This window comes from Rhipicephalus microplus, chromosome 3 (genome assembly GCF_043290135.1).
Source record: "Rhipicephalus microplus isolate Deutch F79 chromosome 3, USDA_Rmic, whole genome shotgun sequence".
Lineage (NCBI taxonomy): Eukaryota > Metazoa > Arthropoda > Arachnida > Ixodida > Ixodidae > Rhipicephalus > Rhipicephalus microplus.
Window position 1 is genome coordinate 167,981,161 of NC_134702.1, and position 72,089 is coordinate 168,053,249.

The 72,089-nt window shown below is 46.3% G+C and overlaps 1 long non-coding RNA gene across 1 annotated transcript; it reads left to right on the plus strand.

Annotated features, from left to right (window-relative positions):
• The first annotated feature begins 38,323 nt into the window (after nucleotides 1-38,323).
• Nucleotides 38,324-50,780, plus strand: LOC119182070 (uncharacterized). The gene is made up of 2 exons (XR_012894427.1): nucleotides 38,324-38,505; nucleotides 50,321-50,780. It is a non-coding gene; the product is annotated as an uncharacterized LOC119182070 (long non-coding RNA).
• Nucleotides 50,781-72,089: the final 21,309 nt, after the last annotated feature.

Sequence of the window (72,089 nt, forward strand, 5' to 3'; positions counted from 1 at the left end):
CGACTATATGAAGCACCGTTTAACCCTGAACAAATTATTTTTATTTCCAATCCTGAACTATTCTTCTCCGTGCATTGGCCCAGATTTCACAAACCACAAATAGTATTTGTTCAATCGTAACTTGAGCCTGTAAATGTACACGTTCGTGATCTGATTCCTTTAACTGAGCAACAAAATTCTCCAGAAATTGTTTACCATGATATCTTCCCAACTCACGCTAAGCTGTTACCTACAGGCATTTTAAATGGTTTATTGCAGGACCATTTAAGAATCTGCCAACAAATGTCATTATAGCAACGGATGCATCTCAATCACATGAAAAATCAGGCGTTGGAATATATTGCCCCGTACTTGATTGGTCATTTTCACTTCGCTTACCGAATTTTCTTCCTGTCTTTCTGGCTGAATTCATGGCAATAATGTTAGCTTTGCGAAAGGTAAATATTTCCATTCCAGTCGTAGCAGTCATAACTGATTCATTATCAGTGTGCTCTTCTCTGTCCGCATCTGGTCACTCACCTATAGTGAAACTTTTTAAACCATTGATTCCCTGTCATCTCCGAAGTATTCATTTATTCTGGACACCAGGGCACAAAGGTTTGTTGTTAAACGAAACAGCTGATTCTCTTGCGAAGGCATCCCTTTCGACACCAATTATTCCTATTTTCCCTCATACAGTATACATTACGGTGGCGCGATTTCGCACACTTAAAATCAGGCAAAATTTATCTGACCCTGCACTGACGGCTTCTCCATAGTACAAACACTTGTTATTTCCCTGGCGCAGTGAACTGACTAATTCAAGGATGATGGAAGTTGTCATCACGAAATTTCGTTGCCGCGTTACCTCCCTCAATTTTTACTTGCATAGATCAGGCATATTGAATTCCCCTATGTGCATTTACTGTAATCAAGAGGAAACGATCAGTCATTTTTTATTACGTTGTCGCCGTTTCGATATGTTCAGGCAAAGCATACTAGCACCACCTCTTCAAAGACTGGGCTTGCAACTATCACAACCTGATCTTCTTTCATTTGGAGCCTCTACACTGGGCAGCCACAGGGATGTTTTATTCGCCGTTCAAGAATACATCACTGCGACTAAACGATTTTCTTGCTAAATTACTGTCTCACTATTTTTCTTCTTTTTTTTTGCAAACTTAATATCGGTATTTCAAATCAAAATTAGGTTACAAAAAATTTGTAGGAATGACGCATTGCTGAAAGTTTAGGGCAAATTCACCTTATAATCGGCCAATCCCCTTCTTTGGGTACGAGCCATTTGCACAGGGAAACAACAAACAACAAAGAATGGACACACAGGGACTATCTATGGTTCTTTAACGCGCACCTGGATACAAGTACACGACCATCTTGCATTTCATATTGGCTACTTCTCAACAGTATTTCTTTTATGGTCGGTGAAGTGGTGGATCGGTGATGGGGCGCAGTAATATGTTCGGAAGGATGAAGCAGCGGACAGTTGCTAAAATGGAACTGTAGGAAGGCGGTCATATACATACATACATACATACATACATACATACATACATACATACATACATACATACATACATACATACATACATACATACACACATACATACATACATACATACATACATACATACATACATACATACATACATACACACATACACACATACACACATACACACATACATACACACATACATACATACATACATACATACATACATACATACATACATACATACATACATACATACATACATACATACATACATACATACATACATACATACATACATACATACATACATACATACATACATACATACGTAAGGGAGTCCACCTCGCCCTCACAGTTCTCGTGTAGAGGTTCCCGTTGGCGTGGCAATGCTACGCAGATGGTAGCACAGGAGGGTCGCTAGTGTAATTTGGCGGGTGGGGTGTGTGTTCTTTCGACGAGTACCCGGTCGTATACACACCGGAGGTGGTGGCGAGCCTCTGTAACCCAGTGTCTGGGGGCGAGGTACCTCGGACAAGAAAAAGAATGAAGATCACACGAATGGACACTGGTCCACTCTGCCGTGGTGTGTTCCCAAGGAAGGCTAACACCATAGTTCACTATGCGAACAGAACAGTGCCGGAATGGCTGGGAGAATGGTAAGCTCCTGTAATCTGATGACTCAGAAGCGATGGCATTAGGAACGCATTCCTTGAGACAGGACCAGACAGACAAGGCAGCATTGGCAGGAGGTGCTTGCGTCCCTCTGTAATCCAGCGTATCTGGATGCCGCGACTTGGGAGTCGGTCCTTGCACGCCAGGCAGAGACGTTTCCGGTCCATTCTATGATCCAGGTGCCTGGACGGTATGGGTGGTGGCGCGCCCACGTAATCCAGCCTAGTTGGAGCCGTGACCTCGGGTCATCCCCTCCCCACCTCCCAGAGGTGCGCCACGGGCAACATGTGAGTGGATTCGGATGCTCACACGGCTAAGAGGGAGGGAACAACGGGGAGTCCACCTCGCCCTCACGGTTCTCGTGCAGAGCTTCCCGCTGGCGTGGCACTCCTACGCAGATGGTGGCACACGAGGGTCGCTAGTCTTTGTTGGCGTTATGCGCAGAGCGTGGCGGTGGGCTTGTGGCCCAAAGAGTCTTGGCTATTTTGATAATGGAACATTCATTGAAACCCACCGCCGAGTGGCGGCGACACTAACCTGCCGCCACTCGTTATCAACTAAGGCTTGGTGCCACCGCTACTCAGCGGCGGCTTTCAATGAATGTTCCATTATCAAAATAGCAGAGCTCCTTTGGACCGCAAGCGCTGCGCCGTGCTCTGTGCATAACGCCAACAGACTAGCGACCCTCGAGTGCCACCATCTGCGTAGGATTGCCACGCCAGCGGGAAGCTCTGCACGAGAACCGTGAGGGCGAGGTGGACTCCCCGCTGTTCCCTCCCTCTTAGCCGTGTGAGCATCCGAATCCACTCACATGTTGCCCGTGGCGCACCTCTGGGAGGTGGGGAGGGGATGACCCGAGGTCACGGCTCCAACTAGGCTGGATTACGTGGGCGTGCCACCACCCATACCGTCCAGGCACCTGGATCATAGAATGGACCGGAAACTTCTCTGCCTGGCGTGCAAGGACCGACTCCCAAGCCGCGGCATCCAGATACGCTGGATTACAGAGGGACGCAAGCACCTCCTGCCAATGCTGCCTTGTCTGTCTGGTCCTGTCTCAAGGAATGCGTTCCTAATGACATCGCTTCTGAGTCATCAGATTACAGGAGCTTACCATTCTCCCAGCCATTCCGGCACTGTTCTGTTCGCATAGCGAACTATGGTGCTAGCCTTCCTTGTGAACACACCATGACAGAATAGACTAGTTTCCATTCGTGTGATCTTCATTCTTTTTCTTGTCCGAGGTATCTCGTCCCCAGACGCTGTGTTACAGAGGCTCGCGACCACCTCCAGTGTGGGTACAATCGGGTACCCGTCCAAAAAACACACCCGCCACAAGAAGATGAAGAAGAAGATGAACACACCCGCCACAACATACATACATGTATGTATGTTGAAAAATTAAGGCCATATCTGAGCTCCATTGCTCACATGGAGCAACCCATTGCTTCCTACTAAGGTGTACATGGGTGCCGTGCCGTGTAAATAGTTGTTGGTGCTTGTATATAGTTTTGTGTGCCTGAAAGTGGATAGACAATGTTTTGCTCACTTTTCTAAATAGTTACAGATAGGACTGTTTAAGTTAGTTTAGTTGTGTCTGTCTTATTGTTTTGTGTATGAAGTCGGGGCGACCACTCTCCAAACCCGTGCATGTGACGAGCAACAGCAGACGACGCTCGGTGCGTGTCTAGCGTCTTTGCGCGAGGAAAACGAAGTAGATCGGCGCTGACTTCGCGGGCGCTCGAGGAACGTAATGTTAAAAAAGGGTCTGGCAGTCCTTTCTTGATCCTGAAAGTGTGTGGACGTTCTTCTTAGACCGCCTCGGAACCCAGTATATCTGACGGCCACAACAGCATGTCACACACACACACACACACACACACACACACACACACACACACACACACACACACACACACACACACACACACACACACACACACACACACACACACACACACACACACACACACACACACACACACACACACACACACACACACACACACACACACACACACACACACACACACACACACACACACACACACACACACACACACACACACACACACACACACACACACACACACACACACACACACACACACACACACACACACACACACACACACACACACACACACACACACACACACACACACACACAAGGTGTGGACAGACCGACACCTTTAGGAGCTTCGCCCCTAAAATAGCAGAACTTGAGCCAGAATTGGCCCTTTTAATTGTTTTTGACAGATCTCTGCGTGGGCGGATCGTAAGGATGGCTATATACGAGCAGTACGACAAAAAAACGAAAAAAGAAAAAAAACATACCTGAGTTCACTTTGAAGCTTCGACCTCTGGATGCACTTCAGATTAAGAACTTGACACGCTAACCACTACAACGCACTGATTTTTTTATTGGTATTTAATAAAGAATTTGCGTAATAAACACAAAATCGAGCAAACAAACGTACAATCAAATGGTGCCATTAAGCGCTCAAGCATCACACATAAACACTCAATGGCTAACACAATGTGAGTTCTTTACATCGAGAGTTCTTCACATCGTGTTCTGCAAACAAGAAAGGGGTGAGGTGAAACAGCTCTCCGAAATAGAAAACCAGTCCGGCCTAAAGTCTAGCTCGTTGTAAATGTCTTTGAGGTGAATAGCCATTTGAATGAAGTGTGTGCTTGAAGAGGTGGTGGACTCTGCATTGCGGTCCTGCATTTGTGTCTTCCACAAGCTGTGCATACCCATAAGGAAAAACATATCATATATGGCGCTTCATCAAGTGCTGTTGATAGAAGATAACGTATTGTGTGGGAATTAAGGACGAGACGTTTTTTTTTCAGTGCTCGCTGAAGGACATCCCAAAACAGTATGGCATCTTTGCAGATAACAAAGCAATGTTCAATCGTTTCTCACACATCACATAGACGGCAGTTAACAGAAAGAATAAAAACACCCATGCTTTTTAACCATGTGTTTACCGCCAATGTTTCGGAGTGAAGTTTATAAAAGAACGCTTCAACTCGTCGTAGCCTGGAAGATTGGAGTACAGTGAGTGGTACAACGGAAGGGGGAAGAGCATACTTAGTAAATCTATATTCAGTGCCTTGCGCGATGCTGTGTACAGGTAGTCTACAGAAAATCGAGCTTTAAGGAAGTGAACTGGGAGGTAAACTTCCTGCATGAATCCCCACAAACACTGGCGTTCGGAGAAGTTTGATGAAACAATTAGGTCTGGTAAGCAATCAACAAGTGTAACCTGCAAGAAGGAACAGATTACAGGATGGGAATCGTCTCGAAAAAGAAGAATTGTGACACGATTTGTCATAGATAAAGGTCCTAACCCACCGTCACTAACTGGATTAAATATACTGTCACGACGCATGGGCTCAAAAGTTGAAGGCCATATGAAAGTAGCGAAAATCCGATGAAAACATTGTATATAAAATCTTGCGCAATGAATAAGTTGCAATACATAGTAAAGCTTGGTTGTTAAGAAAACATTCCAAAGTTCAGCTCTCCCAGAGATTGAAAGTTCATAGGGAACAAATGTCTGGGCCTGTCGTTGTAGGTTAGAGACACACTCCTTCCAGTAATGCGCACTGAATCTATATGCATGCAATGGTATGCCGAGGTACGTCGGAGGAGTTCTTGTCCAATTAATCCCTGCGTAGTAATCTGGCATGCTACCCGCAAGCCAAACCAGTCCTAAGCTCTGATGCACCTAAACGAACGCCTGATACTATGCCAAACTTTTCAATAATAGATACCACATTTTCGACCCTTGACTTATCTGTGCAAAAGAATGCGACATCGTCTGCATAAGCTAACAGCCCCAATTTCTAAAGCTAACGCACATTAAATTCGCTGCCTAATATACTGAAGCCATGATTGCAACTCGAATGTATTATGCTTAAGCACAGTGGTTCTAGATAAAGTGCAAACAAAAGAGGTGACATCGGGCACCCCTGTTTTACAGAAGAGTGAATGAGAACAGGCTCGGAGAGTTGAGCATTCCCAATCAGACGAGTTGAGCATTCATTATAGCACAGTTTAACGCCTTTAAGAACAACTTTGCCAACATTGGAATGTTCGAGAAGAGAAAAAAAAAGGAGGGAATGACGAACCCGATCAAAGGCTTTTGCAAGGTCTGTAGCACTGCAAGATGTTTTTGAAAACTACGACAGTATTGAAGCACTGTACGAGCGATGTGCATATTGGTTTGTATGGATCGACCCCTGATTCCACATGTCTGATGATACCCACGCAAATTGTAACTTAGTTATAATAATTATTTGATAATATCTTTGCGAAAATTTCGTAGTCCACGTTTGACAGCGATATTGGTCCGTAGCCTTTGACGGAGCGAAGTTTTTTCTTGGCAGTTGTTTTTGGTATTAATACAGTGTGGCATTTGCAAGAAAGATTGTGGGAGTGTATCCATGTCATAACTTATTTGAAAAATATCCTGCAGTATAGAAGCAAGCGTTTTTTTTAAAGCTTTTTAATTTTCACTGGTGATTTCATCAAGGCCAGGAGTTTTCAATAAAGGCAAGTTATCGATTGCCTGCACTATTTTCTATACAGTAATGGGTTCATTAATTACTGCACAATCATTGTCCTTCAAGGGGTTCACAAGAGAAACAAAGCTAGTTTTGAAGTGAACGTCTGGATAATCTAAGGGAGAGCTAAATAAACTGTTATAGTACGTTTCGAACCCCACAGTAATGTCTCTTGTACATTTCATGAGCCCACCGTTAGAGTACCAGTCAGGAATAACATTAGAAATCGCATGGCTTGGCACGTCGGTTGCTCAGAGCTGAAGGCGTGCTGGTTTTGAGATCTAATACGTGTCCCTTGGTAGCGAGCAGCATCTTATCTTTGAAGCTGGCATTTAATATTATCAATGTTTTAGTGTACTTTCCTGGCATATCGCTTTTCATGTCAAAAAGATTGCAAAGACTTTTAAGAAGTCTCTCTTCATCATTCTTTCTATGGAAAGACTGAACAGCCCCAATTTCTAAACTAACGCACGGACTTCTTGTTCAAAAAGTTCCCAAGCTGCGAAAATATGCAAACCAATTGAAAAAGATCGCCTCACTGCCATCTGGACACGATTCATGAATTCCCGATCACAGAGGAGCTTCGCGTTCATTTTCCAAAGGGCCCACTGTGGACGGAATTGTTGGTGACGATTTTCACCAATTTTGCAATAACAATACAATGATCTGAGAAAAATACAGCTTCGGTGCTGCAGGACATTTTACGAGAGAGGAGTGATGAGGACACGTAAATACGGTCAAGGGGAGCATGAAAACTGCCCTGTATTCTTGTATATGCCGTTGCCAGTTTGAAGACCTCGATGTCAATTAGTCCTACTTTATCTACAATACCGGATAAAATCTCGCCACTCCTGTTTCTTTTTCCAGAAGGATTATTACGATCATTAGCATCACATATGCAGTTGAAGTCCCCCATGAGTTCCGTGTATCTGTCCACGTCAATTAAATTACGTACTTTTTCGAGTGATTCAAGTCGTTTCGGAACCTCATTAAACACATACAGATTGATAATCCACCACGGCGCTCCTTGAAACAAAAAATCACAGCATATATACCTGCCCCCTTTATCAACACTAGTGCAGAAGGCTGAACAGGGTAGGCTCTTTTTAAGAAACATCCAACAGCCCACAAATAAACCTTTTGCATGTGAAACACACACAATATACTGAGACAGAAAAGGTCGCAGGGCCTTCTCAGTTTCTTCTTCACTCTCTATCTTTGTCTCTTGGATGATGACAAAGTCGAGACGCTTGTGATTGACAAGTCTACAGAGCTGGGCCTATTTCTGCGAAGACCTAAGGCCACATACGTTCAAAGTAGCAAAGATAAGTCGCTAAGACTGCGTCATGGTGACTACCTTCTGTTGCACTTATCGTCCCACTTAATTATTCCCAAAAGTTGGTGGTGAAGCTTCCCTTGAACCCCCACCAGGCCTCTGAATCGGGATCACCGACACTTCCCTTTGGGGATAGACTTTCGGCGACGGCGTGACCTCCTTTGCTTGAATCCGAGCTGTGCGATGCACGACGTTTCGGTATTGTTGCATCCATAGAGACGACCTGCATATTATCTTCTGACACCACACCATGATGAAAAGGCTGCTGCGGAGCTGCAGCGCAAGCAGATGAAGAATCTTCTGCGGGATCCGGCCCAGAGTGTCTGCAGCTCTTGTACTGGCGGCTGTGCAGTGCTTTTATGAGTCAGCGCAACAGCGGCTATTCTTATGGACTTCTATTTGTGCTTGGGGTTGTGCGGGGCAATTTTGGGTATGCTGCTTGCGTGATTTACTTGGCTCTTAGCACGCAGAAGTTTAAACTGTGTCAACGGCGCGTTACTTTCTTTTCTCTTCTCGATTTTTGTGGTAGAGCCCGCAGCATCTGAACTTGGCGAAGTTGCGTCCAGAACCTTGGTGGCATCCATAATATACTCTTGTAGGCTATCATCTGGCTGTTGGGAGCGCTGTCATAGGTTGTTCGTGTATATCATATTGCCACGCTCCTTTTCGCAAGTTTTGTTATCGCCCCAATACACTACGCGATTCTCAGCGCAAACCGTGCCTGCAATCTTCGAGAAGCTTCAGGACTGTAGTAGATCATTCCGATAAGATCACGCACACTCCACGAACTACACAGATTATTCTGGAACCTACGTCACCGCTAGCATTAACGCTAGAATATTGGATGGCAAGTGTATAAATGCCGACGCGCTTCGCCGCTTGTCAGTTGATCGACGGCCGACGCTCCGGTCACTGCTATCTGTGCAAGACTGCTACTGTAATCGGACTTTCCGTTTACCGGGCACAGGTTCGCCCAAATAAACAGTTAAAGGCCAACATAAAGTATCCTGTCTTCGGCCACGTCACGACCCCGTGGCATCTGGTGGAGGTGCTGGGTACTACCACAGAGGTGCAGAGTACTACCGCACCACCGGCAGTACTCTGGCCCAACGCAGGGTCGGTCTCCTAGCCCGCATCCGGGAAACTAAGGGCAGCAACCGATGAGGGTGCGGTTGCTGTGCGACGAGAACTACCAAAGATCCTCCGACGACGCCGCGACAGAGCTTTCCGAACACCACGCCAACCAGGCAAAGCCCTGACGACGAAACCTCACTCACCAAAGCTGGCCTGACAACGCAACATAGAAACAGTGGAACAAGCCGACGCAGCCGTGACCCGACGCCACGGCCTAACTGCAACGCGAGACGGTGAACTAGTGACCTCGACGTTCTTATCGACGGCCACGGTGTGACCACTCTCGTCGATACTGGAGCCGACTATTCCGTCATCGCCGCGAGGTTGAATAACGTTAGGACAGCTTAGCTTAGGAAGGCCCCAAAATCCAAACAGCCGGAGGTCCTCATCACCGACAGAGGAACGGCATTTACTGCTGACCTAACTCAAGCGATCTTGGTATACAGCCAGACAAACCACCGACGTACGACAGCGTACCACTCACAGACCAACAGCCTCACCGAGTGGCTAAACAAGACCATCGCCGACATGCTGGCAATGTACTTCGATGTTCAACACAAGACGTGGGACGTCATTCTTCCGTACGTGACCTTCGCATACAATACGGCGGTGCAGGAGACGACGCAGATATCTCCATACAAATTGATCTACGGAAGGAGCCCGGCAACGACGCTCGATGCCATGTTACGCAACGTCGCCGATGAAGAAAATCTCGACGTGTGTGAGTACCTTCAGCGCACCGAAGATGCCCGACAGCTCGCGCCCCTCCGTATCAAGAACCAACAGACGACCGACAGCCGCCGTTACAATCTTCGACGACGCTTCGTGGAATACCAGCCAGGTGAACGTGTTTGGGTGTGGACGCTGACACGCCGACGTGGGCTCAGTGAAAAGCTTCTGCGATGGTACTTCGGACCGTACAAGGTAGTTCGACGTCTCGGCCCACTTGATTACAAGGTTGGACCCGATGGTATTACGACCTCTCAACGACGCCGATCGCGACCTGAAGTCGTCCATGTCGCACGCCTAAAGTCATTTCATGCGCGTTAACGAACTGAAAGAGTGTTTTTTTATGAATTATTGCTGTATCATAACTTATTCTGTGCACTTTCTTGCATTATTGCTGTGCTTTCCTCTTCCGTTAAAGCATTGGGACGATGCCTTTTTCTGAGGGGGGCAATGCCACGTTTCTTTTCGTAAGTTTTGTTATCGCCCCAATACACTACGCGGTTCTCAGCGCAAACCACGCCTGCAGTCTTCGAGAAGCTTCCGGACTGTGGTAGATCATTTCAATAAGATCACGCGCACTCCGCGAACTACACAGATTATTCAGGAACCTACGTCACCGCTAGCATTAACGCTAGATCATTCGATGGCAAGTGTATAATTGCCGACGCACTTCGCCGCTTGTCAGTTGATAGACAGCCGACGCTCCATTCACTGCTATCTGTGCAAGACTGCTACTGTAATCGGACTTTCCGTTTACCGGGCACAGGTTCGCCCAAATGAACAGTTAAATCCCAACATAATGTCTCCTGTCTTCGGCCACGTCAGGACCCCGTGACAATATATTGGCCGAGGATTGTGTTACAACACAATCCTCGGCCAAATGACCGAAGCGTCGACAGTCGTCACAGCGAGGGGTCCTGCAGTTTCTACGGATGTGACCAACCTTACCGCACCGAAGGCAAAGTGGTTGCCGTCAACGTATCATGACAAGGCTTTGCACTCCGCATACAGCAAGAATATGAGGAATATCAGCAACGTGAACTCCATCAGCACGGGACAAAAGAACATCCCTATTTAGCGTCCGCATTTTTTGCTGCATGTCCGCTACTTTCCAGCTTTCTGTCTTTACCTTCCCAAAAGGTTGCAGTGCCTCGCGAACATAGGCGTCCTCCAAGTGCTCAGGAAGCCACATAAGCTTCATCTTCACTTCCGTGCGTCGATAACGAGGCATTGACGACTTTTGACGCAAAAATTCGCCTTTTGTGACCAGCTTTGTTTTCGTCAGCGCTGAATTGCATGTGACTTATCCAAACTTGAGACATTTGAAATTGTGCTATGGAGCTTATTTCCTTCAAGTCATTGATGTCCCAAAGAGCATCTATGAAATCTTGAACCCGGTAAGGGCGACCAGCTATTAGCCTACATGTAGAAACACAGAATTCAGAACGAGCATACCGGTGGGAAGGCGAGGAAGTACGACACTGTAGTCATTGCCGCTGGCTGAAGCCTGAGCAGCACCTCGGCTCACGAATGATAAATCCTTCGAAGCGGAGAAAATGAAAAACACCGCAAATGGTTGTTTATTTCTTTATTTCATAAGTAAAGTTGGTGATGGGTCAGCATTCTCTCGTTTAGACACGTAGATTTGAGTGACTCCACGCTTCTCAAAACCAGCCGGACTGTAGCTAACGTGTCGAATGTGTTTTGGGCTTCGTTAGATCAGACCTTCTCTCTGACACGTTTTTTTTACAGTAAAAAAAAGGAAGATTAGCGCAACCGATTATATCAACATCATTTGCAATGATTCACTAAGTAGTTAGTCATTTATGCATACGAAACATCGCGCTTTTGTAGTGTACACTAAACAATTTAGTTTTTTTTCACACTCTAAGGAACCTTTCTGGCCATTATTGTTCACGTTCTATGACTAAGGCCGCAATAATTCACTGTAGCCATGCCGTACGTTAGGCTTACGGCACCATCGCCCATGTGCGATAGTCATAGCCAAAAAAATGAATATTAATTTAAGGGGTATGTCTAGCCGTTCACGTTGAGTTTCGATCGTGAACGATTGAATGAGATAGTACTCGCTTATTTCACTGCATTGATTTAAAGCTAAAAATGTGGATATTATTAATATATTAGTGCATTCCAGTGCGCTGAAGTTCACTGCCGCGCGCTATACACGCTGTTTTTTGTTTTTGTTAATAGTCTCTAACGCCACCACAAACAAATGCAATACATTTTACTGCATATATGTTTGGCTATTAAATAGAGAAAGCCACTCGTGGTGTGCCGACGCATGTAAAGGTAACCAAAAGCAGGAGTATAACTACGTTTTACTCGCTATGTCTATCAATTTCACTTTATCTGGTGATTTGCTAGAGTAGAAAGACACTCTGAAGAGTAACTGGGACTTTTTACTCCTGTGATGCCCTCTGCAGTTTTTAGAGTGAATAAACACATTAAAAATTTTAGAATCAATTGTCGATACTCACTCAACTGTACAAAATATATTGCTTTTTCATTAGTACTTCCCTGTTCACATTCTTATTCTTAACCTCCTATCATGGCTCATATGCAGAAGGTGAATTCTTTTAGGGGCGAAGCTCCTAAAGGCGTGGGTCTATCCATCCCTTCTATGTATATGTGTATGCATGTATGTATGTATGTATGTATGTATGTATGTATGTATGTATGTATGTATGTATGTATGTATGTATGTATGTATGTATGTATGTATGTATGTATGTATGTATGTATGTATGTATGTATGTACATGATGGCCTATAGTTCCTCCTTTGCCAACTGCCACTACTACGTCCTTGCAAACATTCCACTACGCCCCTTCATCGATCCACCACTTCACCGATCAAAAAGCAAATACTGTTGAGAATTGGCCAATATGAAATACAAGATGGTCGTGTACTTGTATCCAGGTGCACGTTAAAAAACCATAGATTGCCTCACTGTGTCCATCCCTTGTTTGTGCGTGACCACCTATGGTTCACTTTTGAAAACTGCCCACTACTTCGTCATCGCTCTACGCCCCATCATCGATCCACCACTTGACCGACCATAAAGTCGTTTTAATTAAGGGGGAATGGAAGCGACGGATAGCTACCACTTACAAATAATAATTTTTCTTGTAGAATTATATGCCTTGTTTTTCATGCCTTTGATGATGGGGTGTGCGATATTCGTGGATGGTTCCGGTTTAGCGATGAAACCCCCCAGCGCTTCGCTCTACTCATCAGCAATCACTCCGTGGATACGGTGTGATTTTTTTCAATATTTTCTTTATATTTTTGGTATGAGCTAGAATTAATTGATATAGTGAATTCAAGTAGGATTTACTAATATTAAAATGTTTAAAGTATGAATATTTTAGTTATTATTTTAAACAGACCGATGGATTCCTCAATGGCGAATAAAACATCTTCGTTACCGTAGCCCTGAGTACAGGGGCCAAAAAAACCAATTCTTATTCTTCTAGACCCAGATTTTGAAGAGGTGGTAATATGAATATTTTTCTCAATGGCGTGAACTCCACACAGACATATTACGCACACACACACACACACACACACACACACACACACACACACACACACACACGCACGCACGCACACACACGCACGCACGCACGCACGCGCGCATTTACATTTTTTATCGAATATGATTTTACTACAGAATTCCTCTCATTAGTTCATTCGTTTACATATTATTTTGTTATTTTGTATAGTCCTATCATTCTTAATTGTTTGCTTATTCCTGTGGCGATCGATTTATTCCTCATCCCTTTCCTAAATTAAGAACTTCTTTTATGTGAACCACGTGTTTCATGGCCAATCCCCTTTATTGCGTAGGAGCCATAAATCAAGGAACAAGCAAGCAAGGCTATTGCCAACACTACTTGAATAATCATCCAGAAATAATCTTGAGAACTACATGCGCATAGCCTATGGTCTAAAGGTCTCTGTTTGGGTGGTGCCATCCTATCACAGACGTATAACCAAAGAGGCGCTTAAAAAAGGTCACTGCATATCCACGGGATGAATGATGATAAGCGGGGCAAAGCGTCCATCAATCCGTCCATGCTTCCCTCCGTGCGTCAGACCGTTGGTGCCTGCACCCATTCATGCATCCGTCCGTGCGTCCGTTCGCCCATCTAGTTAACAGTTCAAGTACCGCCATCTTGCTTCTTTTTATCATATATTCATCATATACAAGTACCGCCATCCAGCGGAAAATCGAAGGACTGAACGAGAGTATGTACCACATTTCTGCTGTCCGCGATTTGTTAACCCCAAGAGCGTGATAACGACGCCGTGCTACGTTTTTTGTAACATGTGGATATGTGCCAGAGGGTGAGTATGTGCCCCTGCTATGCGAGCATGTGCCACAGCGGGTATGTGCCCACAGCGGGTTTGTGCCCTACGACAACGGGGCAGGCACAAACCACGCTACAAGGAGCTTCGTCTCTAAAATGTGGGTGGCAATGACAACAGCGTTTCGAAAGAAAATAGAGGCAACAGAGGGTAAAGAAAGAATAACCAGTCACGTGGCAGGCTTTCTGGCATCCCGTTTAGTAGGTGTAAAATCATGGCCTCCGAGATGGCGAGTGAGTGCGTGGAGGGTTTCTCTCCGGCCGTCCCAATCGCACAGAGAGAGCGTGTTTCCAAAGGAGCCGTGGCCCGCTCTATTCTCCGCACCGCGGCGCTCTTTCGTATATTCTGTTCGTATTCTGTTCGTATATTCGGTTCGTATTCTGTTACGTATATTCTTTCGTATGTTCTGTTCGGGCTGTCACGGTGGATGGACGTGTTTTTCGAGCGCTCCGGATCAACTGCGCAGATAAGTGTTTTTGCATGTTTTGAGCTTGTCTTTATAATTATAAGGCAGTGGTTGAAATCTTCGTAGCGCTTATTTTATGGTACGGCTTTTTCGAGGGCCAGTCACCAGGTATTTAATAGTTAGTGAGGGTGTGTGTGTTTGAAATGTTTTGTTTTTTTTCCTTTGCCACCCCGAGGGGGAGGTGCGCGTACATTGAACACGCAAATTTTTGTAGTCGAGCTTAGACTTTCTTTTTTTCGTAGTGCACGGCTCGAGTTTAGTAATTATCGAGTATAGGGACAATCGGTGTCATAAAGACATGTTTAAAAAGACTGTAAAGTGTTCAGGATGTGGAGTGGGTTTGAAAGTGAACCCAAGCGTAGAAGCGGATGGAGAAGAGGCGGACGCGAAGTGTAGGCAATGTGAGGTCGAGGAAAAAATGGAGAAAATGATGGTTGCCCAAAGTGAACTGCTGGTTAAAATCGATGAGCTCGAGACTGCGTTGGCGACAGAGCAAGAGAAAACGAGGGCAATGGGAGAAAGACTGAAGTCCACCGAGAAAGCACTAGCGAAGCTGAACAAAGAAGCGGCCTACGGAGAGAACAGTAGAGAACCGGCAGCCAGAACGGTGGAGAAGTAAGATCAAGCAAGTTTGGAAAAAACAGGTTTAGCCGTTTCAACTGTCGCAAGGCCCTGCTTCAGCGAGGTAGTGGTGGGGCTTGGAAGGGACAAAGCAGCCGACGTCACAGGTGCAAGTAGCCCCCAGGTGCAGGACGCTCCAGCTGAAAAGTCGCAGCATGTGATGATCGCCGGGGACTCGAATTTAAATCGATGCACAGAAGCCATCAAAGAGAGGGTAAGAGGTGACAAGAGGGTTGCAGTAGGGGCGTTCCCAGGACGCAAGCTTGAAGCAGTCATGAGGCAAGCGAGCACAAAACTCAAAACTACAGCTGATAGACGAAACCTCGTGATAATTTCAGGCGGTTTAAACGATGTCTTAAATGAAGATACAGCAGGACTAGCAGCCACACTGGCGAAAGGCGTCGATGACATGCGCGCCACTTCTACTAAGGTACAGGTAGTGATATGCACGATACCGGAGGTACCGGTGCGTGATAGCAACCTGCAAAGAGCGTTTGTCAACGCAAACCAAGAGATATGGCGGATGAGTCGAGAGAAAGGCTTTCAGGTGGTGGAAATAAACAGAGAGGTGCATAGGTGGGGTGGTTTTCAACGAGACAGAATTCACTTCGATGGGCGGCTAGGTCATGAGGTGGGTTGGCGACTTGCAGGACGCGCAGTAGCTTTTTTGGGGGGCAAGCGAGCCCTTCGGGGTGCAGGATAGCTAGTAACCAGGAAAACAACCAGGGAGACTCTTCGACAGGTGTTATGGACAGATACGATTCCAAAGTGGCACCAATGTCTAAGATAGGTAGAGTCCGGGGCATAAATAGACGTAGCCACGAGCGCCGAGCCCATTCAGAAGTAGGGTATATTAACATGCAGGGTGGTAGGAACAGGCTGAAGTGGGAAGAGATAGAAGAACAGCTAAGGGAAGAGAGGCCGATGGTATACGGTTTTGTAGAAACACATCTCAGGGACATGGAACAACCTCCGAACAATCTGGACTACGCGTGGGAATATTGTAATAGAACAGAGGGCAGCAGAAAGGGGGGTGGTATAGGGGCATTCATTTATAAAAGTACAGACTGGCAAAGGGTCAAGCAGGAGTGCAAGGAACATTTATGGCTAAAAGGGAAAGTGGCAGGTCAAATGACACTCCTTGGTTTTGTGTACTTGTGGACGGGAACAAAGGCCAGAGAGGAAAACCAGGCAATGATAGAGTGTATATCAAAGGACATTCAGGAGTTAGAAAGAGAGTGCGAGATAATTATACTAGGAGAATGAATGCGCACATAGAAGATATAGATAGGTATACCGACCCGACAGACAAAATTATCATGGATATGTATGAAAGGCTTGATTTGATCATTTGCAACAGTACCGAGAAGTGTGAAGGGCAAATAACATGGGAGGTAGGAAGGTTGCAGTCGACAATAGATTATGCACTGATGTCACATAGGATGTACGATAAGCTCAGGGGAATGCACATAGATGAAGGTGGCTCCAGAAGTCTGGGTAGTGATCACAAACGTATCAAGCTAAGTTTTGGAAGAGCAGTGAAAGTGGGAAGGAGACAAGATGAGCAACTACAGGAAAATTTTCATTCAGAAAGGCAAATAAAAATTGCTACTAAACAAATTGAGAAAGTAATCACGGAGGATAATAAGACAGTGTGGACATACACGAATCTAATTAAACTGTTTGAGCTAGAGGTTGCTAAGACGCGTAACAAGTCACCCCGGAAAAGAAGACACAAATTCAAAAGTTGGTGGGATGAGGAAGTTAAGAGAGCCATAGCAAAACGTCAGGAAGCCTCTAGGGAACACAGACATGCTAAGCAGCGGGGTGAACCGACAGTTGATGTTGAAAGAAAATGGGAAACCTTTCTAAGCTGTAGAAGGGCTGACCCCGTTCTGATCAATGAAAATATTAGAAGAAAGGGAGCTCAGTGGCTGGCAGAAGTACATAAAAAAGATAGAAAGGCAGCTGCGAAATTTTGGAACCATCTAAACTCCCTAAGAAATGAGACGAGCCAAGAGCAGAGTTTTATAACTACAGCCCAAGGTGCCAGGCTAGAAGGGGATGAAGCTATTGAATATATAAGAACAAGGGTGACAGAAAAATTTCAACAAAGAAGTACTTTATGCACCACAATAGACAAGGACTAATAAAGTGGTACAATGGCTCCATTTTCACAACGAGAGTGGGAAAGGGCTGAGAAAAGGGTTCCTAGTAGTACATCAACAGGCCCAGATGGCATTCCAATTAGGCTGATAAAGACATTAGGTCCGAAGTCTAAGCAGGCTTTGAGAGAGGCAGTGAGCAAAATAATAATCGATGGTGAAGTTCCCGATGGATGGTAACTTAGCAGGATGAGCATGATCTATAAAGGAAAGGGGGACAAAGCTGACATAAACAACTACCGTCCTATAACAGTGACATTAGTGGTCTACAGGCTGGCGATGCAGATTATAAAGGAAAGACTGCAGGCATGGATAGAAGATGAAGGGGTGCTGGGGCAACTGCAGAATGGGTTTCGGAAACACAGGAGGTTGGAAGACAATCTGTTCTCACTGACGCAGTGCATCGAAATAGTAGAAAAGGAACACAGGCCCCTGTGGCAAGCATTCTTGGATATCAAGGGAGCGTACGATAGCGTGGTTCAAGAGGAATTGTGGGGAATACTGGACACACTAGGCGTGAAACATGTAGTTACTAATCTTTTAAAGGGTATCTATAAAGGTAACAAGGTAGTTATAAAGTGGGAAAAACAGGTATCCAAGCCTGCAGAGGTAAAACGGGGGCTTAGGCAAGGGTGCCCCCTGTCACCTTTATTATTCATGATGTACCTACAAGGATTAGAGGCAAAATTAGAGGGAAGTGGGCTGGGCTTCAACCTCTCTTTAGTCAAACAAGGAAAACTTATTGATCAGGCGCTACCAGCATTAATGTACGCAGATGATATAGTGCTAATGGCCAACAACAAGGAAGATTTGCAGAGATTGATGGACATCTGCGGTATTGAGGGAGATAGGTTAGATTTTAGATTCAGTAAAGGAAAAATCAGCAGTCATGATTTTCAATGACAATGAACGTAGTGAGCTTAGGATACAGGAGGTCACGCTTGAGATAACAGATAAATACAAATATCTGGGCGTATGGATAAGCAATGGGACCGAGTACCTGAGGGAACACGAAATATACGTGACTACTAAAGGTAACAGGAATGCAGCAGTGATGAAAAATAGGGCACTGTAGAATTACAATAGGTATGGTGTTGTGAGAGGAATATGGAAAGGGGTCATGGTTCCTGGGCTGACGTTCGGCAATGCGGTCTTGTGCATGAAATCAGAAGTTCAAGCAAGATTATAAATTAAGCAACGTGGAAAATGTAGGCCTGCTTTAGGAGCTCACGGGAATACACCAAATCAGGGAGTACAAGGTTATATGGGATGGACATCATTTGAGGGCAGGGAAGCTAGCAGCAAGATAAAATTTGAGAAGCGATTGAGAGAAATGAAGGAGGAGCGTTGGGCTAGGAAGGTTTTCAGCTACTTGTACATGAAGAATGTCGATACAAAATGGAGGAAGTGAACCAGGAAGTTGACTGGTAAATACTTAGAAAACAGCAGGTGGCCAAACCAAAAAGAACTATCGGTTAAGAAGGAAGTGAAGGAAACGGAGACTGACATGTGGAAAATGGGCATGATTAAGAAGTCCACACTAGAGATCTATCGAACGTTTAAGCAGGAAATTGCCAAGGCAAGGATCTATGATAATACTCGGGGTAGTTCTCTACTGTTTGAGGCAAGGACGAGAGTGCTGCGAACCAAGACATATCGGGCCAAATACGAAGGGGTAGACACAGTATGCAGTGCGTGTGGAGAGGAAGAAGAAACTGCCGAACACTTGATAATGTTCTGTAAAAGGCTTCACCCTATAGTTCAGGATGATGGCGCAGAGTTTTTCAAAGCGCTGGGGTTTAGGGACCGGGAGGGCAAAATAGACTTTAAGCAAGTAGACTTAACTAGAAGGAGGTTATCTGATTGGTGGCTAAAGTCAAGGCACGAATGAAAATTAAATTCTTCACTGCAAAGTACGAATGCTCAAACTCACTTTTTAAGGGAAAAAATAAATATAGTTTTGGGTTCATTAAGTATTACGGCTTGGTGGCGCTAGCCACCGCCCGATCTAAAGGGTACAACCATATCCATCTATCCATCCATCCATCCAAAAGGCTGCCGGGCTGTTTGCGAAGCTTGCATGTGGCATGAAAAAAAATTTTTTGCGCTTTTATATAAGTTGGCCCTCATTCGGGAATGCCCGGTTAAGGTTTACGAGAAGCAAAGTCAATGTTTGGGCGTACATATTCTCAGAGGGGCTTTTTCTGCTGTAGATTTGCACCGCTAATATTAGACCACTATAATTGCGATGCCTCAGCAAAAGATCCGCATGTGTTGGAAACTTACTGTACTTCAAAGCTTCAAGGCTGTATAGCATGGAAGGCAGTGACAAAGAAAGAATTCAAAATGACAGCCCGATCAACAAGCGAAGTCAGTAGACTACCACCTTCTACGCTTACGGGTTACACTCAAATAAAGGAGTTGCTTTTCTTTGCATAGAACTAGCACTGCTTTTTAGTTTAATGCCGTTTCAAGAATCATCTCGTCAGAACGCAGAAGCAGGACACGGGAAGCAGGGTGCATGCAAGTGGCCGCCATGCGTCTAGACTATGGCTACACTTAGCGTCGCCGGTTCTGTTAAGACCACGGGCTCAATACAGGCACGTTTTGGTCACTTGTGGTCGACCATTCACACTGTTAATTTCTAGATGGTCAGTATATACGTTGGGAAACGTAAGGACGAACATTCAAATGTTTTGCTAAATTTTGTTCAAGAAGTATGCAACACGCGTTCAGAGATTGGCGTACTTTGTATGAAACACTGCAGCGTTACATAGCAGGGACGATTTCCACTTTTTTCTTTCTTTAGTAGCCTACCTTGACGAATACTTAGTTTCCTCTAAAAAGACGCCATTACGCTTTATGTGCGACCCTTTGATTTGGATGCAGTCGAGAGTACAGTAAATGAACACGACACTGATAGTGCTATCGTGCTCCCAAATCATAATGAAAATTCAGATGATGAAAAAGGAGAAGATGACAACTCAGTCACTTTCACTATGAATGACGTGGGGAGTGAATGTAGGTCGGCTGTTTTAAGCCTTTTATCCGGCAAAATTACTTCTCACGTACCTTACTTTATTGACATGACAAGGGCACTCAGTTATCTAGATCGTAACTGCGTTTCGGTTGAGCACCTCATAAATATTCGTTCGTGATATAATTGTAAAATTATGAGTCGGGATACGAGAGCAATACGATTCAAAGGTGATAATCAGCCCAACTTTCTCCCATACAAGTGTCCATAAAAGAGGAATGCTAGAATGCCTTTATATTTCTCTAATCGAGGTATTTAGCACCGAGACAAAATGGACGATAAAGAAAAAATAATACTTCTACAGGCGTATTGATACCTTCTTACAATTACCTCTCGGGACAATGTTGTTGCCATGTTCTTCTTTATAAATTGGACCAAATTAAATGCAGTAATAGAAAAACTTTCCTTCAGTTAAGCCGGAAGATTCTGGCGGATATTCTTGCTCGTACACGATGAAAAAAAAAATAGTCACGGCTTTGCCGCAAAGACGAAGCAATGAACACGATAGCAACAAATCGGAAGGTCACGCGCAGAATGGAAAGCGGATCGAAACGTGCCCCGCATTTCTCACGTGCATATCACGCACGAAACGTACTCACAGGTACAGATGCGCGGGAATAAGCGTCTCAGCTGTTACTTCGCAGTTTCTGAAAAGCGCGCGAAAGACTTCAATGATTACAGTGACCTTTGTGTGCCCGGTAAACCCCCCCCCCACCCTGTCCTATACTTTCCTTGCACTATTGTCTGTTATATATATATATATATATATATATATATATATATATATATATATATATATATATATATATATATATATATATATATATATATATATATATATATATATATATATATATATATATATATATATATATATATATAGGTATGGGATATGGCACAACGGGAGCGTTGTCAACAAGGATAAATATATTTATTTCCCAACAGTTTCGGGAGGGGTCCTCCCTTCATCAGGGGATGAGTTATACTAACTCATCCCCTGATGAGGAATAGCGTGGTCGAGGAATAGCGTGGTCCCATCCAGAGGTATGGGACCACGCTATTCCTCGTGCGGATAAGAAACAAAGACTAACTGGTCCATTGAATTATTATACCCACTATATATATATATATTTAAGTGTGGGTGTGTGTACTGTGTACACATAGATGTTCAATTTCTCAAAACAAGATGCACCACTCCCTGCCTACACTTCTTTTGACACTTAATTATAGAACTACACTTATAATACAAAAAAAACATCGTCAAAGTTTGCTTGGCTTGCAATGGCGTTACGCCATTAAAATATTTGGAAAGCAGCACAATTGAAGCTGTCGATACGAAATGAGAACTGGTTACAACGAGTTTACGCAGATTAAAAGACAGGCTTGTTTGTGTGTTGTTTTTAATATGCTTATTATGTAATAAGCCTTTCGGAAAGCAATAATTATTATCTTCCACAAAACTGGCATAGTAAAACTGAGTCGTCACTGATATAAATGTTATGACAACGTTATTTATACTCAGGTTTCTCGTGAAACAATCGAGCGCATGTAAACTCATATGAGAAACACTGCTCTGTTATCATAGAGGCTGCCGACAAAACGAGCGTATGATTTAATCGCGGTTTTGATACTTCTCCTCTCTTTTTAGTTCGCTAGTAGCCACTTATGATGTAACACAGCTCAAAGCACTGCTGGAGTGAGAAGCTAGACGGATCCGTGCAAATTCCGATTGACATCTTTTTTTAGGAGCGAAGCTCCTTAAGGCGTGGGCTGTGCGTCCCCTGTATGTAGCCACCTCTCGTTCAGTTCTTGCAGTGTTCACTAGATGGCGGTACTTGTAGCTGACGGCATTAAGTATTACGCTAGCCACCGCCCGATCTAAAGGGTACAGCCATATCCATCCGTCCATCCGTCCGTCCATCCATCCATCCGTCCGTCCATCCATCCATACATCCGTCCGTCCATCCATCCATCCATCCATCCATCCATCCATCCATCCATCCGTCCGTCCATCCATCCATCCGTCCGTCTGTCCGTCCGTCCGTCCATCCAAAAGATGCAAGATGTTATAAACTAGACGGCGGTACGTGTAGTTGATTATGAAAGATGCGAGGTGTTATAAAATAGGAATGATGCCACATATGGCGCGTGTCATCGTTCGATATAGTGCGGCGACGTACGCTAGGGGGAGCGTTGCAATAAAATCGAGTGGGCAAAATGTACGGAGGATTCATGGTTTACCAGGTTTACCTCCGGAGCTTCGCCCACTCATCATCATTCACTTCGTGAATGTGGCGGCGGCACTTTTTTTTTCTTTTTTGTGGGTCAGCAGACTCTTGAAACAGTGAATGTATCGACGCGATTTTGGCGTGCCTGCATATCCACTCTTGTACCATGGCGCGTAGCATGTGCATCTACTGATAAATGATCGGAAATGCATTAAACGCGCTGAAAAGAAGGTATTACATGCTTTCGCAGGCTACGGTATTCTAGTACATTATAGCTATGGTGCGCGCGCTGCCAATGCAGACGCTCCTGAGCAACGTTTCTAGAGTAGGTAAGTTGCAAAACTGAGCGATGTTGCGCGGCGCCGCCGCTGCCAGCGACAAATGTGGCGCTGCTGTCGCATCCTGATTCACTCACTGCATGCTCGCTCACAGAACACCTAGCTCACTCGTGTCACTCCCGTAACCTCCATCGCCTGTGCATGTTGCAGTGCGTCGATATCTGTGGAGGCTTCTTTCTGCGTGAACAGTTTTGTGCTTCAGCGCGCCCTGTTCTGCTTTGTATGTGTTGCGTGTTTTCATCATGCCCAGATGTTGCGTTCTCGGCTGTAGAGTAGCTACAGGAAATGAGAGACACCACGACATTTCTTTTGTGCCCACGTGTACCTGAGCAGCGAGAGGTATGGGACCACGCTATTCCTCGTGCGGATAAGAAACTGTCCAGCACCTCACGTATGTGTGATATGCACTTTCATGAGAAGGACATCCTGAAGACTTTCACTCACGTCATATGGTAAGAAGGTACAAATTGCAAGAGGAAAGTAGGACCTCGTCGAAGGACGCGTTCCACGAATATTCCCGAATTTGCCCGCTTACCTTGCCCGCTTAGCTTTGTCGCGGGGCCCGCGACAAAGAAGCGAAAGCTGCCCGATAGAAGTGGGGTATTTTCCAGAATATCATCGGCGAAAAAGAATAGACTATCTCCGAGCACTGAGCTCGAAGACAGTGAAATAAGTCCCGACGTGCCGTCAACTAGTGGTGTCATATCGCTTCAAGACATAGAAAACGTTTGTTTGCATGCTGGCGGAAAGTTGTTGAGAATGGCGAGACAAGACGTCTTGTGGTGTTTTAGGGCTCAAGAAAAGAAAAAAGAGCGCTATTTGTGGAGAAATGCGTTGTCGTCGCAGAAGGCATGACAGTCACCATTAGCAGCCGTCACCATCGCTTAGCCAAGTCGCCTGGCAATGCAGATACCTTCACCCAATGGGCCGAACTTCTGGAGGACGTAGAAAATCTGGAAGTGTGCTCATGTTGTCCCAGTGCGTCAGCAGGCAGACTCGTGAGTAATGACTACGAAGTGCTCACCGATACCCCAAAGGGCGGTATCTGCTCGAAGCTTTGGCTGCAGCTGTGTTAACAAGTTTCATTAGAGGAACTCCAGAAGAAGCAAAGGGAAGACATGCTCAGAAAGTGGCCGCACGCGTAGCTTTTCGTCGGTCTAAGTAGCTAAAGAATGTGACTGACATGAAAAAAAAAGCTGACTACATAACCAGACAAAAGCCACGAGATTGCACCACATAGTTGTAACTCATTTTCAAGCCCGAAAAACACAGCCACAAAAGAGGATGCCAGACATTGTAATTGGGGCTTTCACGTCTAAAACTCTATTGCGAACATACACCAACTAGCAACTAACCGACAGACTCGTATGTTATGCTATATATATCAAGCATTGCTTATTGTGGGCCGTTTAGAAAACCATAATTATACTGTATTTGCCTTACGCCGCTAGATATTACGTAGTACTAAGTTTCTGCGGCAGCACAACAAATCTCGATAATATACTGTCGGCAGAGCTCTTTCAGAACTGCCGCCACGGCGTCTTGCCACGACCACTGCGCGTTTTTGTCTGCTAGCGGAAGCTTGTTGCACCGCCAGTGCCACAAAACCGAAAGCTGTCTCGGTGCCGCGCATTCTTCCACCGTGGTGCCGTGTGACGAGTATATAATATAGTTTGACGCAACGTTTATAGATATATACTTCTGTTTCGAAACTCCGCCGCCGAAGCCGGGCGCGTCTTACTCCTAGGGGGTGTGAGGGCGCTGCGGTCGACTTTTGCATGGTGCCGACGGGCCGGCCGGTGCAGGCGAGCGCTTCGGTGTGCCAGTGGCTATGGTTTTCTGGGTCTAGCTGTGGGGTTGCTCGTTGTTTTCTTCTCGTTTTGAGGTTGTGAACAGTGTTTTTGCTGTGAGTGAGCGACTGCCGATGATAGATTTGCTCGCTGTTACGAACAGTCAACAAAGTCGCCGGCGTTCAAGGCCAGCCGCTCTCCCCCACGAATGGCTGTCCGATTCCTCGCCGTGTCCCAGGCTTCACATGTGAAATGCCATAACATTCAGCCAACATGCCGACGTGTTTTGTGCCTGGCTGCACAAGCGGATATAGGAGTAACCCCGACAAGCGGCACTTTTTTGCCCCACCGTCGGACCCCGAGCTTCTTGACATGTGGCGAAGGGTTATTCCCCGCGCTGATAAGTTGCTCAGCAAAACATGCAAGGTGTGCGACGTTCACTTTCAGCCGGCAGACATCACGAAAGATATAAGCATATCATCAATGGTGAAGTGGTGGAGGTTGAGCGGGGTCCATGGGCTCTGAAAAGTGGTGTCGTTCCGACGCAATTCCCGAACTTACACAGCTATCTGTCTTCTGCACCGAAGAGGCGGCGGTCGCCGAAAAAGAGAGCAAGTGCTTGTCGACGTGCAGAGACTGTGTCTTGCCACCCACCTCCCGAAAAGCCAAATGAGCTTCCGAGTGATTGCGAGAGCACTGATCTCGCGTACATTATCGAGAACAGTGCCTCACTGCGGCTACCTCGGAATTGGCAGTTGTCAATTGTGCAAGATGAGCCAGAAAACAGCCGACAAGCAGTTTTCTACGAGACAGGGATGAGCGCAGGTGTTTTCTCTATCATGAAGAGCATTGTGATACGAGAAGATCTTACGTACGTTATTTCAGCGAACGGAAAACTGCTGCAAGAGTCGCTTGTTGACGTGCTGGTACGCTCCCAGAAAGAGGTTGAAGCGATAGTGCAAATTGTGCACAGTATGAAATTCTGCCTTGGGTGCACCCGCAGTGAGGTCAGCGGTTCCGGAAAATCTGCAGAAAGAAGTGAAGCTGTGCACCACAAAGACTGTACAGTTTTGACAAATGCTGACAAAGGAATGTGTGCCATGTGTGTTGGCGTGGCAAAAATACTGAAGAAAAAGGCTCTGTCAAAGCAGCCGAGGAAAAAGGTGGCTGTTGCAGCCAGCATACTCAGAAAGCGTCTCATACGTGCCACTGCTGCCAGAGAGCGCAAAAAGGCTGAAGTCCAAAGACTGAGCATTAAGCTGAAGAATGCTTTTGTAAATACTGTTGATGACATTGTGAAAGACTTGCCTGAGCCTCAGAAAATGGCCCTACGTGCTGCCATTATGCAACAAGCAGCTAAGTCACCACGTGGTGGCCACAGGTACACGACAGAGTGGCTCCTGGTGTGCTTGCTGCTGAGACTAACGAGCCCCAAGTGCTACAGGACGCTCTCTGATATGAAGGTTCTTCCCCTTCCTAGCATTAATCGCCTCACACAGTTGCTCAGGGGTCTGCCATGCGAATATGGCATGAATAAATTTGCCTTGGAGTCCATCAAGCTTCATATGAATGGAAAGCCAGAGCACCATACATATGGCTCAATCATCATCGATGAGATTAAACTGAGAGAGACCACAGAGTTTAACAGAACATCTTACAGCTTTGATGGTTTTGTCAATTACGGGGACGCATCCAACACAAACTCAGATGAGCTGGCAGATCACGCTTTTGTTGTGATGTTTAACCCAATGTTCGAACCATGGATTCAACCAGTTGCAGCATATGCAACTAAAGGAGTGGCACCTGACTGGATTTTAGATAAGATTGTAATAAGTACTGTTTTGCAGCTCCATCAGTATGGTGCAAAAGTGCTGGCAGTCATCAGTGATGGTGCCGGGAGCAACAAATCCATGTGGACACACCTGGGTGTCAACGGCAAGCCTGAAGACCCCAAGTGCAAGATTGAACATCCTTGTCTTCCAGATGCATCCCTGCACTTCATTTGTGATGTTCCCCACATAAGGAAGTGCCTTAGAAATCATCTGATGAAGCACAAGTATGCCAGGTGAGCTAGGATAAAAAAATCTCACCACTCTCTTTCTCAACCATACACTGTGCTGCCATACTCTGTTTTCTATGTTGCCTCCCTTGAATTTATTTCAGATAGGAAACAACCAAGTAAGCTATGAGCATTACGTGCGGCTGTGTGAGGCTGAAAAGAAAGCGAACATTCGAGTTGTTCCAAAACTCACCGAGTGCCACGTTAAACCCCAGGCACTCCTGAAAATGAATGTCCGTTTAGCCACTCAGGTACTGTAATTCAATAAAATTTTCTACCTGTCCCGCATACAAGGTCCCATTTCTTGTTAAGTAAGTTTCTGTTGAGTGCGTCATTTGCACATTATGGTTGTTTCCTTCCTTCGCAGCTTTTCAGCCGAAGTGTTGCTATTGGCTTGAAGGTGTACAGGCCGCTGAAAGTTGCTGGCTTCAGTGACAGTGCCGGAACTGAAGCATTTACGGAACTTCTGAATGATGTTTTCGACATCCTCAATGCCAAGGTCCGAGCAGCTGGAATCAGACGAGACTCTCCCAAGATTAAGGTAAGCTATCTGGATCTCTGCACTTGATACTTTTCAAATTAGCACTGAAGCTGCATTGCCACAACAGTGTTGCTTCAAATTTTCTTTTTATGCTTTTGAAGTGCACTGTGACCAATGTTCTCATGAACTGCTTTGCAATTTTCATATGCTTGCAGGTCTTGGAAGACTTTTTGAAAATGATGGATGACACAGAATCAATGCAAAATTTGAAGCAGTTTGCATCCACCCAGATAATGGAATCTTTTCGTGTCACCCTCATGTCAGTGCTCTCTTTAATTGAGTTCCTACACAGCCGGGGTGTCAGTTACGTGCTTACAGCAAGCTTGAATCAAGATCCCCTTGAGGTAATATAGCTTTCGTATATTGATACGGGGCACTATTAACACCATTTTTTTTTGCTGAGGTTCTTTGGACTTGTCAGATCATTTGGGGGAGACGAAGATCATCCTACCGTAACAAACTTCGGCCAGTTATTTCGCGTACTTTCGCTTTACACTCCAGTGAAATTGGCAGTGAAGGGAAACTGTGAGGAAGGCAATGACCAAGTTTGGCTTAGTGCATTCGACAGCCTTGGTGAAAAGCGCCGTGAGGCACTTCAGAAAAAAAACGCAGTCAAGGAAGAGGTAGTGAAGCGACTGAAATGTATACCATTCAATGACTTGTGCAATCTCCCCGATGATCACACGTACAACGTGTTGTCGCCAGAAGAAACTGCACAGTATTATTTAGCTGGCTATGTCGCATTTAAAGTTAACAGAGCTGCAGATTGTGCTGATTGCAAGAAAGATCTCGTTGGTTCCCAGGATGCCCTTCCTGCAGAAGCACTGCTAATCATTGAGCGTGCTCACGTTTCTGGTTGCCTTGTATACCCATCCAGAAAATTATTTGCATGCATAAGTACCATTGAGAAGACAGTGAGTCAAGCAAGTGAACAAGCTACATTTGGCGACCTTTTTTGGAGGGTTCTTCATAGCCTTATTGAAAATGGCACCAACACAGTTGGCTGTTCACAACACTGCAGCGAATTCACTGGTAAAGTGATCCATTTTTATTTAGTTAATCGAATGCATTTCTTTGCTCGCAAAAAGTACCAAGAGAACGACTCCGCAGTCAAAGCACAAAGAGACAGAAAGAAGGCAAAACTTGTTTGAAATTGCACAGTTGTTTCCTGAAGTGTGTAAATAAAGAAGATTGCATTTTGAATTTAGCTCTTGATTGTCTCGTGTTTTCACCTTAGTTGCATGCATGCGTGATATTTTTGTCTAATGTGGGAAACTGGTAGTAAAAATACCAGCGAGAAATATATGCAAAGCATGAAAATACTAGTGAGGACGAGGAAACACGAATCCCGCCGCAGTGGCTAGGCGTTGCGCTGCTGAGCACGTGGACGCGGGTTCGATTCCCGGCCGCTTTTCTGATGGAGGTGAAAAGCAAAAACGCCCGTGTGTGCGAGATTTCGGCGCTCGTTAAAGATCCCCAGGTGGCCAAAATTAATCCGGCGCCCTCCACTACAGCGCTTCTAAACGCCGGCGTTGCGTGGGCGCGTTAAACCTTGCAATCAATCAAAACACGAATGGATTCGGGTTAGGACATCTGATTGGCAACGAAAACATTTCCCTTCCTATCAAGGCCACGCGCGCGCTTTCAGTCAACCCAAATGAGGGCCGGGTATGCAGGGCGCAGTTAAAGCATAAGCTTGTGACCTCGAATGTTCCGAATGCGTAGAAAATAATACAGCGGTGCGTTGCAACAAGCATTAAGAACATCACACACCAGAGTGGAGCGCTTAAGATTTAAAAGCTGCAACGGGCGTAATAAAATCAGACGGCTTGCTAAGCCTGCTGCGCAAGCGCAACGTTGGAGCTAGCAGACGACGCTCGCAACAATAGGATGAATGGATGGATGGTAATGGCTGTACCCTTTAGATTGGGCGGTGGCTAGCGCTACCAAGCCGTAATAACTAATGAACCAAAAACTATATTTATTTTTTTTCCCTTGAAAAGTGAGTTAGAGGATTCGTACTTTGCAGTGAAGAGTTTAATTTTCACTCGTGCCTTGATTTAGCCACCAATCAGATAACCTCCTTCTAGTTAAGTCTACCCGCTTAAAGTTTATTTTGCCCTCCCGGTCCCTAAACCCCAGTGCTTTGAAAAACTCTGCGCCCTCATCCTGAACTATAGGGTGAAGCCCTTTACAGAACATTATCAAGTGTTCGGCAGTTTCTTCTTCCTCTCCACACGCACTGCATACTGTGTCTACCCCTTCGTATTTGGCCCGATATGTCTTGGTTCGAACTTCGCAGTACTCCCGTCCTGGCCTCAAACAGTAGAGAACTACCCCGAGCGCAACTCTCGAATGCAGCGCCGCGGTGTCAGGAACAGCAGCGGGCCGGCTGCGTTCAATGGCCGCGGCGGCGAGTTTCTAAACTGAAATATATATATAAACGTTGGTTTGAAGCGGGGAGTTTTGCAACTTACCTAGTCTAGAAACGTTGCTCCTGAGATCTTCAGTACCTGAGGACTACAGCGCCACCGCTACTGTCACCTACTAGAGAAGCAACCGAGATGCGGCACGGCCGCCTCGTTCATTTCACTGCCTCCTTCTAGCACACTGTAACTTCACAGTAGGTGTATATGAGCCAGCTTTGCACTGTGCACTGATCTCTACTTTAATGGAGAGCAGTGACACTGTGTCCGCCTTGTGTCGCCTACACTTTCTCCAAAGGGGGGCTGTGTCGTTTCCTAAGACCTAGCAACATTGGTACATGTAGAAATGGGAGACGCTACAGTGTACTAGAATAGAGGCAGTGTGCTCACTGCCCTATCCTTGCGGCGCTCCGCCGTAGCGCACTCTGTGTCGACTTCCACGATGCCCACCAGGGGCGCTGACGCTTGACGCACCTGAAAAACTTCTCTTGGTTCGTGTTGGCCGTGTTGGCGGACGGGGCTGGTTCGCTCAGTTCAGTTCAATCGGTTCGATTGGATCAACGTGGGTACCCCGTGTGCGTGTTCTGTGCTTTATGCTTGGATCATTGTGTAGTATGTGTTCGTGAAGATGCCTAACCGCCGTCGAAATTACTGTTTTGCGACCGGTTGTCGAACCGGGTACAGTCGTGTGCAGGATGCACTACAGGCGTCTTTGTTCAGCGTCCCGCGTGATGAAGAACGGCGGAAGGAGTGGGAAAGAAACCTCCACCGTGCAGATAAGAAACTGGATGAGTTTTCTGCGGTCTGCGAACTGCATTTCTAACCGAGGTTCGTTATCAAGGAGTTCGTGCACCATATAGATGGCAAAGAGGTACGCATTCCTCGTGATAAACCGATGCTGTCGGAAAACTCCGTCCCCACGATTCTTCCAAATTTGCCGCAGTACCTCACGAAGAAGATGCCAAAAACGAGAGCTAAAAGGAAGATGTGCGAAAATGACCATGCAGCCGCAAAGAAAAAGAGCCGAAGTGCTCTCGAGACTGACTGTACTGAATTTCCACGGGCTGCTATTGGTGATTCAGGGGAGGACTGCGACTTCACACAGGATGACGTTTCAGCGGAGCCCGAGCATTGCTTGTTGTTTTGTTATTGTTTAAAGACTCCTTCCAAGTAATGGTGCATATCAATGTGTAAATGTCTCGATTTGCCATTATTCAGCCTTTTTTTTACCCTAATATTTCTTGTGCAAATTCTTTCCCACTTATTTGTAAATAAACATTATTTCATCAATTTACATGGATTTTTATCATTTCTTTTTAATTTGCTACGTCATTAACTTGATGGATACATGAAATATGAAAATTCAGAGGCAATGAATGGAATGGACTCTGGCAGTGAAGGACAGGAGCGGGTGTAAATCAATGAAAGAGGTCTCCGTCCTGCAGGACCTAACAGGCTGTTGATAATAATGATGCTACGTCTTGTTTACAGCAATAATCACGCCACACACCAATCATCACCTAAAGTCTCGAAGCAGCGATGCTAGAATGTTAAACGTCGTGCGTGGTTGTCATGGTGGTTAAAGTTTGGGTTTAGGGCGCGCATTCCTGCAGCAGGCACGTAATCAAGAAAAACCCGGCGTGGAGGCTGTCTAAGGCGTTGTACTGTTCAACCCAAGGACGTGTGTTCGATCCTAGCTGCGGTGGCTGTTCTCCTGACGGAGGAGAAAAATGAAACAAGCCGTGTGTCGGCATTTCGGCTGACGTTAAAAATTCTAAAGGGATCTAAATTAACCTGCAGCCCTCCGCTATGGCGCACCTCATAGCGAAAGTGTGGCTTCGGCCCGTTAAACTCCAAAATTTTAATTCTGACATTGCGAAAAAAAAAGTGAGTAGTGTTTTTCGCACGTCGGAACCGCAGTCGACATGACCGCTGCATTAGCGAAACCACTTTGAACATTTAAACGGGCGGAAAATAATACAATGTCAGTTGCTTCACGCCCTGCACACTGATAAGATGCCCCAAAAGAAGCCTCGTGCATTGCATGTCGCGAACGTTGCATAATTTCTGGCATTTCAACAATTGCGCTGTGGCTCTCTACTTCGGCGCGCAAAGGAGTTTCAGGTGACGCTGCGAGCCGCGCCGCCTTTCGGCGTCGACACGAAGTGGGTCACCCACCGCCGCCTGTGAGCACACTGCCTCTATTCTAGTACACTGTAGGAGACGCAAAGCGCGCGCACGTGGTTGCTTGCAGGCTGTAAGTGAATTTGTGGTTTCGTACGCGTCTGCCCAGCCAGACTGTATGACCAGTGAGTTGTTGTGCTGTTCTATTTGTAAATCCCGTGAAGAGAACGCAGTTAGAACGTTGCGCAAGTGGTGAGGGGCGCTGCAACGCGTGAGTGCCGCCAATGCGACGCGGCGCCGACACAATGTGCTTTGACGTACCTAATAACGATTGATATGACCATTTCACTAAAAGTAGACGTTGTGCGCTTGTTCTCATGAAGCTTTTCGTTTGCCGGTCGTCTAAATTATGTGCCGAGCTTTTGTCGCATGACTGCCGTTGTTGACATCGTTTCGATGACCGCTATGAACGGGTACTCGGCTTGTGTGCTGTGCAGTTGTAGTTCATCCGCAATCGCTCAGCTGTTTAAGATACTGCGTAGCACATTGCATGCTTGGCATTGAATGAATGACACTGACGGACGCTGTATGACCGTTAAGTAGGCAGCTGCTTATGTGCATAGGAAATATTTGTGACTGCAGAGGTTCGGTTGGCTGCTCAACGCATGAAGGGGTGTCGCAGTGGTGTGCTCTAAAAGTGAACTTCCAACGTCGCAAGGAAGTATGACAGTAATGTTTCCGCAAGCGTATGCATTGAGTGGATGACATCGTTTCCGGATAGTTGTCATTTCCGGACAGCGCCATGCTGTCCTCGTTTTGAAAGGGCGCCATCTCAAGCCGGTCATTGTCTTCACCTGTGAGGTCATGAACAGTGCTATTGCATTAATTTTGAAGCAACCTCACTGTTGCGTGTTGTTTTCGGCAAGGGTCTTAGTGTTTCGACATTGTTTGCGCTATAAGTTCCGTTCCCCGGAAAGCCCCTCAGCAACTTTTTTTTCTCTGTTAGGTTCATTGATTTTACTTTTTCTCAAAGCAAAAGTGGAAGATTCGACTGTTGGGGTTAATGCCTAAGACGGGGCTCCAACATGCCACAATCCTCTGAAAAGAATAAGCTTAGTAAAGGCAAGGACTAACGCCCCGCCTTGGTGGTCTAGTGGCTAAGGTACTCGGCTGCTGACCCGGAGGTCGCGGGTTCGAATCCCGGCTATTGCGGCTGCATTTCCGATGGAAGCGGAAATGCTGTAGGCCCATGTGCTCAGATTTGGGTGCACGTTAAAGAACCCCGGGTGGTCGAAATTTCCCGAGCCCTGCACTACGGTGTCTCTCATAATTATATGGTGGTTTTGGGACGTTAAACCCCACATATCAATCAATCAAGGCAAGGACTAACCTTTGAACAGTTGTTTATAAGATGGGGGATGCCACCTGCTGCAAATGCATGTCTTAATGGCAGTCGAACCCCACCCAAGTCTTCACCAGCCAATAGGGAGGGAGTTTTAGTGGTGGGTACCCAAGCGGCTTGCGTACGCAGGACGTTGGGGCGGCGGTATTGCGCATGCGCAAAACCCCAAACAGATGCGTTGCATGATCGCTGGGGTAATGGGGCCATGCGTCCGCGCGGTCCACCTTCGCAAGAACTAAGTATCCGCACTGCGGATACTCTAGCCGTCGAGTTAAAATAAGCCAAAGTGCGAGCACTTATAGCGATTACACGGTTTCAGCCAGATTTCCAAAGCTAGAATGGCCTGGAACATAGAAACTAAAAGACATATGCCAGCCCCCGACAAGCTGAATAGGTGGCGCCATCTAGCGCGGCCATAGTGAAACAGACAACCACAACTTTGTTATTGCAGAAACATTGTGCATTGTACATCTGGTGCAAAAACTGCGCAGCGACAATACTACAAATGAGTAACCTTTTTATTCATTTTCACCTCAAAAACATTATGCGTAAGCTAACATGTTCTTCACTGCGGTTGCACAAAGTGTCACAAGATGTCGACACTATCGTTACAGTAACCTTGTATTTTTCCCTTTTTTGCGTATAGCAGATTACTGCACACAATAAAAAAAGTGTCCTGATCACTATGTATGTTTAATTTAACAACTTAAATCATAAAAAGACTTACATAATACTTACGCGACAAGACGCTATGGCTCTGCGAGCGCATGTGAACTTTGTGCGGCTTGCGTTGGCGTACGTGCGTGCCACCGTGGCGCCAACTAAAAGGCATTCCGGTTGGGTATGGGTTGGGCACGCAACGCCGCGCGCTCCCAAGCCCGCAAGGCCCCAAGAGAATGCGTACCCAGCACTAAAACTTCCTAATGCCATCTTCATGATCCTAGCGTCCGACGTGACAAGGCATAGCTAACAGCGTTTTCTGTTCTGAAAAATGCACATTGATAGAATGAACTCGAGAAAGCTACCACGATGCATGAAGAGGCTTCGTCTGTTTGGCTGATATGTCGCCACTGGTCGTGTGACTGCAGCCAGCTGACATGAAGGCAATCGGGGTACGTCACAGCGCGACGTCACCAGCGCATGTGCAAAGGGGCGGTTGGCTTAACATTCCTGTTGGTACCTCAGCATGGTATAGTCGCGCGGTGCCCGAGACAAGTTTTTTTTTTAATGCATGTGGTAGGTGCCAGAGAACATCTAGGTGTATGTGGTAAACTGCGTGACAATATACTTTCCCCACTGGCTGACTGTTTATCTTAAAGAAGTAAACCCATGTGGCGGCCTGTGCAACGAACAGCGACATCGTTTTTGAAATGTGCAGTATTTATTGTGGCCTGTAGTGTGCGTTGAAAGGCATCGACAATATTGGTTTATTGTTAGGGATGGTGAAACAGAATATTGTGTGTGGTGTGTGCTGTGCGAATAAGGATGCGGCTTGTTTGCGATAACGTTGCCACTTGTTGTGGGCAGGTGGCAGTATCCGGTCGTGAAGGAAATTTCACTACTCAATATTTTAGTAAGGGTGAAAATGCATTAGACATGATTATCTGCAGCTGGTTACATCTCAGCGTTTGCGCCGCGTGCAGGAAAAAAAAGAATGTATGATCTGTGGGCTGATTGATACGATTACGCATGAGCTATTAGCATGTTTTACCTTTGCCGAAGCTGCATATATATATGCTGTGCCACGGCAAATACTCTAACCCAATAAATGTAAACTCCGATCATCTAAGATCTCATATGTTTATTAGAAACAGCAGCTCATGTGCTTGGTACCTTTAGGCTTGATCTTTATGAAATGAGAATGCGCATTAAAAATTGTTTGTCAGGTTCAAAAAAGCAAATTAAGTACGCAAACACATTGTAGGCATCAGATCCAGTGAGATAACTGCGTTATAGATTATCTGCCATCTATATAATTAAGTTATCCCATTTAAAATCACATAAGTGGCTTATGAGGCATGCCATATAGAGGACAATTTTGCTCTAATTTTCACGGGGTTTCGTTACCTCAGTCTAATGCACAGGAAATATTTCGCAGTGAGTGCGTATTTTACCCGTGACCTTGTGCACAGCAGCTCAAAACCATACTGCCCCTAATGTTGTGCCTTGTTCATAACTGCAGTGCACATGTCACGATGGAACTTGAGTACGTTCGCTCCCAATGAGAACAAGATTTTTTTTTATGGCTATCATCTACAACGAGCGAATTGCCACATGTTAACTGAACAGAATCATGCATCATAGGCGGTGACGCTCCTTTTTAAAGGCTGGCACTTTAGAAAAAAAGAACAAATTTCTGTGGAAGGGATGTCGACACACGCAGCACTGCTATGGAAAACGATCCTGCCGGCAGAACTTCTTGCCAAGCAGTACCTGTTCTGAGGGAGAGGATGGTGGGTGGAGTGTTTGCAGTGACGTCACACTGCTTTCAAGCAGGGAGACGTATATTTTAGGTCTATTCTACCAGGTGCGAGCAGGTGAACCTTTACTCCTTAGTTCTCATACTCTCCGACTCGTGTCAGCCAGCAGGTCTGTTTTTTGTCAATTAGCCGGTGCTAGCAGTTATGAGATTGGCTATGTGTGCACTAAAGCATAAAAAAAAATTTGTCTCATAACATGCGTGTTAACACCAGGTGATCAAAGTTTGGAGTCCGCCCTGGTGGTTTAGCAGTTACAGCGCTCACCTGCTGATCTGTAGGTTCCGGGTTCAATCCTGGCTGATGTGGTCACTTTCTCTAAGGAGGCAGAATGCTAAGAGGGCTGTGTTTTTTTGTGATGTTAGTACACATTAAAGGAGCACTGACATCAAATTTCAAGATCGAGATGTGCCCATCATTCGATCGCTTGGTATGCATAGGTCTTCTTGGCCAAATTTGAACGGCATCCGTCGTATAGAAGTTATTTTAATTCGATGTCAAACAGCGTAGAAAAGCTCAGGAGAAAAAACGAAAAATAGACTGCCCGGCGACATCAACACTAGGGCTACGTGTTCGGTGTGATACATTCCGCAAATACTATTTTGAGTGACGATGCCCTAGTAGCGATGACGTGTATGATCCGAGTGTTCTTATCAAGGGGCCGAAGTGCAGAAGCGCACTCGCTTGCCGCGTCTGATCTTCGTCGCACTGGTTTAAACGATTTCATGAAATTGTCAAGATAAAAAGTACTTTTAAAAGAATGGTGAAAGAAATGAGCATGCTTGTGCTTGTCGGTCAGCATGTCGGGGAATCGTTGTGAGTTGCAGGTGAGTTGCAGTCGTCTAGTTCGAAGCACGGGAAAAGCGCAATGAGGGTGTCTTTTCATATCATGTATGTGTTACAGATCAACATGACCGCAAGCTACCAAAAGTGGAAGAGCGTGTAGGCAGACATCATTGCTAAGAAGCAACACGCAGGTATCGTTGAATTTTAGTTCATCCGTAGACTTTGCGTCCATGTAAATGTGGTAATACCATGATAACTGCGAGAGGTGGGATAGGTGGGGCCATCTGGAGGCGCGAAAAAAAAACAACCTGACAAGCAGGAAACATATTCTATTTCTCTGCTAATGCGCATTCGCGATAGCTATATTGCACGGACCCGTCTGCGTATAGCTGAATGCTTTGCACGCCAAGACACACTAAAATAGCTGAGACACTAGCGAACATGGCTGAAGCATGCATCCTCGGGCACCTGTGCAGTGCTGCTTGGAACGGCCTTCATTTCGAAATAACTGTTCTGTAAAAGGTCGATCGAAGCAAAAATAACCCGCGACGTCGTGAATCGCGGGGATTCAAAGCTCCAGACTATTTTATTGAACCCGAGTCGACATTTTGTATGGTGACGACTGCAATGCAGGTGACAAGGCATGACTGAATGTGTCCGCCTAGCAGACGAAATGTTTGTGGAGCAGCTGAGCCTGACGTCACTTTTTTCTGTGAAGAAGTGGTCAGCAGTGGCGTGATCTGGAGATGACCGTGAGGTAGCGCCACTGCTAGTGCTCCCAGCGCTAAAAATGGTGGAATTGCCGGCCGTTTTTGAATAGCGCTAGATCCCAATAATAAAAATCAATAAAAGAGATAGTTATTAATCTCTCAGTTGCGTTTTAGGTCGCAAATCGTTGCTACGGGGCTATAGATACTCGCAAATGCAAAAATCTTGGCATGAGTAAATTTGATGTCAGTGCTCCCTTAAGGAACACCACATAGTTGAATTTCTGGAGCCCTTTACTATAGCTTCATAACCATACTGTGGTTTTGGCACGTAAAACCCCAGGTATAATTGTTGAAGCTAGCCTTTGATACCCTTCTAGAAGATGGCTGTGATCATATTGTGTTTTGAACTTTGAAGTTTTCTCGCAGATCTGACAGTCCATAATATTATCATGATTGTAATAGTGACACAGCTGTAGCTGCTATACATAGTGTCTCATGTCTTCGGGGGTCCAGGAGGGGCCTATGGTCATTGAGCAGCAGGCTCTTACAAAATACCTCGATTGAGGCTCACTCTCAAGCAGGACAGAGTGCACACTTTTTTCCTTGCATGCAACCGCCAGAAGTCAACATTCTTGTATGAGTGAAACTGCCTCAATTTTTCATGAGCATCTCAACATTTTTTAATAATACCTAGAAGGCAGTCATGACCACATCTATACTGTGCCCATAGCTGCCTTCTAGGTGCTTAGCTCGATATATCTGGGGATGTGGTTAGTAATGCTTCTCTCCGAAGTGTTTTCTTTTGCTTGTTTCATTACTTTTGCGTACCAGACTTGGTTCATTTTTTGAAGGTCTGTCAACTAACACTTGGAGAACAACAGTTTTATGTTCTCTTTAGGTTCATTGCATTATATGTCTACATTTCTAGTCTTGAAGCACACCCGGGTCAAACCTGTCAAAACGGCCATGGCATGACAAGACGCTGACCTCTCTGCTAAGAGTAAGTCGTCTGATTCCTTTATATTTGTTACATACTATTGATTTTAGATTCGCTGGATGAATTGCCCATAGGTTGAGAGATGGGGCTTTAGTGAAATGTTCTCCGTTCCAGTTAAATACTTTTTTTCATTATGTTTAATTTGGTAAAGTTCATTTTCTGCTTCTGGTGTTAGATTAATTAAGGGAACATTTGCAAACACATTAAGTGGTGTGTTCAGTATTATTCAATACCGTTTGGATATATTAATTAATGGTTCCTGGTCGAGACTTGTTAATTTCCTACTGTGCGGCTTTTATTTGAATGCCATGTTAGTGATGCACAGGCAATCGCTTTTTTGATACCTCTTGTATAAATATGTCTGAGTTGCTTTAGTGACATTCCCCAATTATTATTCTATTGTAATGGTTTGTTTTGTTAATTTTATTAAGAAGTATGTTGAAAACGAAAAAGTTATTCTTGAAAGTGACTCTTAGCATTTTTATTTCATTTCATTTTTTAATAGTAGTGTTTCATATATAAGGATTGGTGGTTTAATCTGATATAATGCTTAGTCACAGGTATTTGCACTTACTATAGGAAAATGTTAATTTGTTTTCCTCCCTTTATTTTCATACTGCTTAGTATGCCCAATTGCCCCTTGTTTTCATATGTGCCTGTTTTGGGCTCTTACTAGCAGTACTATATCATCAGTGAAAGCCTAGGTTTCTACTGCTTGTGGCGTTTGTGTGTTTAAGATTTTTGAGACTATAATATTCCAGAAAATTCGGCTAAACGATGAACTGTCGCTGATCCCGTTAATGGGGAAGCAATCACACGAGAAGATTCCGAGGGCTGACATATTAGCCCTTTTAAACGCTCCACAAAAGTGAGAACAATTTTGGCTAGGTTCTTTCACTACGTCAGCGAACACCAGTTGTGGTCCAAAGGCCGCGTAAGAGTCAATACTTGATAACACAAGCAAAATATCTTTCCGGTTAAGGCTGTAAAGGTATTACATACACAAGTACGCACGAGCATACTCGGCAGGTCAATTCACAATACAAGTAGGATGGTGTTTAGGGCAAACTGAACAAAACAATCAAATTGAGCTATCATTGCAATCCTCAGCAGGTCAATTCAACATACAAGCTGGATGGTGTTTAAGACAAAGGAAACAAAACAATCAAATTGAGGTATCAACACAGTCTCATGCATTAAAATAATTTGAAGAACACCTGTAGTCTTTAGAATTTGACGATCGTGTCCATTGTACAAATTTTTCTAATGTGTCTTGACTGCTTCTCTACCATGAAACAACCACGGAGACTCCAGCACTGGTCGTTTTGTTCTCTCCGTCGTCGGCGCAATAAATATCGTAGTATAACTTTTGAGGCTAGACGCATCTAAAGACCAGGGTGACAAAGAAGTGTGGGAACAACTCTGCACTGGCAAGCGATCAGAAGTGACTCAATGATTTCGGGGAGCACTCATTGGTGGTTTATTTTAAGCTTATACAGTGCACTGCACTGAGTCACAAATACAAAACATAGAAAATGATCGCATACCCCTCGCATAACTGCTCTTTGGAGGTAAGATGCGCTGTTGAACCCGAGTAGGCTCTCCCAAAAAAAGTCTGTGTCGCTAACTAAACGGCATTATGCAGCATCCACGTGTACGTGGACCACATAGAAGATTACCGTTTTCCATCGATTGGAACACTGCTTATATGGACCGATCGGGCAAACCGGAGATAACCGACCTCAACACGTGATGACGTGGTCGGGTGAATCTTGCCTTACAACAAAACTGCAGTAGTTTTTGGAAATACATAGCACATTCTCGAGAATGCCTCAGTGCGCGAACAAGAGCTCAAGTTTCCGTCCTCCGTTGTCCCAAAGGCCCCAGTGGTGGCTCGCTCGTTTGGGGTGCGGGGCACACAATGACCGAATGCAGCTTTTCCCCTCTGACTTGCATTCTTGTTCGGCTGACCTTCTAACAAGCGCATTTGACAAAAAAAGAGCTCCTGCAGTAGTTGAAAAAGAAAAAAGCCTTCGGGGTGACATTGCCTTCGCGAAAATCTCTCTTTAAGCTTTTTTGCTAACTGCCTCAATCTCCATTGCTGAGCACTTATAGGTCCGTTCGGTTCGCCTGCACCACTCTGAACCGGTTCACGACAGTGGCCGAAAGGTTCACCTCTGTTGCGTGTTGTGTGCAAATCAGCAGAGCTGCAGCGGTGCTGACCTAAATAGATAGCAGAGCCACGTAGAAACGAATGCCGAAGTTCAGTTGTTGCGCAAGTTCTTCCGCCGTATTCCAAACAAGCGAGCGGGTGCATCGAGAGTACAAGGTGTGCGTTCCTCTATGCACTTTTCGTGCGTGAATTGACATTTTCCCACCTTTCACTTTTGTGTACGGAGTCGAACTCTGCACTGCTTACAACTGTTGTGCAAGTGGCCATGAAGCTGATGGATTCTGACAACAACGAAGAGTACGATGACTTAGTTGCTGCGGTAGCAATGAAATCTGCGAGATTGGACAGAAATCGCATGCCCAGGTATTGTGAGGACGTTGTTGATTGGTGTCCTGGTTTCGAGTTTAAATGGATGTTTCGGCTGTCACGCGAGACGTTAAGGGTTCTCGTAGTCCGCTTGCAGATGTCCTCTCTCTTCTCAGGTTCTGCTGGTGGTGGCCCACGGATAAGTGCAAATAAGACTTGCTTGGTAGTGCTGAGCTACCTGGGTAGCGATTGAATATGTGCTCCCTTGTCGACAGGCTTGATATATCTTAGTCAGCAGTTCACACATGCATTAAGAATCAGAAATGGTTTTATTTTGTCATTGAGTTACAAATTCTTTGTATACAAAAGCCGTTTATGAGCATGTATTGAGCTTTTTAAACGGCATAAACGGAGAAGTCATTTCTTGGCCAAACAGTGATGAGCAAGAGTGGATCAAGACTGGCTTCTTGCGTAGGAGCAAAGGTAAAGGCCCAAGCAACACCGAAGGCTGTGTGGACAGTTGCCACATAGAGACTAAAAAGCCAAAAAAGTCATTGCATTCGTACTTCAATACTTCAACCGCAGGAAATTTCCATCTGTCAATATGGAATGATAGGAACAAGTTCATTGACGTATTACTAGGATTTCCTGGATCTGCACACGATTCCAGGGTGTTTTATAAAGGCCCTTTTTTCGAGGTAGCACAGACGTTGTGTGCCGACAGTTACCTGCTTGGAGAGACTGCATACCCCTTGCTTTCGGGGTTGTTGATGTCATACTGGGATAATGAGCAGACTTTTCCAGCATAGAAAAAACGCTGTAACAAGTACCACCCTCAGGAGAGATGTGCCATTAAAATGCCTTTGGTCATCTGAAACAAAGCTTTCGGAGGCCTTACTTTGTTAATGCTGTTACAGTCAAACAGTACTGCCTTATAATAATTGCTGCTTGTGTGCTGCACAACGTATGCAGTAAAGAGAGGGACTTCTTTGTTGAGCTCCAAGAAATTGCGCGGCTGAAAGAAGTTGAAATGATAATGAGAGTGATGTAACAGACCAAAGTTTTGCAGCATACAGAGAATGTCTCGGAAAGGCCATTGCTCAAAAGCATTGTTAGTGCCTAAACTAAAATATCATGAATGATAGTGTGATGTGAGGATGTCACGAACAATTAGTGATATTCAAGAGTGGACTGTATTATTGTCTAAAAAAACGGGAGAACCAATTTGGTTCAGTCTCAATTCTCAATTTTTCCCACATCGACTTTCAATGGCAGTCACCAGGCGTTCGAGAAGGCTCATTAACCGCACCTCTCTCTCTTTCTGGCTTTCTTTGAATTCTTTCTGGAGAGCTTGAATCGGAGTGCCACGCACTCTTTTCCTTTTTTATATTTTCTGTGACTGGCTTGACGTTTCGCCTTCAGCTGCAGCCGCTTCGTGTTTGCCAAGTTTTGCATCGGCAGCCTCAAACCCACTCGCTGCCGAGGGATCATTTGGCACGGCTGCATCGAGGCTGTCTCTGAAACGAAATGCAACCTCACAAACATAAGTGTTTGCATTTCATGAGCAATTGTTCTACCTGTTTTTCGTTAATCACCCTTTCTGGGGCAATCAGCATGGTCAGGAACATCGCTCAGTTCTCTAGAAATAAAAAAATATGGCTAATGGGTTGATGAATAGTTGAATATAACCTGTACTCGCCCTTCTAATTCGCAAGACACCTTTCCTTTGCCTGAGGAGTTATTTTCGGGCCTGACGTGTTTGCCTGCCCGCTCAGGACTTTTCATTTATTTTTGACTTGGGAGTGGTCTACACGGGCCTTTATACTTTTTGATATGATGCCGGCAAGTGTTTGCTAAAGGGTCTTTTTCATGCTGAGAGAAATATGATCACAAAGAGAAAGGCTTGGCATGTGTTGAAAAGATGTACAGACATAGTCACCGACCGGTTATTTGAACTCGACGGGAATCGCCGAAAAGGCCAAATAATCGGGAGTCCGGAAAAAACGATTGACCCCCCAAAAAGCACCTTTTTTGATCTTGAAATTTTTGCGCAAGCACACAAAAAGGAATACCAGTGGGTGCAATCTAACAACTCGGTTATTTTTCAAAAGACATTCACTTTATTTCCCTCGGATCTGCGCTTTCTGTGTCCTTGTGTGCTTGCGAAAAAATTTCAAGATGGATATGTTCTAACTAGGCTGAATCGCAGTTTTGCTTCACCTTCATTGGCTCAATGGCCGAAAAATTTATCTATGCGCGTCTACACGCACTCACACTTACGCGGCACCAAGTCGGCCTGTATCTCGGCGAGTGTTGCGAAAATTGCAAGAAAGGAGTGAGTTTTTGCACATGTTTGGATGCAAGTTTAACATTGAGGCGGTCTTATAAAAAAATATGCTAAATACTGTTCTTATTTCAATATAAGGTGGCCATGATTATAAGGCGAGGGGGAGTTGAAGAACCGAAGAAAAGGAAAAAAAGTTTGCACACTAATATTAGGCGAGATTTTTTGCCAAGAATGTTATTTGATATCCCACCTTTTAAGTGCCCAATAATAGGCCGTGCCACTGTATAATCATGAGGCCATCATCAAAAGCATCACTGCTTTTTTTTTGTCCCCGTGTGCTCAGATTTGGGCGCACGTTAAAGAACCCCAGGTGGTCAAAATTTCCGGAGCCCTCCACTACGGCGTCTCTCATAATCATATAGTGGTTTTGGGACGTTACACCCCACAAATCATCATCATCATCTGCTTTTTTGTCGCTGTAGCATTCCCAAACTTCACTATCTTTGACGCCAACCAGCGAGTTGGAAATGGAGCACTTCTTGAAAGAAGCTGCCACCATTGTATTGAGTATAGCTGCCCAAGCGTCAGCTATTCAGCGAGCCTCTACAGACGGAGATGCAGGCTTCAATTGGCCCGGCAGTGTCAGGTAGACCGCCACCGAGAGCACCTGGTTGAAGGCTTGAGGTACCATGAGTAGGCACCTGAGCAGGCGCCAGGCACAAGCACCACCCTTGGAGTCGTTGATCGAGCGGCAGATGCTCCCCCAGATTTGGTTCCTAAACCTGAGAGTTAGGCGTCTGCACACTGCGCCGACTCTCCGGAATATAGTCGAAAGCTCCAGTAGGGCCTTCGTCGGGCCTTGTCGCTCTGCTCGCCGCCGTGCTCCCCTCAGTGCCAAGTGTTTCATGTTCGGGATGGGCTGCCCCTGCTGGTCCGTGGCGACGATCGTTGCTGCCCTGGAACTGTCGGCCCCTAGCTGCATCAGGTCCCTGCCACTTGTGTCTTCCTTGAACAGCTGCCAGTAGATCCGCCAGCCCACCACATAGTATGCACGATCCTTGAGGGCTCAGCCGCGGTAGGGAGACAGTTGGAGGGGCAGATGGTCGGCACCGGACACCGGTGTTCATTATCACCAGGCCCAGCTCCTGCAGGGCATCCTTCAGAGCCCTGCCCCGTGGGGTGGTCTTGTGGCTGCCCTACGCTACGTGGTGTGCGTTTACATTCCCGAACTCCCTCCCCAGCCTGTGTGCCATCTGTCGTAAGCACCTAGGGTTCCAAGGCTGGTTTGGCCGAATCAGCCTTGGGACCACCGAGAGCACCGTCTCCCAGGTGGTGTCACCCCCCTCGAGGCGTACTCGAATGGCAAAGCATTCGAAGGCGCCACCGACCAGGTCAGCCACGAACACCTCGGCCTGCGGGAGTTCACGCTTCACGTAGACGGCACACCGGGCTCCCTTCTGTTGGTGGCGATCGTCCGGGCAGGGGGTAGCAGGGCAGGCTTCCAGGGTATGCTTGGTCTTGCTGGTGTAGCTCACGTACCCTGGCAGGCGCACCTCCTCAGCCCAGGTATAGACCTCCTGCAAGGTGAGGACGTCAAGGTCGACCTGCTCAAGATGCTTGTAGAAGTAATACCGCCGTCCCTGCAGCCAGTTGACATTTTCCGGTATAATGCTCGGACGGCGGGGTAGACGGGCCCTGGCAGGAGGACTAGCCATGTTGGTTAGAAAGGTGCTGCATAGCCACTGCCTGCAGGCAGATAGCACGTAGAGGGTGTTCGGCTGGCAGCAGGGCGACGGCCAGCTGCATTAACAGCAGGAGGTAGGCTGTCAGCTGGTCTTGTTGGCAGGGTGAGTGCCACCTCAGTTGACACACCGCGGCCGCGTCTGTGGAAAGTCTCGCATCCCAGGGTGGGTCCGACCACAGCGTATTGCAGCTTTCAGGCCAGCTGCAGCGTTCTTTGACGTGGCGAAACCCGCCACACTGCCCACACTGGAGTGGTCGGGGCCTGGTCGATCGTACAGGGAAGTGCATACGGAACAGCGTCACATGTTCTGGGGGAACAAGGTCTCCGAACTGCAGGGTGTTCGTGCGGCCCTCCCTGGTGGCCAACAACACAGGCACTGTGGAGAGGAGACCAGGCAGCAGGGTCTCCGCCTCCAGGTCTCCGTCGATGCCATGCAGTAGCCAGTGCTTGTCCGGTGGTCTGCCGGCTCCTTGGCAATGAGAGGGATGCACTGCAGCACTGAAATGGCCACTAGCTTTTTCAGGCATTCCCTGGTGGTCACGTTCAGCACCACAATGTTGTGGCAATAGTTCACCCTGATTTCAGCAACGTTCAGGGCGTGACAAGAGTGTCTGGACAAAGCTCAAGTAAGGCAATCGCGTTGCATCTCCCGGGAACTGAGGGCCTGTAGAGCACCGTCCCCATGACTGCAGGGTTGACTGGCAGGGCAGCAGCAGCCAGTTTTTTGGCGCGCCCCAGTGCAGCCTTCAATCGTACCTCCTGGAAAGGCCCCTCGGCATCTGGCTGGTCCTCCGGAACGCTAGAGACAGCAGGGCGCTGGACTAATGGCGGCCTCGCTGAGGCAGAATAAATAGCTTTTAGGAGCAGGTCGAGGTCTCCCAGGAAAGTGGATGACAGGAGTGCCCGGGGGTGCTGCGGGCGTTTGCTGCATGCAGGCTGGCTTGCTGCTTTTCTTCCTGCAAAAGCTCAGCGTGCCTTGTGCTGGCACATCCTTCACGAAGGCTGCCACTGCCTCTTGGGTTGGCTGCCGTGCATTCACCTGCTCAATGGACAGGTGCTCATAGGTTGCCTGAGTTTTCATGGGAGAGGTAGCTGTGGCAGAGTCATCTCCAAGACCCGCTCTCTCTGTTGTCCCAGGCTCTTCAGTACTCAGTATGAGTACTTCACAGCACTCTCACTGGGGGGTGCTGGGATGGCAGGAGATGTGGCGGGCTGCTTCCGCCGACCATCCGCATCGTCACTGTTTGCCTGGTTCCATCGGCACCTATGGGAATTCGATCTGTTCATCTCCTCCTTGTCATCGCTCAAGGGGAGTCCCACACTGGAGTAGACCTCCAGGGCCGGGTTGTGAGCGCGTAACACTGGGCCATCTTGCACAGGCAGTAGTCGTGCGAAAGCGTCGCTGGTCGGGGAGGAGGACCGACAAGTAGGGGTGATGCCCGTGGCCCTTGGTGCTGGCAGAAAGTTGTCCACTTGCTTGATGACATCTTTGCTTGTAAAACGAAGGAGCCACCAGGAGTGGAGCTCTTTTTCGCAGGTGGTCAGGCTCCTGGCACGCTGGCGATCAGCCTGAGAGTGGCGCTGGGAGCGCGCGACGACTTGCTGGGTGGCAACAAAGGGCCACTGAGCTCGCGCGAGCGTCGTCGTCTCATGACGTGGAGAGCTCCATTCGGGCTGCGATCACAGCACACTATTTGGTGGAAGTATGTAGTTGTGTTCGCAGCGGTAAAGTAATGTCCGCGGCACTCACGATATTCACCAAAGGTTAGCGGCGTGTGAAACACAGTCGAGCGCACAGAAAAACTCCGGCGCAACGAACAGTTCAGGTAAAAAGAAATAAAAAAATTCCGCCATATCCACAAAGTGAATGATGATGAGTGGGCGAAGCTCCGGAGGTAAACCTGGTAAACCATGAATCCTCTGTACATTTTGCCCACTCGATTTTATTACATCGCTCCCCCTAGCGTACGTCGCCGCACTAAATCGAACGATTGCCTTCAACCAATGACACGGGCCATATGTGACATCATTCCTATTTTATAAGATCTCGCGTCTTTCATCAACTACAAGTACAGCTTTCTAGTTTATAACATCTTGCATCTTTTCATCATCAGCTACAAGTACCACCATCTAGTAAACACTACAAGAACTAAACGAGAGGTGGCTACGTACAGGAGACGGTACCGCCATCTAGTGAACACTGCAAGAACTAAACTAGAGGTGGCTACATACAGGCTACAGGGGACGCACAGCCCACGCCCTAAGGAGCTTCGCCCCTAAAACAGCACTGTGAAGGTTACAAAGCAAGGCTAGCTAAGGGCACGGGACGCACGCTACAAAATACTAGGCGCTAGTGTACAGGTAAAAGGAGACGAGACGCGTTTAGACCAAGAGCGACTCGGCAGCCAGACAAAGGTAGCGGCTTACGCCTACGAGCTCGGGCGCTGTTAATGTCCCGAGACACGGGTTAGTCACTAGCAGGAAACACTCGACTACATAAGGATAAAATAACGGTACGAAAAATGGCAGCATACCCTCGCAGTGAATTATGGATAGTGGGGCAAAGCATCTGTCCACCCATTCATTCTTGCTAGCGTCCATCTGCTCGTCGGTGCGTGCGTCTGTTCGTGCACCTGCACGTTCATCTGTGTGTCCGTCCCTGCTTTCGTCCAGGCATCCTCTCCTGCGTCCGTCCATGCGTTCATCCGTCCGTGCAGCCATCCGTGCGTCCGTTCATGCATCTGTCTGTGTGCCCGTTTGTCCACCTATTCAACACTCCAAGTACCACCATCTCCCATCTTCTCATCATATATTCCTCATACAGAAGCACCGCCAACGAGCAGACATTCCAAGGACTGAACGAGAGATGGCACACGCACACTTTCTTACGGCTTGCGCTTCGTGTCTACTTCCCACCTTTAACCACCTCGAGTTCATGGTATATACTAGTTCACTGTATTCATGGCATTGCGGCCCAACACTGGCTAGACCTTTCTGAAACCTAGGAGGTTACGCCCAGTGAGTATAACGTAGCTACCCTTTCTTGTCTTTTGTGTGTTGTTGAACAATAAAAAATTCGTAGCGTGCGCGTTAACTAAGAGCCGCATTCTCCTGTCTCTCATTCCCCTTTAGCAGCCGTTGGCATGTACATTGAGCACTATCTTTTATTGTTCAACAACGCACAGAAGAAATCTCTTACCGGCACCACCTTGGAGGTCAAAATGTAATACTGGTTACACACTATGACTATTACTACGGCTACGAGGGACGAACGGGTGCCGCTATAAGGAGCTTCGCCCCTAAAAACAATGTGGTGAGTAAAAGTTGAACACACAAAGTACAAAGTTCTTGCACTCATGAATGGAATGTTCTCTACGCTGTACACGCCAGTTGGGCGCGTGAATGTCGAGAGCATTGCTAACACTCATCGCACGATAGTGCGAGGCGTAGGAAAAACGCAGTGGATCCAGCCAGGGCCATGGTGCAGGTGCAAGGGCTCGCTTGCTGTTCCATGGGCACAGTAGCACACACAGTGTACACGAGTACGAGTGCCGTACAAGTGTAGGACGAGCCGCAAGCATGGCTACACGTGACCGAACAGGTCGCGACTGTCACGGGAGGCGGCGAAGAGCGGGGAGCGTAAATTAAGACAACCTTCCTCCTTGGCTGGTGAGACGAGCAAAAACCCACTTCTGGAAACACACACTTGCGCGGTCTATGTAGAGCTTTCCGTGCCACCTTCTTCCTCCGATGATACACAGTTTTCTGGGACACTGTTTTTCCGACCTGCAGTGCAGTTGCGTAAAACTTCGGCATTGGTTGTCACCTTCCTTTTGAATGCTGCGTCATAGTGGCAACGACGACTTGCTATAATGACCAGTGACTATGGAAAGGTTCCTGTAGGTAGTCCAAATGCCACGCCAAAGGTCACAGAGGCTGTGCGTATACCAGGAAGGGTACAGTGTACTCTAGCAAGGGAACATAAAAGACAAGCACACATGGAAACTCGGCTTTTGGATTGCAAACTAGTGGATTTCGTCTGGCTGTTTCTGGCTTCTAATGACTTTAGAGGTTTGAATTTTTTTATTTTTTTATTGTGTTCTCGCTTACAGTACAAATATGTAATGTGCTATAACAATAAATATCTGAAATTATTTACATTTTAATGCATTGAAATTACAGTATGCCTGTCCTGGCATCGAAGCAATAATTGATGTTTGCTTGTTTATTATTACTCATAACCCTAGAAGGGTCATTACAGGAATGGATGAACGATCATATACAGTTTAATATGAAATATTCACGTGACACAAGTGTCAACATGATCTCAAGGGCACTGCTGACTTCAGAGATACGACAAGAGGAGTGCCCTTAGAAAAGACAAAAAAAAACGCACGAACGCACGTCCCGTCCACAGCGTGGCGTTAATGATTAGTTTACTTTAAATGATTAATGTTTACCTTGAATATAAGGCGGGGTAGACTTTAAGGGTACGGTTCTGGGAAAAAATTGTTGCCTTATATATAAACAGAAATGGTATCACTTATGTGTTAGGATCAAGGAATGGGTGAATTTAAGGGCTCAATCTCTTTGTTAGGCACATTGCTTATGAGAACTATAAAAGCAAGAAACCTTTTTTCAATATGTCTTTTGGGAAAGAAACTTTTCTGTGCCACAAGCCACACAAATATTTTTCAAGTTCTGATCTGCTATATTTAGTCAGTGGACTATTTAGTCAGGCTGATGATGATGATGATTTAGACAACACAATTATCTTTGTCTGGGCTTCTTTAAATGCTTTAATAGCGAGTGTTAAACTTAGTCAAAGAGAAATGCGAACACTTACTAGAAGACCTATACACATATGTAGCTGAGTGCTGACAACATGCATGGTGTGTTACGCTGCACATGTGCACAATTTGCCGTTGTGTGCTAAGATTTACAAGTAGGAAGAACAATACGATCAAAGAAAATATCTGATGCCCCAGTATCAAGGAAATGTAACAAACATGTTCACTTGTTCAACATGAGCACTTATATACAATTGTGTTGGTTTATAAGGGCATTGTATTAGTCATGTTAAAGCAACAGTTCTTTCACTATATCGTAGTGTTCTTCACATTGTTTAAAAAATTCACTGCTTTGGAGGTGTTTAAACGGTTGAAATTTGACCGAATGTTTATGTGACGCAACTCTGAGCTACAGTGTACTAGAATGGCAAGTGCGTCGTACGCGGGCGCAAAACGGGTCGCCTCAGCGATGATACCCTCCTCTCCCAACCAGCTCTCAGCATCCCTCTTACATGCAGTGCCATCTCACGGTGCGCGGAGCAGTCCCCGCTGAGACGACCCGCTTTGCTAGTCCGCGGCGGCGGGGACTTTTCGTCTGCTCCGCAACGGAGCACGCCGTTGGGAAGCCGCAAGCTCTGTTGGCTCTTACCTTAAGACTGTTCCTCGGAAGAAAAAAAAAAAGATGGCACGCTCGCTTGCGGTAAGCATGCTGTTCACAGATAGTCGGCATTTTCCCCATTTTTATGGTGCTTTTATAATGTCTCTGGAAGAATTGGATCCGCTCTACTGCATCCGCTCTAGTTCTGATATTCAAAGACCGCTTGGCTAACGGACGCATATTTTCAGACACTTTAAAGGATTAACCGAGGAGGCTCGTATATTCCGATTAAATGTGCAGTGACAACGGGGCGAAAGCCTGGACAAGATTAGCGATACGATTGCGGAGGCACAGAGTAATAAACAACTGCTGGACCAAGTTGCGTGCTGTATTTCCAAATCATTTTTACAGGGTACAACCGACACAAAAATACAAAAAACTCTATCTAAGTGGTTACAACAAAAATAACTTCCATCCTACATACACCCACAATAGCAGCAACAAAAATGAACAGAAGTAAAAAAAAGTGTGGACACCAGAATGTACAAGCAAGAACAAGTGACTGCAACATGGGTGAAAGCAAGAATCAAAGTACAAAAGAAAATATTAGCGACAGATTATAACAGATGAGGCATAAGAAAAGTCAATGAAAACATAAGTACTCAGATAAGTGTACTGCTCATTTGTAACATTGTAAAACTGTTCATTTGTAACATCAGATGAAATAAAAAAAGTCCAAGGTCATGAAACAATAAAAATGTAATAAAGTACAAGGGAACACACTGCACAAGAAAGCATGATAAATAAGACCAAGTGTATGCAAAAAAAGAGTGAAATGAATAGGGCAGTTAGAAATGTTGCACTTTATCTGAAGTTATGTGCACCTCCTCATTTTCAAATGCTTTTTCTGATCATGTTTAGTGCTTCTGTCTTAGTTCAATGACTTTGCATAAAAACGAAAACGAAGCAAAACATAAAACTTCACAATCACAAGTGTGAAGTCTTTTGCATGGTTACTACACCCAAGTGTAGGGATTTCCACATTTTGCAAGAATGCTGCAAAGTCACACATGCTAGCTGCTTTGATTTTCCTAGAGCTAAAGAAAACCGTGAACGACTCTTCTAGCGTATCAACAAGCTGTGCCAAACCAGAAGACGGGTAAAGGAGACCACCGCGGTCAAACTGACGGATGAATTCAGTTTCGGTGTCTGACACTGCGGACGCCTTGCTTATGGTCAAGTGCTCGGTGCATATCGTACACCCAGTTTTCTGCCTGGCCTTCCGAGCCACATAGCCTGCGACATAATGTACCAGGCGACTCGAACTGTGGTGGGTGACATACTCAGTATGGTCTTCTGGAGGCAGGATGTTCAAAGCTTCTTCAACATCATCAAGCCTTCCTTCATCGAAAAGCAGGTCAAGTGCATCAATTGGACTGGGCTGATGATGGCTGGTTTCAGCATTTGTGTGAGCAAGCAGTGCGTTAACAACCTCAGGGCTGCAATTTCCTCCTTTTGGTGGTTTTGCAAGGTTGTAAAATGCTAGCGCATTTATTGTTACCAAGAACTGGGCTGGCGTTGGGTGGTTATTGGCACCATTAAATTGCCTCACAATACCGAATAGGTTTTCCAGCTTGTCCTAGCTTAGTCTAGATGTCAGCAAATACTTAAAGCCAACTTGCGAAGACAGGTATTGTACAAGATCCACTGTCGACTGCAAAGTGACACGGAGGCCCTCTGCTGTGTTAGAACACAAAAACCCTTTTTAGCATTTCTTGCATGTGCTTCCCACTTGTTCAAGAAGTCAGGAAACTCTCTTAAAAAGCCAATGTCAGAAGAGTCCACCTTTAGGGCGGCCAATGGAATGCGTGAGGCCATAATTTTGGTTAATTTTGACATTCTTGCTATAAATGCTTCTGTTTCACTCGCTGAAGACTTGAAGACCTTCTGAATGTGTTTCCTGTAAAAAAAAGCCCTTTCAACGCTTTTTCACTGAAGATGAGGAGTGCTGGTGCCACCCTCATTTTTTCAAAAGAAGTCGGATAAAGGTGCACTCGACTTATGTGAAGCATGACCTTAAGAGTCACATTCTTGTGTTCCTCCTTCCAGGCTTCCTTGATAAAGTCAGCATGAACTCGACCTTTGAGTGTCTCGTAACCTGTTTGCAGAAATGCGTTTCGAAGATTCTTCAGCAAGTGGGGGAAGTCCGAGAAAAAGTGAAGTGCCCGAGTGTCATCCACCGGGTGAGGGCACTTTGACCGGATGCTCGTTGCAGACCCTGCGTTTACAAAAGCGGACAAAGATAATATGATCACAAAAGTGTTTCAACTCTATTGCAGTGTACCAATTATTTCAAGAAGGCCCACACGATACAGCTTGTTCATGACTATTGGGATATGCACATAAAAATTAAAGTTACTTGCCTTTTATGCCAAAAATCTTCCACATGCCGCGGTTCCAAGTGGCTCCATCACATGTGACACCATCAACATGGAGCCCTGCTTGTTCGCAGAGCAACGTGGCTTCGAGCACAATCTTAGACAGTCATCATCATCATCATCATCATGAGCCTGACTACGTCCACTGCAGGACAAAGGCCTCTCCCATGTTCCGCCAGTTAACCCGGTCCTGTGCTTGCTGCTGCCAATTTATACCCGCAAACTTCTTAATCTCATCTGCCCACCTAACCTTCTGTCTCCCCCTAACCCGCTTCCCTTCTCTGGGAATCTAGTCAGTTACCCTTAATGACCAGCGGTTATCCTGTCTACGCGCTACATGCCCTGCCGATGTCCATTTCTTCATCTTGATTTCAGCTATGATATCCTTAACCCCCGTTTGTTCCCTAATCCACTCTGCTCTCTTCTTGTCTCTTAAGGTTACACCTACAATTTTTCTTTCCATTGCTCGCTGCGTCGTCCTCAATTTAAGCTGAACCCTCTTTGTAAGTCTCCAGGTTTCTGCTCCGTAGCTAAGTACCGGCAAGATACAGCTGTTATATACCTTCCTCTTGAGGGATAGTGGCAATCTACCTGTCATAATTTGAGAGTGCTTGCCGAATGTGCTCCATCCCATTCTTATTCTTCTAGTTACTTCAATCTCGTGGTTCGGCTCTGCGGTTATTACCTGCCCTAAGTAGACATAGTCTTTTTTTACAACTTCAAGTGCACTATTACCTATCTCGAAGCGCTGCTCCTTGCCGAGGTTGTTGTACATTACTTTCGTTTTCTGCAGATTAATTTTAAGACCCACCTTTCTGCTCTCCTTGTCTAACTCCGTAATCATGAGTTGCAATTCGTCCCCCGAGTTACTCAGCAATGCAATGTCATCGGCGAAGCGCAGGTTACTAAGGTATTCTCCATTGACTCTTATCCCTAACTGCTCCCATTCTAGGCTTCTGAAAACCTCGTGTAAGCACGCGGTAAATAGCATTGGGGAAATTGTGTCCCCCTGCCTTACACCCTTCTTGATTGGTATTCTGTTGCTTTCTTTATGAAGCACTATGGTAGCAGTTGATCCCCTGTAGATTTCTTCCAGAATGTTTATATATACTTCATCTACGCCCTGATTCCGCAGTGTTTGCATGACGGATGATATTTCTACTGAATCAAACGCCTTCTCGTAATCTATGAAGGCTATGTATAGTGGTTGGTTATACTCTGAGCATTTCTCTATTACCTGATTGATAGTATGAATGTGGTCAATTGTTGAGTAGCCTGTTCGAAATCCTGCTTGTTCCTTTGGTTGATTGAATTCTAATGTTTTCTTTACTCTGTTAGCAATTACCTTTGTAAATAGCTTGTATACTACAGAGAGCAAGCTGATCGGCCTGTAATTCTTCAAGTCCTTGTCATCTCCTTTCTTATGTATTAAGATGATGTTAGCGTTCTTCCAAGACTCTGGTACTCTTCCCGTCAGGAGACACCTCGTAAACAGGGTGGCTAGTTTTTCTAACACAATCTGTCCTCCATCTTTCAGCAAATCTGATGTTACCTGATCCTCACCAGCAGCTTTGCCCCTTTGCATGCTCTCCAAAGCTTTTCTGACTTCTTCTATCATTACTGGTGGGGTGTAATCTGGGTTACTGCTAGTTCTTATAGTATTAAGGTCGTGGTTGTCTCGGCTACTGTACAGATCTCTGTAAAACTCCTCCGCTATTTTAACTATCCTATCCATATTTATTGGTAGTTATTTTGCCTTCTTTGTCCCTTAGTGCATACATCCGACTTTTGCCTATCCCAAGTTTCCTCTTCAATGCTTTGACACTTCCTCCGTTTTTCAGAGCGTGTTCAATTCTCTCCATGTTATACCTTCTTACATCGCATACCTTACGTCTATTAATCAACTTCGAAAGCTCTGCCAGTTCTATTTTGTCTGTTGTACTTGACACTTTCATGATTTGACGCTTCTTAATTAGGTTCTTCGTTTCTTGGGAAAGCTTGCCAGTGTCCTGTCTAACTAACCGGCCTCCAACTTCCACTGCACACTCCGTAATGATACTCGTCAGATTATCATTCATTGTATCTACGCTAAGGTTGGTTTCCTCACTAAGAGCCGAATACCTGTTCTGCAGCGACACTCTGAATTCCTGTACTTTCCCTCTCAGTGCTAGCTGATTGATTGGCTTCTTGCGTATCAGTTTCTGTCGTTCCTTCTTCAAGTCTAGGCGAATTCGAGACCGTACCATTCTATGGTCACTGCATCGTACCTTGCCAATCACTTCCACATCCTTAACGATTCCAGGGTGTGCACTCATTATAAAGTCTATTTCGTTCTTATTTTCGCCATTAGGGCTCCTCCATGTCCACTTGCGGTTTTCTCGTTTTCGGTAGAAGGTATTCAAAATCCGTAAATTATTGCGTTCTGCGAATTCTACTAGTAGCTCTCCTCTGGCGTTTCTAGTACCGATGCCATAATCTCCTACTGCCTGGTCTCCAGCCTGCTTCTTCCCTACCTTTGCATTAAAGTCGCCCATCACCATAGTATACTGTGTTTTTACCTTACTCATTGCCGATTCCACGTCTTCATAGAAGCTTTCAACTGAAGCGTCATCATGGCTGGATGTAGGCGCGTAAGCCTGTACTACCTTAATTTTGTATCTTTTATTCAGTTTAATTACAATACCTGCCACCCTTTCATTAATGCTATAGTATTCCTCTATGTTGCCAGCTATGTTTCTGTGAATTAGGAACCCCACTCCCAGTTCTCTTCTGTCTGCCAAGCCCCTGTAGCAAAAGACGTGCCCATTCTGTAGCACCGTATAGGCCTCATCTGTCCTCCTAACCTCACTGAGCCCTATTATATCCCATTTAACACCCTCTAGCTCCTCGAATAGTACAGCTAGACTTCCCTCACTAGATAAGGTTCTAGCGTTAAACGTTGCCAAGTTCAGGTTCCAATGGCGGCCTGTCCGGATCCAGAGATTCTTAGCACCCTCTGCTGCGTTGCAGATCTGACCGCCGCCGTGGTCAGTTGCTTCGCAGCTGCTGGGGACTGAGGGCCGTGAGTTATTTGACGTAAGCATGTGGGAGGTAGTGGCCAGATACTGCACCAGGGTGGCCAATCCTTCTCTGGTGAGGGAGTGCGTTCTCGGCGGTGTTTGCCGGTGAGGCCGCACCCCAGGCCTCCTAATGCAGTTCCATCAACACGCGGATTTTTTTTGTTTTTTTTAATCCGGTTGGGAACTGCGCGGTACCGGGATTTGAACCACGGACCTCTTGCATGCGAGGCGGATGCTCAGTACATCTGCCTTTACGTTACTTTTGGAGGCGAAGACACCCAGGATCTGCACCCAACTTCCTGAAACCAAAATGCAAACCAATAAGTACAAATCATCACGTGTCATAAAATATATATGGCAAGTGATTTCTTTAGCTAGAACATCAAATTCCAAACAGAATGTATGCTCAGGCTGTAATTTTGCAAGCTTTACCTGTAAATGGCTGGAAAACTATCACCAGGCCATGGGCAGCAAGTTCTTTGCCAGACTTCTCATTCTGGAATTGGCCCAGGTCGACGAAGCCATCAATGCAGCCTGCGTTCGAGACACAGTGAAAAAAACATTCTGGGCACTGATTGTGTGTAACTGTGTACTACGCCAAAGGGAATTGTGCCACTTCAGCACATGCTACTATTGCTGATACGACAGGCAATATGAGTTAATACAAGATTCGATGAATCATTGCTGATGTATTATGACTAGAGCAGCAGATACGTACCAGAGGGCTTTACGTCGATGTGCTCCGACACTTTAATTTCGTCGAGACGACCACCCCGTGCCGATTGAAGCCATCTAGTTTCTTGACTTTTTCTTTCCAGACTGTGAAAACGTTTGGGTTGAACCCAAAGCCACTCTTGAAATGCTGTGTAGCCTTGTTGAGGCAGGTGCGGCCAGGCAAGGTTAGGATGTCTTGACGCCTTAAATGTTCATAGAGCTTAGGGCTCCTCATCCGCATCAATATGCATTCTAAAAGCCACTCCTCGCCATACTTCATTCCTTTCTTGGATTTTCGGCAAGCTGCTTCGAAGCAAGTCCTGAGGGCAGCTTGTAGCTTCTGCGGAAGGCCCTTAATTTTTTCGAACAGTAGTTCCTCAGGTACTTGCTCATTCTTTGCCTTCATTTGACTCAAGGTCATTTTCACTTTGGTGAACTTCGCCTTCATTCTTCGAAGACTACGACGAACATTCGTCTTGGCCGCCCTCCTCTTGGGGCACCTTCGCCTGGAGAGTTGGTTCAGGATAAGCTTCCTTTGATATTTACAGTGGATGCTGGCAGTGGCCGGGCCTTCTTTCATTGTGATTGTGCAGTTCTTAGAAAAGAACTTTCCATTGAATGACGAGCACTCGCCAGACAAAGGTTCTAGACCGGCACCACAACACAGACTGAATTTATCTACATGGTCCAGCAATGCTTCCGCTTCCTCACGCGTTGCAATCTGCTGCTGTTGCCACTTTCTTCCTTGCAAGTGCACTTAAACGGTAGCAGCGTTTCCTTCACTTCGCACTTCAATTTTTACGAGCTTCTTCAAAGCGAGTGCGCTGTCAACATCTTTTTCGTGCTCCTCGCACTGTGCGTGCACAAAAGGGCCTTCTGAGTTAGGCAGGTGAATTTCCGACCATCCGTGAGGCGTTTTCAGGCCCGAAAATGACAAGGAGCCACTCACCTCCACAGAATCGATGCTTGAAACCTGCGTTTCGAGATCCTCAATGGGCGGTGGCGAGCTTTCCGAAAACTTCTTTCTGCTTCGCTTGGCCGCAGGAAGCACCTGGTCGCAGATGCTTCGCTCTTTCCTCTTTTTTGGGAGCCGGTTTGATATGTAGCTTGGGGCCCCAGGGAAGATGGTCGGCAAGGCATCTTTCGCTAGCTGCGGACGATCGCGTTCGATTTCAACAACTTCCCCATTAATAGTTGTTTTGAAAGTCCGCTCAATGAAGTGGGCCTCAAAGTGCAAATCGCCAACCGCACTTGCGTCGTTGAGCTCTCTGTCGGCTCTTTTAATAAGCCGGGACCAAGCTTCGCGTTTAACAATGTCCGCCGGAACACGAAACAGCGACCGCACTTCTTTGCACGACTGATAGCCGCTGTTGCAGTATGGCACAAAACACGTGCTGTCGCGCTTGTCCCGCCGTCGTTCCGCCATCCCACTGGTTCACGTCGCCGCTGCACCAGTTCATGACGAGCACATTCTTCACCGTAGCTTCAAAAAAGGGGGAGAAATTTCCTCCACGATGCACCTAGAACAAAACAAGCGAGCGCTACTGCAACGTCTCGTTAGGCCGGCCACCGGAGCTGCTGCAGCAGCAGAAGCATCCCTCTTGCTGGTGGCGCCCCTACCGGACCGCCGCGATTTTCATCGCGGCAGTGACCCCTCCGCTCCCATTGTTCGGCCCCGCGGACGACACACTTCCCAATTCTAGTACACTGTATCTGAGCTTTCGTAGCTTTGGTACCGTATTTACTTGAATGTAACGCGACCACGATTGTAACGCGAGGGGTGACTTTTCTGTGCCGAAAAAAAAAACAGGAATGTAACGCTAGTAAAGCGGGGGAAAAAAGTACCTTTATTTGCTGCACATGGTAGTGGCAAAGACATCCCAGTTTCTAAATATAAAGTGAGTTTTGTTCATTCGTCGCTTTCATCGCCGGTGGTCGAGCCCTCTTTGTCACTTTCTTCCTCCCAGAGGAGGTCATCCTCCGTGCCATTCATATAGTTCGATATACAGCACTTCTTAAACGCGCGAACTATCATGTCGTGCGGCAGCCCGTACCAAGCGGCGGACACCCAGTCGGCAATCTTCGCGGCGCTAGGTCGCTTTATCCTACCTGTAGGTGTCAAAGCCCGGTCTTCTTGCATTCATTCTCCGTACAGCGGCCGCACTCTATCCTTAAATGGTTTGTTCAGGCAGACGTCTAATGGCTGCAGCACGGACGTCATACCTCCGGGAATAACAGCGAGCTGCGTCTGAGTTTCCCGCATCAGCTTCTTCACTTCGGGCGTCAGGTGACCGCGAAATTAGTCGAGAACTAGGATGAAGGCGAGGGGAAGGAGCGCACTTGGCCGTAGGCACCACACAGTCTTGACCCAGTCAAGCATAAGCGGAGTGTCCATCCAACCTTTTTCTTGGCAGTGAACAATCGCATCCCTGGGGAACAGCTCCTTCGGGATGATTTTGCGCCGGAAAATGATGTATTGGCGGCAACTTGCGCCCATCCGCCAAGCAGGCTAGCGTCACGGTTAGCCGGGTCTTCTCGTTGCCTGTTGTCCTTATCCGAACTTGGGGGGCACCTGTTTCGCTGACAGTCCTTGACATAGGCATGTCCAAGAAAACGGGAGTCTGGTCCGCGTTGCCAATGTGCCCCAACGGCATTTGCGACGAGAGGCGCAGGTCGAGCACATAGCGCTGAAACTCCACTAGCCTTGCTTCGCAATCTGCTGGTAGCTTCTGCCTTATCGACGCTGTTCGCCGGAGGAAAAATCCATTCTTCGAATGAACTTTTGTGCCCATCTACATGAAGCCTTAAAGTTCTCCCGCGGGATCCCCATCTCTCGAGCTACATCTCGGGCTTTACACTGAATCAGCTCAACGTTGACCCCTAATAGGCGATTTCGCTACTCAATCACGAACTCCGCCACTTTTTTTTCGAGTTCTGTGTGACGGCCACAACGAGGTCCACGGGAGCCTTTTCGGCCGGGCTCACTCTTGAAGAGCGCTTCACGCTGGAGCCTCCACCCACGGATAGCAGATTCCGCCACATCTAGCCGTCGTGCCGCGGCTGAGTTCCCGATTTCCTCAGCCATCAGTATTGCACTTCTCTTAAAGCGGGCATCGTACTGAGGTCGTCGCGCTGCCATTTGCTCGAGCCGAAGTCGCGGAAGCACAAAGGAAATTAACCGCCCGCAAAACACGTCGCGAACAATAGGATTAGATTGGATGCGATGTTGCCAGCACAAGGTTGAAAGATCGCTAGGTTTGTCGTAGCCATTTTAAGGAACCAGTGGGGCGGCACCGCCAAGGCACGATTTGAGGTGCTTCGATTATAACGCGGACCCCCAAATCACTTCAGAGGGATTTTGAAAAAAACTCGCGTTACATTCAAGTAAATACGGTAATCGCCTGCCTCTCTTTTTATTGTTTTACTTCTGCCTGTTCCTCCAAATTGTGTACAGGGCTGGCATGAGACACCTTGTGCACATGTGCGCTTGCACTTCACTGGTGCGTCTCACAACAAGCGCTGGTCGCGGAAGTAAGAGTCAACTGCGGTGCTATTAATTTTCGCATTCGCCATGCGGCCCACTTTTCCGGCGGAGCTTTGAGGCTGCGTGAATTCTAGTAACGTCGGGTCTTGCAACCCTTGAAGAATGTGCAGATTATTTTTCCATCTTGGAACCTCGTGAAGTATACAGCGCACATTCTTTTCCAATGTGGGGTGCCGCCTAATGACTTCGATTGTTCTGGCAACATTGTGGGATTGCATTGTGCACTTAGCGGATTGAATAAGAAGTGTGGAAATGCTGTCTTTGGGCATGCTTTATAAAAAATGTCCTGACACCGCCGTTTTTTTTAAGGCTGTTTATTATCACTGTGCAATATCTGCTCCTCCGTCACTATTTTTTTTGTACCGCAGGTTATACAGTATTCCTATCACTTTTCCAGGAGTCTCTTAACAACATTACTTTGGCTGATGCTGGCCCTTTGGTGTGTTATTTTCAGAATTTGAAAATTTCTTCAGCATACTTTGTGCTTGTGCAAAACTGGGCAGTTCTGTAGTATGGTAGTGTTCATTCCACGGCTGTTGAAAAGGTAGCCTTCTTTGCTTTGTCACAAAAAGAAGTCCACTGGAAAGACCTTTTGCTGCATTTGGGGGAGGGGGGAAGGGACGATGGCAGTTTTCTCTAAGTCACCACAATCCGCCTTTTTCACGATGTCACGACACATGGGCCCTGCCCTTCCTCCAGCGGCAAAGTCGCAAAATACTTCCTGGTCTCGGAGGCTCTCATTCTGCCAACACCGGTTCTCTTAGCTGTTACCACAACAGCAAAGGGAAACACAGGAAAATAAAAGATGCTGATTTTGGACGTTCTCATTCTCATTGGGCTGCTGTTCGTTCACATCACTACGGTAAGTAGGGTTTGGGGATTGTGCCAGTGAATGTTCCTGTGGCGAAGCAGGGGATATGGCACTGCAGCAGAGCAACCACCCGCACCAGCTGCCCGGTCGCGGTGGTCTAGTGGCTAAGGTACTCGGCTGCTGACCTGCAGGTCGCAGGATCAAATCCCGGCTGCGGCGGCTGCATTTCCGATGGAGGTGGAAATGTTGTAGGCCCGTGTGCTCACATTTTTAGTGCAGGTTAAAGAACCCCAGGGGGTCGAAATTTCCAGAGCCCTCTGCTACGGCGTCTCTCACAATCATATGGTGGTTTTAGGACGTTAAACCCCACGTATCATCGTGACTTTGTTGTACTCATCAGTGTCCCCTTCACCGAGTCTAGCTAGCTCTTGTAGCGGCGACACCGCAGGACAAAAGTGCTTGCAATTTCTGTGGCCAATTATCGAGGCAAAGTCCTGCCTTTTAGCACGTTCGCTCAAAACCAACAAGAAAAGTTTCGATGTCTCTGACAAGTTTAAACGGCTGCAAAAGGTTTGTAATCTTTACCGGTTTGCTCATAGCGGAAATACACCTTGCTGGTAATATTCCAAGATCCAAATCTTTTAGTTTCTGCTCATGTTCCTTCTCGGCATCTTTTTGCTTTTTAGCTAGAATCTCCTTCGGAGTTTTATTTTCATGATTATTTTCATGAGCTTCCTGGGCCTCCTCGACAGTCACCTTCTCTCTCCAATGATCTGCTGTTTCTGCTTAGTAGAGTCAATCAAAAGCCCTAACTCCTTGCAAATTTAAAGAAGATCCAGCACTTTGAACTTGTTTATAATGAAACTTCACTCTGTCTTGTTTACCCTCTACTCACACTATGTGGTCAAATTATTCAATTCTTGGCTGACCCACAATGTTACAACACAAAAACCTATCAACAAAGAGCACTAGCTAGGTTTGGCACTACGGTAGGTGAACGTCAGTCATTCACCGCACAAGGTAGCTGACGCTGGCCGATCCCACTGAGCGGCCATCTACTGTTGCGACTTAGGGTAGCGTGGTCTGAACTGGAGCCATCAGAGTCTCAGGAGAAGACGAGTGGAAGAACCGGAGCTGGTAATAAGAATGTTGATATGCAGAATTTACATGTTCATTTAGCTAACCCTGGCCAACCCCACTGAGCTGCCATTTACTGTTGCGACTTTGGGTAGTGTGGTTCAAACTGGAGCCATCAGTGCATCAGGAGAAGACGAGTGGAAGAGGAGGAGCTAGTAATAAGAATGTTTATATACACTGTTTACATGTTCATAGCAGCGCGATACAACATGAAAGAATAAATCATCCTTGAGGGTCTCAGTGCTCACATTTTATGCTCTGGTCTTCCCAAGATTCTCTGCATGGAAAAACAATTGAGGCCAGGACAGTTCAGTCAGATCGTAGTATTAGTCTCTGCCTTCTCAAAGGGAGAGTCAAACACAGCCTCCCTCTATACCTAGAAAACGGGGAAAGGCACACCCAGTTCGTCACACAGTGAGGGAGAAACACACACAATACATCATGGGACAGCATAGAACAACTAGCTCAGTGCCATGGCGTGGAATCCCACCCGCCGAGTTGACCTATTGATGTGGCAAGGTGCAGAATTGACTTATCAATAGCTGCTAGCTTCCGGACAAGCCGTTAAGACACTGATGCACCAAGGAATGTGGGAAACGTCCTCGTAGACAGAGCCCAGACGCCTGGCTCATTGTTTAATGTGCTTTGACGACCCAAAATAGGCAGAGGTGACGACAGTTTTTCTTCAGCCCTTTCTGGGAAGTGAGTCGGTCGGGCGTGTCTAAAGGATTTTTGGCGAGTGAACCGACGGCCTTGCAGAATTCGCCGTACAACTACTTTGTTGACGCCGCTGCGGAATGTCTCTTTACTTAGAACGACTGCTGGTAGTGACCGGCAAGGCAGTGGTACAACAGTGTGCGGTGGCTCTATCCCATGCTGACAACATCTTTCATGGGAAGGCAGTTTGTGGCACCCCCATTGGATTTCTTGAAATCTGACCACAGCGCACTTGGGTCACTGATGGCTTAGCACCAACCATGAAAATGGGGAGCCTTGTGCCCTTTGCACCCGAAGAGCAATGACCCCGTGTAGAAGCGTAGATTCGCAGGAACATACTCAGATGCATCTGCCGTTATGCATTCCGTGGTTGGTCATAACCTGTAGCTCTTTTTTTTTTGCAGAGAGAAAGGTGTGTTTGTATGACAGAGAACAGAGGTTTACTTACATAGTTGCATAAGAGAAGAGAAGCTTTGTACAATAGTCTTTGCTTTTATAACCCTGCATCTGCTAACACTGAGGCACTTAGGAAGCTAAAAGAACTGCTCTGGCCAATCAGATTTCTTGATGTCCAAGCCCGCTAGAGCGGGTGAAGAATATGGGCCACTTCATAGATCTGTTGACGAGGAGCATGGCCTAGATGTACAATACATATCGCAAGTGCACCGCACAAAAAAGGCATTTTTCGAAATGATCTACGACAGTGAGCACTGCAAAATGGTCCATTAGTCTCCTCCATCATAATATGAAGCGATTTCTCGGACATCCCTCTCAAGTGGGCCAGAACACATACTTGAACAGAAAATGCTTTTTCCAACTGTCTGTCAAAATTGAAAGCTGCTTCTGTGAGCACTGTTAGTTTCTTAGATTCTTGCACTGCTCTGCCACTGCTTTGAACATCATGTTGGTTTGCTTTGGTAAGATAAATTTTAACTTCTGTCTTTCAAGAGATCCCAGCACTGTCAGCATGGCACTGGGTATCCTGACACATAAACTATGTTCAATTCTCATTTATCTGCTGGTTCTTCGGTGCCATCGGTGTCTTACTGATTTGCGCAGAAGGTGTCGGCCACAGTAGGACTTTCTTCATTTCATTAGCCCAGTAGAAGAACATCTTTATCTGTTTTCCAGTTGCTGCAAAGAGCTTCTTGAAAATGATGTGCCTGAGAGCAGCAATGGACTCGGATGTGTTTGGTGTCTTATTGCAGCCGTGATGCTGCCGAGTTATAATAAAGAAGTTCTCCAAGAGGGTCCTCATTCAGAGGACGAGTAAGCATAATTTTAAAGTTACAGGATTCTTGTAGGTCTGCCCACAACGTACAAATCGCTTTAATTGTCACATGCCAGCCCTGAGTGGTTTTTGCCTTGGTCTTGAATATCCATGCAATGCAACCATTCAGTGTGCCCTGTCGAAGTATCAATTACATAACTAATTTTTTCTACGTAAGAACTGTTAGATGAGTCAAATGATCGATTTTTCCAATAAACTCTGCCATGTTTCTGGCTACTGGTGGTAGAACACTAAATGCTATGAATGCTTCTATTGCTAGATAGACCCTGTTGCTGATCTCAAGGGAGACCCGACTTCACTTTCATTATACCAAACGCACTTTCGTAGATGTAGCTGTCAGTGATTTTGGGTAGGTGTCAAAGTTTTAAGGGTTCCACTCTATGCACGGCAACAAGTGTTATTTAAGGTTTGGGGAGCATGCTTAGTCGTGTATGTCAGAGATGCTGGCTAAGACTGCAAGGAATAGGACGCAAGTGATACGGCAAACATATATTTAAACAGACACGAGCACAAGCAAAACAAATACAAAAACAGAGCAAGCAAAATAGTATACAAAGCATCGTTAAGAAGTCATTTCAAACAAATGGCATGCTTACCCATTTGAAGATCGGTGAAGCAGCCCCGGCGGCGTTGATGCTGTCGAGTGAGAAGGGCCAGGCGGGCTGTCGCAGTTACTGCGTCCGCTGCGCCAGAGGAGAAGGCACGCCGTTTACGAAGTCCTTCGGTTGTTGACATCCCGTGAGGTATGTTCTGGCAGTGCTGGCCTCCTGAACGTTGACGGCTGGCCAGGCCAACGCGTCTTCTTCGCTCTAGCTTCTGGCTCCGTCTGATCGGCCCACGTAGTTTGTTCTGTTTTCTTGGCACGCACCATGTGGGCACGTGCAGGGAGATAAGTTGAAGGTGGCTGAACGGCTCCTGCTTCAGTGTATGTGCTTGTGCGTCTTTGCCGTCACTTTATTGACCTCTCAGCGCCATCAGGGAACCTCATCACAGCAAGTTTTGCAGTGTCGTGGATAGATAAAAAGTTACGCATTTATTTCTTCCTCACTGAACACTAATCTTTGTATAGCAACACCCACTGCGTAGCATGCAATTAAAATAGTTACACAAGGACAAAGCATAGCTGGTGTCTTGTACTTGAAAATTTTAATGCAGATGGACAGGAAAATTGAAATCATCATAGTGCTTTTGTTGTACTCGTCACATTCTAAAACAGTGGACACAAGTAAACATACAAAGATTTAGTGCTCTGCACTTAGCTCTTTTCGAGGCGGCTTGTCACGGCCCATACGCAGAAACCACTGGAGTCCGCGGCCTACTTGTGCCGCACATTTCGCTCATGGCTCCCCGAGGAACATCGTACCATTTTTGCTGCAGTTGTGGCAGTTCGGCGAACAACATCTTGTCATAGCAAAATAGCTGTCGATGCGTCTAATCACATGGGCTGTGCGTAGTACAATGCAACACAGAATGCGCTTGCTACCACATTTCTCGCGACCGATAGGCAGCCTAGTGACAGCGCCGAAGAAGCGCGGCTAGGTATTCTCTGGCGCGACGAGAATAACAACAGCCGATGTCAACCGCGCTTGAGCTGCCTGTACTCTGCGGAGTGTTCGGCGTTGTTAACGTCATCTGCGCAGTGTTGGCTTCTCCACAGTGCAAATGAACCACTCATCATCACATGATGATGCTCCACCAATAGCATTGAGCATTGCTGAAATTGTCAAAGGCCAACCGAGCTGCGCCCGAAAACATTGGCACAACTCTGCTACCTAAAAGTAGCTTATAAGTACAGTCGACGACCAATTTTTCGACCCTCAAGGGACCGCGAAAATGTCCGAAAATTCGGGCAGTCCGAAAAAGCAAATGTGCCCCAAAAATGCTCATTTTATTGGTTACTATTGAGATGGCGGGCGGAAAAAGTGATCGATCATCTTCTGGACCATGCTTCGCTTCGGTGCGAGCACCTGCGCCCGCATTTCGGGTAGAGTTGCCGTGTCGCTGTACGCTGACGAAAGGGTTGCGATCGTTTGCATTAGCTCGGCTTGAGTCGGCTGTGCTGTTGCAGGTAAGTCGTCGTCATTGTCACTCTCGGACTCCGCAAGCACTTGCCGAATGATTTCCTCATCCGTGAGGCCAGCGCACAGTTCCAAATCGTTGTCCACACACGCAAACTCGGAAAACGAGACATCTGATGAAATATCGACGCCCGCAGTGCAAGGTCGTTGATAAGCTGCTCGCTTCCCAACACGTGCTCAGCGACGCTGTCCTCGTCCAAGGCGGCCGACTCGCGATTCAACACAAATCCCGTGTGGCGGAAACAGTTGCGCAGCGTTGTTGATGCCATCGACTTCCACGCATTGGCGAGCATGCTAAGTGCCCCAAGCAAATCGACCGAGCACGCTTTTCCACTGTTGAGGCACACCACCGCACGCGGAAGCAAGCGTGATCGATAGTTCACTTTGAGAGTGCGTATGACACCATGGTCCATCGGTTGTAAGACACTTGTCGTGTTCGGTGGCAAGAACTAGACGGGCACAGCCTTCAAATCGGTAATGTGCCCGTGTGCAGCGCAGTTGTCGACAAACAACAAAATTTTGCGGCCTTCTAAATCAAATTTGCGGTCCAGTCTTCTCACATTGCTTTCAAAAAGCTGCTGAGTTACCCAGGACTTTTTGTTGGCCTCGTACAAAACAGGCAGAAACTTTACGCCTTTGAAGCACCTCGGAGCTTTCAACTTGCCGATGATGAACATCGGCAGTTTTTCTGTGCCCGACATGTTGCTACTGATCAGTACAGTAACTCGCTCCTTACTGTGTTTGCCACTATGGCAAGGGTCGCCAGCAAAGGCCAGTGTCTTTTCTGGCATCAGCTTGAAAAAAAGCCCGGTCTCGTCAGAGTTGAAAGTATAATCTGGCAAGTACTCTTGTAAAAGGGACTGCAGCTTTTCAGAGCGGTAATTCGCAACGACGCTGAGGTCAACAGCTGCACTTTCGCCGCACAGTTTTTTAAAACTGAGATCAAAGCGCTTCTTGAAGTTTCTTAGCCAGTCGTCACTGAACTTAAATCCTTCAATGTTCATTTGAAGCGCCATCGTCTTAGCTTTCTGTTTGAGGAGGCTCCCGGAGCCGGGAACCTTGCTGGCCACTGTTGACTTCGGCCAAACAAGAAGGGCCTCCTTGAGCTTAGGGTAGGTGCCTTGGCTGACATTCTTCTGACGACATTCAGTAGACTTTCCCGCCGCCTCCAAAATCTTTTGCTTATTTTTGATGTAGTCCGAAATAATCTGTTTAGAAATATGGAACTCTTTCCCAACGTCTGCCCGCGATCGGCCACTGTCAACGAGCTTGATAATGGCAGCTTCTTTCGCCATCGACATGGTGACATACTTTCCGCGCTTCATTGGAGCTCTAGAGGCCGACGACATCGGCGATTCCTTATCCATTCTGAATCAGCGCTTGTAGCTAGGCAACACACATGGCACACGCACAGGCGAACAGTCGGTCGATTCGGTCCAGTCCATCTTACGGTCACAGCAGAGAAGAAAGAAATATTGTTCGGCAGCAATGCTGATGCGAAAATAGCCTCGATCCAGCAGTTCGAGGTAGCCACCCTAGCAGAGGCTGGCGGACGCCACGGGCACGGCCAGCACCGGTTCGAGGCTACTGAATGAAAAAGTAAACAAGCAAGATCGCGGCGGTGCGAAAAATGATGGTAGTCGGCTTGACTGACGCTTGGAAAGTCCGAAATATTGAACAGCCCGTCCTTAAATGTCCGAAATTTCAAGCTGCAAAATACATTGATTTTATAGGGTATGTCCTGGTGCCAAGTAAATGTCCGAATTATTGAGCATGTCCGAAAAATTAGGCGTCCGAAATATCAGTCGTCGACTGTAACTGTACAAAATGCACGCTTCCACTGTCACCTGCTGGCAACTAGGTAATTCGTGATCATGTGGTTGCCGGATTGTGCCGTCCTCTTGGCCAAATGACGCGCCATGCTCCGACTTTGAAGTCTGAGTGGTTGGGAGCGCTCAGAGTGCGAGTTTGATGCTAAAAAAAAAAGAACATAACAAAAGGAGTCTGAGTGTTCAAATTTCACCAACCGAGGGCACGGCTACTTTTCAGAGCTCTCGTAAACTCCAAACCGTATGCGCCATTAGAAACGGGGAACCTTCGGGCCCCTGATGGACGGGAGGGCAAAGTTTCCCTGCGCATGGATATGGTCTTGCATTCAAAAAGTAATATATTTGTCTGATTTTATAAAAGCATGTAATTGTGAATTCTGCTGGAGCATTTTGTCACAATAATAGATGTCCTAGATGTAAAATGCTAATAATGGTAGTGGGCAGGATTCACCTAGGAGGAAGGGAGGGAACGCTAAAATCTACCCACACATTGACTTAATGGATGGGAGTTGCTGCCATAAACCTTTGCCCCCCCCCCCACATCACATCTTTTTGAAGGCGAACCCTGCGCAGCCATATGTTGAAGGAGATATGTCTTGTTCATGAAAGTGAAGGGCACACGTCATTGATTTTGCTGTTCCTGGTTTGCATGTGAAACTGCTTTGGGCCACGCTGAGCGAGGGCTCGTGTTGGACGTAACGTAGAGACAATGCCGGTCTGAGCTGCTTGCAGTATCTGCTCGTGCACCCCAGCACGCTATGAGTCGGCATGGTCTGCACACTAAAATCGCAGCATTTACACCTGAACAAATCGCCGACACATGGTCAGACTAGGGAGCCTACATACGCCGCACCTTCGTCGTTTAGGGTGGCGACAGCAGAGTCTAAGGTTGCCTAACGGTGGCTGCGGCGGCTGCCAAACTTGACGGGCCGCCATATTGGTCCCCTAGTGCCCGCCCGACTCAGGGAGCCAGCATGCGCCGCGCCTCCGTAGGCGCGGAACAGACTATCTCTAGAACGACCTGCTTCGAAACGATCGTACGTGATTAGCGGTTATCGCCAAGAAGCTTTCCAAAAACTTCCTGCTGCTAGGAACAGTTGAGATTGTGGGATTATTCGTTTAATGCGGCATTCACGTCTTTGGTAAAAGCTTGCCAGTGCCTCCTTTGGAGGCACTAGCTGCACGTAGAAGCACGTAGAAGCGCGGAAATGGCCGGGGATTTTATGTCGCCTTGCTTCGCCGTCGTTCTCAACCCGGAAAGGTTCTGTGTTGAGGTAATTGCACGATGGTGCCCGATTAGAGAGACGGTAATTTCATTTTCAGTTTTGGTTTTTGCCTTTTATATCATTTTAATTGTTTTGGCACTATTACCCTTTTATTTATTATGCACTATTATTCAATTACGCATTTTTGTGCAGATACAAGGCACTACATGTTATTAGGCGGCAACACAAAATATTACATCTATGGCTGAACATCCAAGTCATCATGCCTTGTAGCGTACTTTTATTACACGCATAAAGCAAGACAAAATTCACGTAAAAATATTTTATTGCACTGCTTGCGTGACATGCAGATGCCCCCTTCTTGAACAACAGGCGTACATGGGAAATACAACAAACACACAAAGTAAATGTGTCCGAGCTAATGAAGGCATTGAATTTCAAGAAGCACTTTATGTAGCAGACTAACGCATGTAAAAGTGATATCACTCATTTGTGACTTTTTTCCAATGGAGCTGTTTAAAAAAAGCTGAACACACAGGCAACGAGCAAGATTAAAGCCCAGATGGGCTACACAGGTGGACAATGCTGATGAGACCAACGCAGAGATAACTAATGAAAGAGAAAACAAGTGGAGAAAAATACAGCTTGCTACACTGATAAAGTGAGAAGAAAGCATTTTACACAACGACTGCATAAGTAGTACTTTGAGCACAGATACATACATGAACCAAAATATTGGGGAAATAAATCGATAAGAAAATCCCCCAAGCCCCACTGGGTTAACTTAAATTACCCCACTGAAAATTACATGACATTAGTCGAGAATAAAAACACGTCGTGAGCAACTGGCACAATGGAGAGCAACGTCTCAAGAGAAAGGTGCAATGTGAATGAAGGCACACCAGTGTTCCTGGTTTTGAATGCTTTTTTTGGGCTGGTACTGAGGAACAGCAAAAGAAAATGTTAGCATTAAAATATTTTACAGCTATTTTGAACACACTATAATGTAAATTATGCAAATAAGCATCAATTTTCCTTTATTATCATTGTACGGCAATGAAGTTGCACAGAGTCCTTAACAAAGGCAGTCCTAAATAATGATTGAGCGTACCACCCAAGTCGTTCAAGTGTCCTCACATTAAAAAAATGATCGCAGATGCGTACGCTCTACAGCTCTAGCTGGCTGCTGAACTACTCCAAGTTTGCCGCAGCACAGGTTTTGCTTGCTGCCCCATTTACTCTGTGTTTATGCTGCTGCCTGAGGTAAATCTTTAGTCTTGTTCGGACATATTTTTCGAGAAGCAGCTTCTCTACAGTAGGCTTGTGCAAACTGCAACATCCCAAGTGCATTTTTGCAGACTTCTGCAGGGCATTTAGAATGTAACAGAATAGAAAGTTGGGCGAGTTGGTGTATATTCATATTAAAAGAAAAACGGCGCACAAAAAGACGGAGACAAAGAAGATGGGAGTTCAAGCACTTAGAATGCTTGAAAATGGTTTTTTCACTTTCATGACTTCACACATATCAGCAAAAGTTTTGAAGTTTTCTTCACAATCCATCAAAATTGTCATTACAGACATGCTTGGCGGGATGAAATTTCCGGCATTTTTTACGTATTCCTTCAACTGGATGAGGCTGCTGTATTTCCCAGAAGCTTTGTCAGTCAGTACTGCTTTACAGCTTTTGCAGTTGTCTATAAACTTTAAGACAGACCTCAGAACTTAAGGAAACCACTGATGTACGCTACGATGTCACACTCTGCTTCTGTCAGGCCAATCACGAACAAGTTCTCTAACTCCTCAGCCTGCTGAATGGGGTCTTCCTCTAGCTTTTTTAAGCTTGGGTCAAGCAAGTCAGCCAGATGACTGCTGTCGTCAATGTTGTAGCTCGAAGTCTTTGGGGTGTGTACAAACTGGCTGACACATATGGCCTTCAGTGCACATTTAACATCATACGCACGTGGAACTGGCTTCTTCAATCTCACAACTGAAAAAATGTTTTCTAGGCAATCTTGTATCAGCCTAGCAGTGAGGAGGTACAAGTACCCACGCCTCGCCAGGAGCTCCTCTGACAGGTGCAGCACAACAGTCATCGACACCAAAAGACCGGCCTGCGATGGCTTCCAGTGTGCAGTTGCTCCCATGTTCATCCGAGTGAACGTAGCACATGCCAGCTGCAATGTCCCAACTGCTTCTTGGTGCTTTGCGCGGTCAAAATGACTTAAAGCAACGATGGGGTGTCGTGATGACATCAAAGTATACCACTTAGTGACAAGGTCAAAAAACCAGGCAGTTGCTTCAGGTTCCGGCTTCAAGATTTTGTAGCTTGATTAGGTAGCGAATGGCAGGAGGTGCCTCACGGAACAACTGCACGGCGATGTTTACTTTCATTTTTGCGAAATGCCCATCGCTGACATGAATTTCCGACAGCTTGTTAGCGATTTTGAGGTCATTTTTTTATCATATTCGAGAACAGCCTCAACATGTTCAAGGCTAACAGTTTTTCCTGGGATGCAATGTTCCTCTGTCGTCTCCTTCCCCAGGGTAAAACTTCCTGAGTGGAGAAGCTGCCCACGCATGTTTTTCAAAACGTGAGCAGGAATGAAATACAAAATGATCAGCCATGAAATACAGCTACCTACCATCCAAGTGAGGGTGTGGTATAGAGCAGACAGTTTCCGAGTGCCTGTGGCTTGAAAACTCCAGCAGCTGCCACACTTTCCTGTTGGCACTTCCCATGTCACTTGTTACAACAACTCTCAAGGACACCTCAAAACAAAGCGTAATTAAATGAAATATAAGCTCCTTTAAAAGGCTTCCGTCAGTAGAACGACCAGTGAAGTGG